At 42.1% G+C, this 69,065-nt stretch overlaps 3 protein-coding genes across 5 annotated transcripts; 1 reads left to right on the plus strand and 2 right to left on the minus strand.

The window, feature by feature from the left end:
- The first annotated feature begins 7,057 nt into the window (after window positions 1–7,057).
- LOC134404425 (uncharacterized) lies at window positions 7,058–34,891 on the plus strand. Its single transcript, XM_063135113.1, has 17 exons — window positions 7,058–7,123; window positions 7,263–8,143; window positions 8,630–8,769; window positions 10,032–10,160; window positions 11,583–11,914; window positions 13,284–13,417; window positions 14,943–15,071; window positions 15,986–16,233; window positions 18,700–18,868; window positions 20,328–20,529; window positions 20,681–20,811; window positions 21,418–21,578; window positions 27,035–27,189; window positions 30,533–30,739; window positions 31,262–31,356; window positions 32,278–32,399; window positions 34,653–34,891. The coding sequence occupies exons 1-17, from the start codon at window positions 7,058–7,060 to the stop codon at window positions 34,889–34,891; spliced, it is 3,540 nt and encodes a 1,179-aa protein (XP_062991183.1).
- Window positions 34,892–38,938: 4,047 nt separating this feature from the next.
- Window positions 38,939–44,440, minus strand: ING2 (inhibitor of growth family member 2). The gene is made up of 2 exons (XM_063135540.1): window positions 44,194–44,440; window positions 38,939–41,762 (listed from the first exon to the last, which is right to left on the minus strand). Exons 1-2 carry the CDS (start codon window positions 44,438–44,440, stop codon window positions 41,092–41,094), a joined length of 918 nt encoding a protein of 305 aa, XP_062991610.1. The 3' UTR covers window positions 38,939–41,091.
- Window positions 44,441–48,281: 3,841 nt separating this feature from the next.
- On the minus strand, window positions 48,282–55,243 carry CDKN2AIP (CDKN2A interacting protein). 3 transcript variants are annotated; one of them, XM_063135441.1, is made up of 4 exons: window positions 54,775–55,243; window positions 52,517–52,644; window positions 51,659–51,990; window positions 48,282–51,586 (listed from the first exon to the last, which is right to left on the minus strand). In XM_063135441.1, the coding sequence occupies exons 1-4, from the start codon at window positions 55,053–55,055 to the stop codon at window positions 50,819–50,821; spliced, it is 1,509 nt and encodes a 502-aa protein (XP_062991511.1). In that variant the 5' UTR covers window positions 55,056–55,243; the 3' UTR covers window positions 48,282–50,818. The 3 variants fall into 3 exon arrangements, with proteins under 3 accessions (XP_062991511.1, XP_062991510.1, XP_062991508.1); XM_063135440.1 differs by having other exon boundaries at window positions 48,282–51,987; window positions 54,775–55,239; XM_063135438.1 differs by having other exon boundaries at window positions 48,282–51,990; window positions 54,775–55,239.
- Window positions 55,244–69,065: the final 13,822 nt, after the last annotated feature.

Consider the following 69,065-nt stretch of genomic DNA (forward strand, 5'->3'; position numbering starts at 1 on the left):
GCATCTTTTGTACGGTGCACCCATATGGGGTGCCTGCTACAAAAATGAATTAGAACCTATACAGAACAACTTTCTACGCACTCTCTTGGCAGTGGCACATAATATGCCTGGAGCACTATTAAGAACAGAAATAGGCATCCCCTCCCTGAGAGCTCGTGTACATAAATCTGCCATTCTTTATATGAAAAAGCTCTGCCTGATGCTTGAGCAACACCTGGCAAAAATGTGCTTTTTGGACCTACAGGACAGGGAGGGATGGGTGCGTACTGGTAGAAGTCTGATGTCATCCTATTCACCTCTCTCAGTCACAACCTTACATGCCCTACCTGTTCGCCCAATCCGTGATCTAATATTCAGTAATGATATTGGGATCGACCTTGAACAGGTTAGGAAATGTGAGTTGGCCATCTGGTATCCTAAGTTCAAGCAGGACCATAAAATGGCTTCATATCTCAAGGAATTAACCTTTTTCCCTGTCAGGCAAGCGTTTACGCAATTAAGATTTCAACAGATGCCTACGGAACTCCTGAAGGGGAGATATGGTAACTGTCCCGTAAATGAGCGTTTATGCATATGTGGAGCAGGCCAAGTTGAGGACTTGGCTCATTATGTTCTTCACTGCCACCTTTATAAATCACCACGGACCAAATTCATCCTCCCCTTTCTAAACTTCCTTGAAGGCCACACGGAAGAGTTCAAAATCAGGTGGTTGCTGGCAGACACAGACAACTTTGTAAGCTACAGGGCGGCCCTATTTGTCCTAGCAGCATTAAAGTTAAGGAGAGCTTCTGTGGCAGGTCTGGATGGTTTGTTACCCACCCCAACAACCCATGCTCACTGGGTTCAGCTGACACAACAGCCACAATCATGGCATGAACATTCAAAACGGCCACCTGCACAACCTGCAGCCCACCATGGCTTCAGTAAGCCACAATGAGCTGCTTGAGTGTGCGAACTGGCCCCACTGAAAAAGTCAACCTTTTTGAATGTCAGTGTGACGCATGGCTCCAATTTTAGTTCAAGGGGGGGTGGGGAGTGTGTGTTTCATCACTCAGAAGTTTGGGGGAAACTGGAACACTGCTTTGCCTGAATTGGTGTAGAACTGCAGCTTTCACCTACACTATGGTGACCAAACAAGAAATAGTAACTCGTTGGTTTGTCCATCTGAAATAGAGTTAAACGTATAAGAGGAAGAGAAATATTTTTGTGCAAGCTGAAGAATCGGGTTACATCTTTAAACAGAAGGCTAACTGTAGTTTGCGGAGAAGCTGGATGTGGGAAAAGTGGCATCACAGCAAAGGGAGCTTCTTTGGCTTCTAACTGGATCTCTGGGTAAGGGACTCGCACGCTCATTGTTGACAGGGAATTTATGCAACAGATGGGATTACATTACTTAAGTGCTTTGAGTCTTAGTAGTTGTAAAATAGAGTTTGAAAGCATGCAGTTTTCCCTTAAGCCTCTCCCCCCACAAAAAAGCAGTAGAGATCTGGAACACCGATAAAATATCTTGAATAGAGACAATAAAGCCAGTACAAAGTGAATTGTCCCTTGTCCTCAGCTCCTAGATGCTGCCCACTGCCATATTTGCTCCCTATAATTTACCCTGGCTTGTATTGCAGAATGCTTTGAATTCTAGGAAACAGAAAATTATTCCAAGTTGATAAAACATACAAATTACATTCATCTCTCTGTATTTGCATATTTTATACTGAGCCCAGGAAGTAGTGTACACAGAGTTTTTTAAAATCAAATTTATTGAATTTGTATAGGCCACCAATCAGATCAGATTTGTTTTTGTACATGGTCACCAGACCATTACAAAGCAAATATTTAACAAAAGACACTGAACATCAATACAAGGATAACATTCTAACATAAAGTTAAACTGAGATCATATAGAATAAACTTAAAATTCTGGATCTCTAGGTAAACTATATAAATTTATTTTAAGTTCACATATGAACTTAAAATTCTGAGAGCTTCATCAGATAGTGGGGGATCACGTTTCCCTACTGCTGTTTTGCTTCCTGCTTCTGTCCCACAATAGGAATGAACAGCTTCCTCTTTCTTCACACGGGGAAGAAAGAGGAAGCAAGCAATGACTGTGTGGGCATTTTTATCACGCTGCTTTTCCTGCACACAGCTGGAAATGGCGTCAAGTTTCATTACAGTGAAAAAAATACCAGATTTTCTGGGTCTTTTTTGTGATGGAAAAACTAGGAGTGGGACATGTGCAGGAGGTTAACAGCGTCGTGAAAAGGATCCGCGAAAATTCGTGAGTGGCCAGTAACAAGCATGCTATAAAATGCTCATCTAATAAGGCTCTGAATCTCCCTGACAGAGCACAACATTCTCCTTTAAGAACTTTTCACTAACACCAATTATTGTAGATGGAAAACATGTATCTCTGCAATTAGATATCCATCATGCCTGTAAAGCAGATAGATTACATTGTCACGAACAGTCCTCCCCAAATCTTTCTTTGAAATTCGATCCAAATATTGTTTCCTTAGCACATTCTACAAAGTATTGGGCAAAAGGCGGGATACAAATAAATATAATAATAATATAATAATACAAAGGACAATATATAATCATATTTGCAAGTTCTTCCTCCTGTTTTAAGATACAAGGACAGGTATGCTTAGAGTATTATTATTATTATTATTATTTATTTATATAGCACCATCAATGTACATGGTGCTGTACAGATAACACAGTAAATAGCAAGACCCTGCCGCATAGGCTTACAATCTAATAAGTTGTAGTAAACAATAATGAGGGAAGGAGAATGCAAACAGGCACAGGGAAGTGTAAACAGGCACCGGGTAGGGTGAAGCTAACAGTATAGAGTCAGAACAAACTCAATATTTGAAGGCTATAGGGAAAAGAAAAGTTTTTAGCTGAGTTTTAAAAGCAGTGATTGAGTTTGTAGTTCTCAAGTGTTCTGGAAGAGCGTTCCAGGCGTGAGGGGCAGCAGAAGAAAAAGGACGAAGCCGAGTAAGGGAAGTGGAGGTCCTTGGGCAGGCGAGAAGCATGGCATCAGAGGAGCGGAGAGCCCGAGCGGGGCGATAGTGTGAGATGAGAGAGGAGAGATAGGCAGGAGCTAGACCGTGAAGAGCATTGAAGGTCAGCAGGAGAAGTTTATATTGGATTCTGGAGTGAATTGGAAGCCAATGAAGAGATTTCAGAAGTGGAGTGACATGGTCAGAGCGGCGGGCCAGGAAGATGATCTTAGCGGCAGAGTGGTGGACAGAGACCAGCGGACTGATGTGAGACGAAGGAAGGCCAGAGAGAAGAAGGTTGCAGTAGTCCAGCCGAGAGATAACCAGTGCGTGAACGAGAGTCTTGGCAGAAGAGACAGACAAAAATGGTCGAATCCTGGCAATATTATATAGGAAGAAACGACAGGATTTAGCTACTGCCTCGATGTGAGAAGTAAAGGAGAGCGAGGAGTCAAATATAAAGCCAAGACTACGAGCTTCCTTGACCGGAGTAAGCGTGACATCGTTGACAGTAAGAGAGAATGAGAGGTGAGGAGAAGGTTTAGGAGGAAAAACAAGCAATTCAGTCTTTGCCATGTTAAGTTTCAAACGACGATGAAGCAGCCAGGCTGAGATATCTGAAAGACATGCTGAGATACGATCGTGAACATCTGGAGAAAGTTCTGGAGATGAAAGATATAATTGTGTATCATCGGCATACAGGTGATATTGGAGGCCGTGAGATTGAATAAGCTTGCCCAAGGGCAGCATGTATAGAGAGGCTCAGTGAACAAATAATAAAATACAATATTAAAATACGAAGTATAATCCCTAAAATGCAATAATAATAATAATAATAATAATAATAATAAAATGCAGCATGAAAACTTACCTTCTAGCTGGTTATACTCAAACACTGAGAGCTCAGTTTTTATGTTTAAAAATTTGCAAGTTGTTTAAAACACCTGGGTAAATAACAAGGAGAATGGGTGAATAGGCAGGCCTCATGGAATAATCAAGGCCATAAAGTATGCACACAGCAAGCCTCCCTGGGAAGGCTATTCCTTAGTGTGAGTGAGTGCCATCATTGAAAAGAGGGCCACCATTCTTGCCCTAGTGGCTACTTGCCTTACTTCATTTGTTGGGGCATACAGAACAGGGCCTCTGAAGAGCATCTTAAGGTTCAGATACATGGGGGAAGGTGATCTTTCCGTTAACGTGGCCACATGCTTTAAAAAGTTTTCGAGGTTAAACCAGCCATTTAAATTAGGTCTGGAAAAGGACTGGAAGCCAATGCCACCCTCAACTAAACGTTATGTTAAATGCATGTGTGCATTTACTATAAACAAAGCTATTTTCTGATTGGGTAAAAAAAAAGATCTCCATTTCCCCCCTTTTGTATGCAGGAACCTCAGAGTTGTAATTCGATTTATTGGTGTCACTGGTGAAAGCAGAAATATCCGGCTGATGCTGTTGAGTTTGTGCTACCAGATAGCTGATATTTACAATGTCTCTGTTAATTTATCCGAGGTAACAAGTTTAAATTTTGCTTCTTTTAAAGCCCAATAATAGTTATGCTAATGCCTTTTTATGATCCCTCTCCTCTTTTTTCATGTAATATAGCCTAACATAAAGTTATGTATTCTGAATAAAGGACTACAAAAGAGGTAGAGCATAATGCTGATCAGATAATGAAGGGATAGAATCCAGATATTGGGCTTTTCTTCATGTGGCATTTATCATGCACTCATCATCCTTACTCACTGTTTTTTACAGGTTCTTTAGACGATTTTATGACCCTCCAGTTTCACTTCTGTGTCTAACCTACATTTTCTGTGAGGTTTTTTTAGAGTGGGGGAAATGCGGCATTTAATTGTGAAAGCAAAATTAAGCACAAACTCCTCTTGTGTTTTTGCGCTGTTCTGCTATACCACAGTGCCACCTAGAAGTTATGCAGTGGAAAAAGAGGAAAGAAAGACTCTTCGGGATGTTCAGATCTCAGTTTTGCAACGAAATCAAAGTAGATACAGGGCTTGGTAGAATGAGCTGGCTGCCATTTGGAATATGCAAGCGGTGGCAGCAGTGCATTCATAGCTAGCTGTGTACTGCAAACCCAGTGTCATGGTTTGTTTGAGGGGACAGACAATCCTCAAATAATCCATAGCTTGTTTTAGAGTTATTTGAGGCTTGTCTAACCTCACAAATAATCCATGAAGCTGGGTTTGCATAACACCGCAAACCATGGCAAACAAGGGCAGCCCTGGGCACCTTGCAAAATGGGTGTCCAGGCAGCTGTCTAAATGTTGTCTTTGCGCCATGGTGGCTGCAAATTGGCACAGCCACCAGTTTGCTGCCTCCGCACAGCAAAGAGACAAAGATGCGCAAAAGAAAAGTCGGGGACTTACCCAGAGTTTTCCTGCCAGAGCGAGGTCAGCACAGCTCTTCTGTCCTCACTCTGGTGCCGTGATGGTAGTGTTCCTGGGCAGAAGGCAACGATCCATTGGTTGCTGGAAGTTGGGTGAAGGGGAGAGCCTGGCAAGCCAAATGGCTGCCGGTAAACCTGCACTGCCTCTGGCGTTGGTATTACCCGATGCCACCCCACAGCAGCAAAAGTAAGTTTTTTTTTATAAAAGCTGGGGCAACATGGCACCGTCAAGGCAGCCCACAGCATGACATGACAGTCCCCATGGCTAAATTAAGCCATGGTGGACTGTCATGTCATACAAACGGGCTCAGAGATAAAAGGAGTAGGCAGAATCATCTAATTGTTTGGACAGGTCATTTCCTGCTTCACACTTTAGAAGCCATTTTAAAATGGTCCCTGGAATAGATGTAACAGGTCCCCATAGTTATAAATGGAGAAATCAAAGATTTGAATGTGGCTGGGAAGTGTGTCAACCCCCACCTCACCCCAAGAAAAAGAATCTGAAATGGAGAAAAAATCTGAAGTGGCTGGAACCCTGAACACAAGCCCTTGTCTTTAATAATAGCCATTTTGACCTAACTTAAAGTACAAAACCCATAGTTACTTGAGGTAGGCTAAAATGTTTCCTGTGTTTCTCAAAAAGGATTTTGAAGGACTCAAGGAAGAGTTTCCCTCTTTACTGAAATTTGCTACACAAGACAAGCCACTCCTTATATGCCTGGATGGTATAGACGAATTCTCAGAGGAATATGAGGCTGACCTTTCCTGGATACCTACTGAATTACCAGAGAATGTGTATTTTATTGCTTCCATGTGCACTGAATCAGGTTTTCCATGCTTAACAAAACTGAAGGTAAAACTCTATCCTATTGGATTGTTTTCACTTCATACTTTCTCAGACAATGGGAAGTTCTGGGGCAGCTTGATAGGGTCAGGTTCCTTTGGAGCAGAAGGCATTGGAGACTGGCAGAGCAATCCTAAACCTTTTTACTCAGAAGTCAGTCCCACCAAGTTCAATGGGACTTATAGCCAGGTACATGTGTACAGGATTGTAGCCTGGAGTCGGAAGAACTAAAGATGGTAGTGCACGCGCTGGTAACTTCAAGGCTCGACTTCTGCAATGCGCTCTACATAGGGCTACCTTTGTGCCTAGTCTGGAAACTTCAACTAGTTCAAAATATGGCAGCCAAGCTTGTCACCGGTACACCTAGGGGTGACCACATTACGATTCTTCAATTGGAAATGTTAGACACTGAATCTGGGACTCTGCAACATGCTAAGCCTGCATGTAGCAGAGTCCCTTCATCTTCTAGCACATTTGCTTTTCCTAATTTGCTGTGTTTTGCAATCTTTTCACAAAACTGATTACTGCAATGGAGCAGTGTAAGATTCTGAAATCATTCATTCATAAGCTAGTTGAGAAGAGAAGAGCCAAATTAGGAATGTGTACGTTTGGCTATAAAGCAGGGTTCTGATTTTGTATACATACATAACACACACATATATATATATACACACACACACCAACATGAGGGGAGTGAAGTGACACCTACCCCTTCTCATGTCTTACCTTCCTGTGTTTCTCTGTTGAAAGCTGTTTTTCTACAGCCTACCATAGAAAGCGGAAATAACTAAGCCAGGCTAGGGGATGGGGAGGAAACCTGCTTTTCTACCCCACAAATCTGTCTACTGGATGAAAAAGGCAGACGTTGCAGTATACAGTGAAATCTCTTTTTGGTTCTGATATTTTAGTTAGACTGTTTTGTATTAGGCTGCAGAAGTGACACCCACTCATTTGACTGTGACCAGATTTGAAGACAATGTGATAACTGAAATATGCTTATTTCCTTCAGAATACAACAGTGGAAGAGAATATTCTACAAATACCTCCTTTAACACTGGGAGAAATCAATGAGATTATCAGTTCCTGGTTAGAAAAGGATCGCCGAAGACTCTCCAAACGCCAGCATGATCACTTAATGGAAGCTTGCACAGCCTGCCCATTACCACTTTATATACACTGTGCTTATAAGGAGTCTTGTTTATGGACATCTTTCAGCCCAGAGACAGAGGTGTGTCTTCCACAAGACATACCTGGCATGTATTCATGGACACTGAACCGAATGGAAAAATCCCATGGGGAACAAGTGGTAAAAAGGATGGCAACTTATGTGTCACTTTCAAGAAATGGCATAACTCAGGAAGAGCTGCTGGACCTTATGTCAATGGATGATGTGGTCATTCAAGAAGTAACTAAATTCCAAAAAGCCTCCATTTCAGCATTCCCTTTAGTGCTGTGGTTGAAGCTTTTGGAAGATCTTGGAGAGCATCTGAGAGAACAAAGAACAGACAACACATATGTCTTTAATTGGGCTCATATGTCTCTGAAACATGTCTGTATGGAGAGATACCTCAAGGCACAGGATAGCCAGGTATCACTACATGCTTCCTTTGCAGACTACTACCTTGGTAGAATTTCCCATGAACTCAGGAAGTGCTGTGAACTGTCTACATTTCAGCCACTTGCCTGGGCTTTGAAAAGAGAATCCAAGATCAGCTACATCTTTAATGTTCGTAAGCTCTTTGGGACTCCATATCACCTCATCAGATCTAAGAATCTTACTCTTCTAATCAAAGAATGTCTTTTTAATTATGAGTTTCTCTTGCACAAATCCTGGGCTTCATCAATTATTAGTGTGGAAGAAGATCTAAGAGCAGCTATCGGTGCAGACAGGTGGGTTCAGAGCAGTAGAATAAAACTGGAAAAGTCTAAGCCATCACAAACACACAGAACTCTAACTCAACCATAATTCCGTCATCATTTGATTTGGTAGAATAGGGTTTAAGAATCCACTTTAAATCAGAGTTACATTCGCATAAGAAATGGGGGAATCTGTGGCCCTCCTAGCGTTGGAGGGTTCCAACTCTGATCAGCCCCAGCCAGCATAGCCAATGGTCAGGGATGATGGTAGTAGTAGTCCAATAACATTTAGAAGAGCAGAGGTTTCTCACCTTTGAAATAGACTTCCAAAATTCTAATTACATATCATTAACTAGTAAATTTAGTTTCCATCCTGTTAATTTTGCCTTATCTTTAGAACAAATAGTTGAGTCCTTCATTATTTCTACATAAAAATCACTTAAGACACATCTAGAATTTTATTACTATGTGATCAAAAAAATTCAAACAGAACATGCTGACCCATTTCCTCCCCAATAGGACTATACCTGACTTAGCTTTATTAAGTGAAGCTCTCAGGTTATCCAAGGAGGTTTTAATACAAGACCCATCTCAGATGGCTTCACAGCTGATAGGTCGCCTTCATCAGATTGTGGCAGCAGACAAACCAGTGGCCCCAGGTACTGTATGTATATGTATGAGAAATAATTACTAAATGAGAAATAATTACTATAATATCAATGGAAATATAGTACATCCTGTCAGAGTGGGGAAGTCTGATCAGTTGACTGCCTTTTCTTAGAGGCTGCTTCCATGGTGCTGAGTTGGCACTGCTCTGCCACCAAACCTCACAGTGTTGTTGCTATGGGGTAGTGGCAAATAATCCTCACTGGATGAGGCAGTGTGGGCTCATTAGGCTCATCAGGCCTGCCTAACTCTCCCAGCTTCTGGCAACCAATGGGAGGTCACCTTCTGCCTGGGAACACCCCCAGCGCAGTGCTGGAGCAGTGACAGAATAGCCATGCTGACCTCACTCAGGCAGGAAAAGTCAGGGTAAGTTCCTGACTTTTCCACCGCACATCTTTGGCTCTTTGTCCCGGGGTGGCTCTGAATCAGCAGCTGTGTCATATAATTGACGCAGTGTGGATTTGGAGCCACCCCGAGGCAAAGACAACATTTAGACAGCCCCCAAATCCATGTCTCGGTGCAAAGTGTTGATGGGCAATTTCAAGGCCCCTGCTCCCCCATAAACCAGACGTTGACTTCAAATAGAGGACTGCCCTCTGTAAAGTAGGACACATGGCCACCCTAATACTTGGGAACAAAAGCCCACCTATTCCACAATGGATCCTCTGCTGCCTAGAATAGGGGGCTACTTTGGACAGCAGGCTGTTTTGAAGAGCTGCCTCGCCCCCTGTAAAAGCATAGTGAATTTAGATTGGTTCAAAAATCAGCTAAGCCATTTCCTGATTTGGTGGAGAAATCGCTTGGATATTTTCCAAGTTATTCTGTCATGAGGTAAGAGGAGTTTACTTATCACACATTTTAAGACCTATAAGTTGCGTGCAGTTCTTGATTAATTCTAGAAGGGAAACCATGGTAATTTTACCCTGTAAAGCAAAATACAGAATAGCTTTTGCTGGTGGGGAAACTGGGTTTGCACACTAGAATCATAGAATCACCATAAAATAATAGAATTGGAAGGGGCCTATTAGGCCATCAAGTCCAACTCTCTGCTCAATTCAGGAATCCACCTTAAAGCAGCCCTGACAGATGGATGTCCAGCTGCCACTAGAAATCCTACATCTGAAAAACTTATATCAATTTTAAAGAATATAGGGTTAGGGGTGACAGAATAAAAAAATGCATCATTTAATATTTGCTATGGTTTTGAAATTCAGCCCATTTAATAACTAGCATATATTATTCCATGTTGATTCAGGTGATCCCAAAAAATATATCTATCTGCCAGCTCTTTTGTCCCAGTGTCAGAAATCTTCCATTCCTGTTCTTGTGCCTTCAACATCCTGCCTTATAGCTCCTGGTGGACTTCTTTGTGACTTTCTGAAAGGTGAGTGAAAAAGGACATTAACCTGTTACCATTTATTGATTAATTTATGCAGATTTTCCAAGCAGTCTGATTTCTATAAGACTGGCTAAAAAGAAAGTTAAGGCAGCCTCCCCTAATCTGGTGCCCGTCAGATGATTTGGACTATATCTCCCATCAGCCTAAACCAGTATAGCTGGTTTAGTATAGATGATAGGAGCATAGAAGATAGGAGTTGCAGTCCTGGATATCTGGAGATCACCAGGTTGGGAAGGCTGGTTTATAGCCTTTGTAAATTTAATAGTTTCTAGAAAGCTTTGCTTGATGTATCTGAAATTCTTTCCATTTCTGCATTACTAACAAAGGAATTTGGATGGAAAAATTCCACTTTGCTCCTAAGAAGTTATATTGACCAATCTGCCTGTTTACTGACATTGTGCTGTTATGGTCATTGGTACTTTGTCTTCTTAAACAAAATCTTATAATTGGATCAGAAGCAAAATAGCTACCTACATTATTATTATTATTATTTATTTATTTATTTATTTATTTATTTATTTATATAGCACCATCAATGTACATGGTGCTGTACAGAGTAAAACAGTAAAACAGTAAATAGCAAGACCCTGCCGCATAGGCTTACATTCTAATTAAATCATGGTAAAACAATAAGGAGGGGAAGAGAATGCAGACAGGCACCGGGTAGGGTAAACAGGCACAGGGTAGGGTACATCACATTTGTCATTTCCAAACATAATTTCTATTGCAACACCACATAAGTGTCTCAACAGAAAAGAGAATCCATGGTTTGCTGCCCCCACTTTTGTCCCTTATTACTTCCTATTTCTTCCCAGTTGGGAAAGAGGAAGTAAATAAAGACCACATGGCCCATTCAGGGGCCGTTTTTATCATGCTCCTTTTCCTGCACACACCAGGAGATTGCGGCACATACCATTATTTTAAAAAATGAATTAAAAGGGGTCTATTTTGCGACGGAAAAATGATCAGAAGGAGCGGGAGGTGGATGATGACGTCTAAAGGATGCACGCACATCTGTAAGTGGGCAGTAGCAAGCGTATGATAAAATGCTCGTCTGATGAACCTCATAATGAACTGTAAGATATTATGGAAATTCTCTTAGCGTATGACATGTTATGTTGAAGAAGGCAGCCCTTCAGATACTATAGAATTTTTTCTGTTGAATTCTTCTGATTATTTTCACCCATCCTTCCTGGAAAATGAAACATCTCAATAAGAATTGCAGGATTGTTAGAAATTGTAATGTGGCATGCATCAAAGTACCCATTCCACTTGTTGAAATGTAAAAATGTGCTTGAAAGAGCTACCCATTTCTCTGAATTTCAAAGGAAAGTCATTAAACTGACTTCACTGAAGTCACCTCTGCCCTTGAGAGAATTCTGAAATTGTACTGCCATAAATCTGTAGGTCACTTGGACAGAATTTCAGCAATTGGAGAAACCCAGAAGGAACTCACTGTTGCAACAGTCTCCAGTAATGGTACTTTGAAATTGTGGGATTTGAAGGTTGGCAAAGCCATCTTCACTCTGAATGCTGTTGGGCAGAATATCAGTGCTATTGCTGTATGTTTGGAGAACAGGTTGGTGGCTATGTCTGACAGAACCACTCTTAAAGTCTGGGATCTTTCCTTGGAAAGAGTGGTATATGCAGCTGGCAACTTTTTGGATACTCCAATACTAACATCTGCAATGAATGGACAACTCCTGCTTGTTTTTTTTAATGGCAATCACAAAGTTCAGGTGAGTTCGTTAGATTTTTAATGACTTAAAATGATACTGGTATTTCATCAATTGTTAAAATTTGTTTAGACAACTGTCAGTGTAATCTTAGGTATGTCTACAGAGAATGGGCCCTACTCCCAGAAAAATGTGCATACTTTAAAAAGATACAATAATTAATTGCATCTCTCTAATATTTTGCATGTACCGGTAGTAAGATGGCTAACACCACTTCTGCAGTTACTCCCACAAATCTATAAAAATGTTTGTCCATACAGTGGGGTTCCTTGCAGGTTTATACAACACCACTCCTTTTGGAGGCGCCTTGCTTGTGTCTTATGTAAACAAAGCCCAATCACATCAAGGGAGAGACTGTAGCTGAGTTGCACTGCATATCCTTTGCATGCAGACATTTCCAGGTAAGATGCCCATCTGAAACTCTGAGGAGTCATTGTCGGGCAGTGTAGAATCACATAATACTGAACCACGTCTGGTCTGATTATAAGGAAGCTTCTTGGATTCACATGGCTAGATATTTTGATATGATCCTAGGAGCAATGTGGGAGCAGCATGTCTACTCATATATATAAAGGGGTTTTAGGCCATGGCTAAACGAGGGGGTTGGTGGGCGACGATCTCGCAATTTTATGATCGCAGGATCGTCACCCTCGTTTACATGCGGCGTGCGACGTCCCAGGAGGAAGAGGATGTCGCGCTCACCATTTTTTTTAAAGGAGAAGGAGTGCGCAAGCGCTCAACCGCAAAACATGAGTTTTTTTTTTTAAAAAAAAACCCCACTCCCCCCACCCCACCCCTGATGGGCACAGAGCTGCTGAGGAGCTCTGTGCCCCATGCCTGGCTTCTGGCTCCTCGTAGTTACTTGCAAGAAGCCGGGACAATCCATGACGCCTGCTCACACATGCCACGCTCTCGGGATGATCCTGAGACTGCGGAAAAAGTGGGCTAAAAGGGTAGGGCAATATCCCAGGCCAAGGATGCCCTGTGCGACATGTGGACACACAGGAATGATCCTGGGGCGATCACCGGGATATCGCCTGGTCTAGCCATGGTGTTAGTTTTAATTTCAACAGTACTATGCAATTACTAACTTTTCCTGGATGAGGACATACACAGATTACCAGGCACTTGTAGATATTTTGTTACTGATTCTGGGAACAGCAAAATGGAGGGAGAGATGGAATTCAAGCCTTTAATTACATTCAAACTGGCCTTGTATATTCAAATGTTTTACTTTTTCTTTTCCTCATCATACATTCCACAATTTGGACTTAAAAAGAAAGAAGGGCAAGACATACAGGATGGCTTTAAATTGATACAAAGCGGTTGGCAGCCAGTCAAGCCCATTCATTTTCATGCCATATTGTTTCAGGTTTTTGATCTCACTCACTCATGCCAGTTGCTCCATGAAGTATACCTTTCAACAGAAGAAGTGCCTATCCACAAGAACCGATCCATACTGGTATCGAAGAATTCAGTAAAAGATTACGTTTTGTGTGCCTTTAGGTTTGTAATAGGACTTTATTTACTGTATGGAAATGAATTATTATGGATTCAGGGATTCTTAGTTTGCAGCATCTAGCAGATTTTATGAAGAAAAGTCTTATAGTTGTGACAAATTACAGGGACCACTTTGCTGCTTCTTTGACATATTTTCAGTGCTCTCCAACACAAGATTCTTCCTGTTTCTTCTTACAGCACTGCCATGCCTAAATGCTTCAGTCCTAAATTACATGGCACATGTAGTATCCCTCCACAATCCAAATTATATAATGTAGGATCGGGTGTGTGTGTGTGTGAGAGAGAGAGAGAGAGAGACAGAGAGAGAGAGAGAGAGAGCGCTCCATCACACCAGTGTTTTATTGCACTGTCATCCTGCCTTATTTACTGTTTTGCCCCACGACCCTCACATGACGTCGTTCCTATCCTGCAGTCATCTCGCCTCTTCCCCTCCATTTCCCATGTTTTCTAGGGTGGGGAAAGTGCAGTATTTTTTCTCTCCATGTGGGATAAAACTTCCATTTTCCATCCTCGTGTATTGCTGTCCTCATGCTATGTCACAGAACGTCCCTTCTTGGGGGCATCTGCGTTGAAGGGCGGTCTTGCTGACGAAAGAGGAGGGTGGGGTGGTTCTCCTCCAGTATGCTGAGTTGATCAAACAGACTTTCGCTGCTCCAACCCCACTCTCATTGCTCTATCATCCACCTGTTTCAACTTCCTTCTTTTTTTTGCCCACTGTACGAGGTGCCCAGCTGATGAAATGCGAAATCACTAAACTTTAGACAACGAAACCAGAGCAAGGTGAGGGGGAAGGTGAGGGGGGAAGGCTCTCATGTCCAGCAGTATGTCCATCAGCCACAAGAACCAATGAACTGGAGGGGGAAGGAGAAGGGGTGGGGTGGTGATACCAGGAAGTGCGAGCCAGTGCAGGTGAAAAAGTAAACAGGCGAAATAGCACAATAACGCACACACGTGAAAGTGACAGCGCTTGATGTGCTAATGAAATGGAGGTGGAAATCATGGGTGTATACCAGGAAGAAAAAGTAGGTGTGATAGAGTTCTGTGTGTGCATGTGCATGAGAGAGAGAGAGACAGGCAAAAGTTGTATAATATGTTCTTGAACCTGGAATTTGGAAGAATAAAATCTGAAGCTTTGTGCACCTGCTTGTTAGGCAACATGGTTGGCAGCCAACCAAAGACATGTAGCAATGGCAAGACAAGTACTTGATCTCTTTGGGAATACTAATAAGTTACCTGGCTTTAGAACTGGTGAGGCTAAGTATGCCTTTGAAATATTAATGTTTTGTGAGAGGAATGATTTCTGAAAACAAGGACTCCAACAAAGCTCCGATGCTAGGTTTTGATCTGCATTTGTTCTGCCTGTTTACTTCAAAAATTCAGATTCTTATCGACACTCAAACTTGCACCTCCTTTAGAGACACATGCATGTTTGCTTTTACTTGAGCATCATCACTACCTATGGTCTTGATTTTGTAGCATCCGTAAATATTTTCACCCCTCTCTCTTGTAGAAGTGGAAGTGAAGCAATGGTCTTCAGTGGCAAGAAAGGCAAAGTAGTTGCTAAGCTGAAAAGCCAAGAACCAATGGCAGCTGCTGAAGATGTGGCTGTTACTAAGGAATACTTCCTCGTGATTTTCAGGTAGTACTACTCAGACACCAGTAAATACTTCTTTTTGCCCTCTTCCTTCTTGGCTTCCAGTTTGGCATTCTATTTTACATGAAAAATTCTCTACCTTTATTTCCTGAGGCATGATAATATGGTCAATATATGAAAAAGTGCAATTCTACCCATGCCTACTTAGTGATGAGCTGTGTTGGGCCTGTTCAGACAACATGCTAAGCCATGGTTAGGCCACTACCCTTTTTGCAGCAAGTGACTAGTGAGCATGTTTAAACTGTGGTTATGTCAAAGCTTCACCGGAGTTCCATTCCATTTTCGGATAACTGCTCCATTATAGCCTGTGGGAATTAACAAAAATGTTTGTAGCTCTTTCATTTTTAAAGATAAAGAGATGAAACTTGGCACCATGATAGCTCTTAAGTAGGGATTTCACCATGCCAAGTTTGAAACAGATCTGTTCATTCCTTGATTTTTAGGAATTTTAAAAATCCCCCCCTTCAAACCATTCTCCCCCATACACACACAGACCGTTCTAACTTCTCTGATTCTGCATCAATTCACCCCTGCACATTTATGGAGGGATTGTGTTGTGTGCTGGGAGGCTTGTAACTAGTCAAGCTAGAACTGCGGCTTGTTGTGTTGTCTGCAACTGGCATCAGTGCGTTGTGTGATGGTTAAACAATCCTTACATAACCCATTGAAGCCCTATGTCCATACCAGAAGCCCCCTAGATTGAAGTTCAATTCAATGACACTGTCTCCTGTAGATATATATATTTATATATACTATTCACAACACAGTAGTTTTTAATGCAAGTTTTTCTTTTACTCTTTGTTTAATATTATTTTCTGCACTACTGCTTTTCAGACATGCCCAGGAAGGGTCAGCCTAATGTCTGTTCAGACAATCCAACACTAATTTTCTCGTTATAGGTGTCCCTTCATGAAACAGCGTGAGATTGTGCATATAGAACTCTACAATGTCCACACCTTTGCTTATGCTCATAGTCTGAAAGGATGCTGCAATGATTATATTCACACTTTTGCTGTGAATCATTTGGGCTCTCACCTGGTAGCATTCAGCCCTATCCCAAACACCAACACCACTGAGATAGTATCATGGAATCTGGAGTCTGAAGACCATAAACACTTGGCTAAATTTCCTTCAGTCCCAGCTGGTGGTGAGTAACTCTTCTAGGGAGTTCAAAAATCTCTATAGAAAAAGTGTTTTATAGTATTCCAGAAGCAAGAGAGATGCAACAGTCAACAATGAAAACTAGAGGAAAATATCAAAATATGGTGGTGATTGGTGGTGACACCCACCACCATGTGACTCTAGAGAAGTTCACCATGAATTCATAATCTGAAAATAGAGATATATCTGTATACTGAAGCTAACATCAAATACATATAATCATGATAGTTCAGTAAACAAAGACAACACCATTCATACAATGTGTACAGTTTATACAATTCATTCACATGTGTACCAGTTTTTTCAACCTGGTGCAGGGGAGGGATGAATCCAAGAGACAAGGACAAGGAAGACCTGGGGACTGCATAGAATCATTATCTATAACATACAAATTATATGCCTACATTTCATACACTGCAAACTTGTAAAGTAATTTCTATTCTAAATTTAAGAAGCATGCTGCACTTATCACACATTTGTCAATATTAAAAATACTGGGTGGGTTCACACATCACTTTAAGCCATGGTGTTTACAACCTATGCACAGTAGTTTATTTTGAAAATAGCCCCATGTGCCCTGATCGGACAAATAAGCTACTGCATACTTTATTCTCCCCTGTCCCTCCTCCCTCTATAGTCCTCCCACCTGGGCGCACAGGTACCCCATATCCCACTGTCACTCATGCAGCCTCTACATCACCTGCCTGTCTCCAGTAGGCCTGCTTCACACTAGGGGCGTCTTCTGCTGTTTCTGCCAGTTCCTCACCATACTCTACACAATGTAGATCCTTAGCCACTTCTCTGCACTCCCCCCTACCCCCCCCCCCGTGTTGCCCCAATTATCAATGCCTTCCTGCCCCCCTCCCACCCTTCCCTTATCTCCGGCCATGTGTACCAAAAAGGGGGTAGGGGCTCTAAGCCCTTGGAAGTTTGCAGAAGTGGGACAAAATTTCATACACAGGTTGCCCTCATGGGGAGGCACTCTGTGCAAAGCTAAAACCCTGCATGTTTATACCTTTGGAAGTTTGCAGGGAGCTTCTCCAAAGGAGTGGGTGTGCCGGGGGGGGGGGGTAGTCGGCAGTGCAGTCTGTTGCTAGGCAGATCTTGGAAAAAGAGATTGCCTGAGAGCAGCAGACTGGTGGCAGCACTTTCGACTGGTCTTGCTAGGAGAATCTGTAGGCGATCTCATTAATCCATGCTGGAGTGTCAGAAGACATGCTAACTCTTGATGGGTAAAATAACCCTTACTGCAGATCAAGGGTTACCAGAGTGGCATATCTGGGGGAAATAAACCACCATGGGTGGGGAAAACAGTGCACAGATAGCACACTAAGCTGTCATGGGTAACTCAGTGAAATAAACCATGGTGGGTTAATTTGCCATCCAAACCCAGTCAATGAGTCTTGTGGTACCTTAAAGTCAAATTTATTATGGCATAAACTCTCATGGATTATAGTCAATTTCATCAGATGCATGAAGTGTTCTCCTAGGTTACTAAAGTTTTCTTAGGTCTCTTAAGGTTTTCACCTAAAAAGCATTATGAAGCTTAGAGCAGTAGAAACAATATTAAAACTAGGGAAACAGCAAAGTGAGAATTCGTAACTGCCATCTGTTCAGGCCTGGTTGGAAAACTCAACTGCTTTGAAATATTTGAGTACTTTGTGGATGTCAATAAACATTTTGTCCAGCTGTTAGTTGAAGAGGACTCTGAGATGTTGGACCCCTTCTTCTCTGATCAAACAAATTATATTTTAAGTTTGTTCTTGATCCTCCCTTTTACTTCCCTTTATACAAACTTTCCTCCCTGAACTCACCCCTAAGGCTCAAGTTTGAGACAGTGTTATGTTTAATGCCATACCTCAGCTCCAGAACTTGAAGTAATACAGAAGAAGCACCCTTTCACAAGTGCCTTCCACATGTTCACTGACTACATAAAAGTGGGAACAAAGCTGTTTCTGCCCCCAATGCCAACTCCCTCCCCAATCCTCCCTCTTTGGTAGATGCTCTAAATGGGGAGCCTATGTGTATAGACTGTTGTATGTCCACAGGCTCTTCCACATCTCAAATTCGTATTTGAGCAAATGCAGTCTGACATTATTTCACTATGGGCATCCACTGCCAGTCTCTAGGCTTAGAAAAAAGACTTTTGGGCAGCTTGTCACCATATACTTGTTGCCATATACCATGTCAGATTATTAGTCTAGAGCTAGTCCAGTACTATCAACACCAACTGGCAGCAGCTCTCCAGGGTTTCATCCTAGCCCTACCTGGAGATACCGGGAATTGAACCAGCAACCTTCTGCATGGAAAGCATGTGCTCTATCAATGAGCTAAGGCCCCTCCATTGTCTTGTTAAATGTTCCCATTATTAAATGATTGCAGCTGTATTCTGCAGCATCGCAATTTGATGAACAATGATACAAAACATTTTTTAATGATCATAAATATGTAGGTGTATGCTCTGACCTTCGATACTGTTTAGCATTCTGTGACGGAGACAATTACCTTCGATGTTGGAACTTGGCTTCCAAGATCAATGACCAATCTTTGACTGTCACTGCAAGCAAAGCAAAGAAACCAAACGGTATTCAGGATATCGTGACAATGGAGAACTATTCCAGGTAATAAGAACCCAAAGTCCAGCCTTACAAATGTATTAATCACTGTTTTAAATATTGTTCTTGGCAAACAGTACTTCAAGAAATCCTGCCAGGCACCTTTCAAAAGCAAACCCTAGACATTCCACACAGTCAGAAAAATTCAGAGGTCTTGATGCTGAAGACAAGGGTTATAGCATGTCTGTGATGGAAGGAATCTAACGTATCTGATCCCTGGCACTGCCCAAACACTTTCACGCTACCTTCATAACCATCAGGTCTAGAATTTTAAAAATAAATAAATTCAGAGCAACAAACCATCAAGTTCTATATACTAGCACATAAAACGGTACAAAACACTATTTTAATTGCTGCTTTTAACTACTGTCTTGTTATTGTTCAATTAGGTTATTTTATTATAATTTTATTATATTTTATTATAGCAATTTTATTGTTATGATGTTTCAGAGGGCTCTTTTTTTTCTTTTTTTGGTGGAACCACCCTGGAAAAACAATAGAAAGGAAGGATAAAAAATAGTAAAATAATCACACAGTACTGATAATTCACGTATTGCATGTTGTTCCACACCAGGCATCTAAGATGAGGCATTATGGCTCAAAGCTGGTACCAAAGGCCAGCCCAGATTATCACATTTCTCATCAGGCCATTTTTCACAGAAGGAAGAACAATTATAGTTCAGAGTCATTCTCCACTACAGCAGTCCTTTTCTATAACATACCTTACCCAATTTGCATGTAATGGTGACAAATCATGGGTTTATTAACCTGCAATAGTTAATTTACCCAAGTTGCTTTGTGCAAGTTGCTGCCGTTTTGCATAATCAACCTCCAGTAGGCCTGATCGCAGATTGTTCATGGGTTAAACAACCCAAGTTAACCCTCAATTAATTCTTAGGTTAATTTTGGGTTGTTTAATCCATGAATTACCCATCATGTCTGGGTTTGCATATCATGTAATAACCCCCAGGCCAATTGGAGGTTGATTAAGCAAAGTTGGTAGTGGCTCGTGTGCAGCACACAACTCCACCATTATGTACAAACAAGGCTCTATTCTTGTTCATTTGCTGTGTTGAAGTGGCAGCTGCTATAGATGTAGAAATAACATTACATTTTCACAGATATGTCAACATAAGTGCAACTCATGACAGCGTGGGGATACAGTTCAGATTATAGGTCAACCACCAATTGTACAGATTTATATTGCAGTTCTTATCCTAATTCAATGCCATGAAGCCACTAAAAAATGCAGCTGTGTATAGAACTAATGTCCTTCTTTTATGGACTAAAATGTAAAGAGAAGAATGGAGAGAGAATTGTTTGGCAAGTAGTGGATAACTGATCGTGATAAATTCTTCTGCCCCACCATTCCTATCCTCACCTTCTGCCAGTTCAGAAATAACAACACTTGCAGAACCTTTGGCGCATATTAGTAACAAGACTCTTCATTGCAATCTTTCCCCAGGTATGCTGTGTGCCAAAATACAAGTCCAGGAGTCATAACAGTGTGGAACATAATGAAATCAAAGTGTAAACACAATGCTGTGAGAGTGGAGAGAGGGCTGATAGAGAATACTGATATAGTGTTGGTTAGAGACATGAAACTTTATGTCCTAACAGACAAAGGAATGACCTCCTTTGCAGATCCTCCAAGACCCATTTTCCAGGTACCAAACATAGCTTTGTTCTATAAATACTGAGAATTTACTTTTCAGTTGTTGGCAATAAAGCCGAGGCTGTTAAGAAAGGCTGCCAAGAAAATAACTTGCCTATATTTTTCCCTACTGGAAGTAGAAATATAGTTTTATGCCATTGCAGAGCCTGTTAGTTTATGACCTCCTGAAAAAGAAGTACATAAAGAAGCAGACTGGCCTTTACATAAACCCCTGTCCAAATGCTGAGTACAGGATCCTTGAAGGAGGCCTTCTACTTGGTGTCTCAGAAAACAGGTAAGGTTTTTGCAGCTAATGAGAAGGTAATGCAGTCCTTGCTTCTGTTATTATCACATTGAAAGGAATGTGGATATGCCAACATTATGACTAGACTAGAAGGTTTCTAAGTTTCAAAATTCAAGCAACTCATGCTTGTAGAAGCATGATAGGATGAAAAAGCAATGGAACCCCTATGTCTGCCAAGCACAAATCAGAAGTCACAAGTCCAATTTAAGAATGAGAATAGAAAAACAAGATGTAGCAGGTCTCATATTACCAAAATTTGGATTAATTTTAGAAAATACATTAGGTTGGACTTTGTAAATTCAGGTGGTTTCTGAACCTACTATACTTTCTTTATACAACTTGATTTAAATTGTTTTATTGTAAATTGCCTTGGTTGTTTTAATACAGAAAGACAGTTAATATGTTTCCAAATAAAGAAATTAAACTTAGGTTATAAAGTTTGCAATTGTAGAATGAATTATTAACTGAATCAGAAAGATTGCATTTTATTTTCTTGCACATCTTTAGGTAAAACTAGTTCTGTAATTACCTTGAAGCTTTAGAAAGTTATATGACATAAGTTCGGTTTGCCTTGTCTTGTCTGTACTATATTTTCAGAGACCATTTTATCATCTGGAACTTGGAAACAGGATTTATTAAAGAGCGAATAAGGCCAGAATACAAGGACAAGTTTTCTTTGCAAGCTGCTCAACCTAACCATTCCTTGTCCAAGGAAAACATCAAACTATACAAAGGAGCCTTGTCTAAAGAAACAACAGGTTTCAAACACTTCATTCTAATTTAAGGCTGTGCTGCTGAAACTGAAAACAATCATTTCATGCAAGATTACCAATAAGCAATAGTAGCTAAAGCATAAAGATAATTTCTTAGTAAATGTGAGGGAGTAATCATGGAGAGTCCATGGTATTTACTTAAACCACTTATTTAATACAATTTATTTTAAATGTACAGCAGAGTTGAACATGTGAAAATTGTACAGAAGACTATCTTGTTCTTGAACTCTGTAATCCAACAGTCATCTACATATGTAGACAACAAATCATAGGCCTAATCGACACCAAGCAGGATATAGCACTATGAAAACGGTATATAAAAGGCAGGAGTCACACTACTGCTTTATAGTGGTATTGAAGAGCACTGACAACAGTTGGGGCCCATTGACATTATTATTATTATTATTTATTTATTTATTTATATAGCACCATCAATGTACATGGTGCTGTACAGAGTAGAACAGTAAATAGCAAGACCCTGCCGCATAGGCTTACATTCTAATAAAGCATAGGCTTACATTCTGACACATACCATATACCGATTTCACGGTGATATATTCTGCTTGGTGTGGCTCCTGCCTTTTATATGCTACTTTCATAGTGTAATATCCTGCTTCGTGTAGATTAGGCCATAGACTGGGGCCATAGCTAGACCTAAGGTTTATCCTGGGATCATCCAGGGTTCGCCCCTACCTGAGCACTGGATCCCCTGTGTGTCACCTAGATGAACAGGTTTGACCACTGTACGATCCACGGATAAACCTTAGGTCTAGCTGTGGCCTGGGTTCACACAACATGACAACCTGCAGTGGGCAGCTGGCCATGGTGGGTTGTCATGTTGTCCATATCCAGCACATTTGCTGCAGGGTGGCTTAATTTTTGCAAACAAGTCACCCTGAGAACCCATGGCTTGTTGAAGTGTTGCTCATACCCATGGTGGGTTATCATGTCATTCAAACCCAGGAGAGAAATTTTATCATGGGTTGCCAGGATTGGCTACAGAGCCGCTTAACAAGACAGACAAAAAAAGCCCATGCTTCTCTTTGCGACCTTGTAATTTCTAGCCGTTCTTGCCAGTGATTGCCCCTCCACCAATGCCCAAATGGCACTTTGGAGGGTCTGAGTCTCCAGCAAGTCCAGAAAGCAAAGATATTGGCTCCCCCATTTCCGTGGCTACTTTTTGGAACAGTTACTGTAGCAACCGGCTCATTTTGCCGGTTTGCTGTTTTTAATTTTACTGTTGATCTTGCACAAATTTGCAGAAAGAACAGGATTTTAAAAATAAAGACAACCACATTTTTATACTCCCAAAGGACCATTTTTTTCTTTAAAAAAGTGGTGAACAAAAAGGGGTAACAATGGGAATGGGGAAAGGGTCGGGATAAGGAAACAAGATGGGTGCTGGCGCAAAAGTGCCTGGGATACGTGCCAGAGCTGGCTGTAGGACTGAGGGGGAAGGAGGGGAAGAAAAAGCCATGGCAAGCCTGATCATCTGTCAAGTGTACCATGAGTTGTTCAGTGAACCACCAACCCACCATGGCTTATTTGCTGGGTGGCTTAGCTTGATGTGCGAACCCACCCATAGAACAGGTGCAAAAATATATTTTGTTAAACCAGCTCGTCATTTGTGAACTGCCTAGAGAGCTTTGGCTGATGGGTGGTATAGAAATGTAATAAATAAATAGATATGAAAGCATTGCAAGCTTTTAGAGAGATACTACAGGAAGATGGGTCACAGAGAAAAAGTAAATAAGTTGAAGTTCTGGTACGTCCATGTGAATGCTGGTCACATTAGTGGATGATCTACACTGAGTGAGACAGGGAGAATGTGACCCTGTTGATCCCACTTTACCCCTCAAGCAGCTTTTAATATCATCAACCGTAGTATCCTTCTGAATTGCCTTTCTAAATTAGAGTAGGAAGGACCAATTTATGGTGGTTCTACTTTCTGGAGGGCAGGTTCTAGAAGCTGGTGCTAGATGACTATTGTTCCACCTTGTGGGAATTATTCTATAGTGTATCTCAAGGTCCAATTATGTGTCTCATGGTTGTTGTTTTTAACATCTACATAAAGCCATTGGAAGAGTTTGTCCAGGGATTTGGAATGAGGTGTCATCAGTATGCTAATGACATCCAGCACTATTTCACCTTTTAAACTGATTCAGGATAAGCAATGGCAGTTCTGAACACCTAACTGGAAATTATGGTAGACTGGATCAGGATGAATAAATATAAAATTAATCCAGACAAAACATAAATAAGTGTGGGAGACTCAGTAGACTGATTAGATGGGGAAATGCCTGTTCTGGATGAGATTATTCTCGCCCAAGAGGACCAGCGCCAGATCTACACCTCGTGTCCTATTGCTACGATCCCATCATGGTGATGCTATATCCCACTTGTGCATTTATCCCTCCTAGCACACACAATGACATCTGTTCTGGTATTTTGGATAATACAGAATAAAAAGAGGGAAATAATGCTAGAAAAGTAGTACATAGAATATGTAATGTGCCCCAACAATTATCAGTGCACTTCAAGACCAATAAAAAGCTCTTGAGTAGATCTAGCCCAGGTTTATTGTTTGGGAGGTGCTACTAGACAAAGCACTGTTTCTAGAGGTCCCATTTGAAGTCATAATAAAATAGTGCCTTTTATCAGCTTCAGGCTGACATGATAAGTTCACCTGCTCCTGGAAGATAGCAGTTACACTGGCTACTGATCTGTTTCCAGATACAATTCAAGATGCTGGTTTAACCTTTAAAACCGCATGTGAAGATTTGAGGTCTACAGAGGCAAAGTAAAATGATTGGGCTTTATAGGCTTGGGGTTATTCTGTTGGGAGGGAGTATCCCTGTGAGGAGTAGTTCCATTTCCCAGCTAAATTTGATTTGTCTAGTGAAGTTTCATTCTTCAAGACTGAAACAGTACTTTCTGTTTTGGAGGAAAAGGATATAAAAGAGCAAAAGAGCCAGCCAGGGGACAGTCAGGAAAGGCCAGAGCATGAGGAAGCAGCAGAAAGAAACAGCTTGAAGAAGTCTAGGCATAACTTAGGGGAAAGGAAATAGTGTTTTTGCAACTTTTATTTTCTTTTAATGCCTTTTGTATCATTCAGCTATGTTTACTAAGTACCTTTATCTGTAATTTGCTTGTTTTAATTTACTAATGAACTGTTGTGTTAAGCTACAAGTGTCTATAGTGTCATTCACCCCATGTCTATTATTATTATTATTTATTTATATAGCACCATCAATGTACATGGTGCTGTACAGAGTAAAACAGTAAATAGCAAGACCCTGCAGCCTAAACCCCACATTACTGGGAAGGGAAAGGTAAAAGGAGGAAGGTGGGACTCTTAAGGAAACAAGAGATCCTTAAAGAGTTGCTCAAGGGGTCCAGGACATAGCAGGTACCCTAACACCCCAAATTGACTAGGCCCTGATTATCTCAAAGAATGCTTCTTCCATTATGACCCTCTCTGATTATTAAGATTTATCAAGGATGCCTTGCTAAAGATTCCAGTACTTCTGGAGGGTATTGTAGCTCCCACAAGAAGCAGGAGGGCTTACCGTGATGCAGGAGGAAAAACTGAGTGCCCTGCCTCAGGATGTTTGTATGACTCCATCTTTATTTTCTTTTAATAGGAAGGGAAATTTGTTGTTGTTGTTTAGCCGTTGGTACTTGATTTATTAGATTCCATTGGTTATATGTTGTTTTTAAGTGGCTTATATTGTCATTTTAAATTTGATAATGTTTAATTGAAAAGTGGTATAATCAAAAACAAATAGTTTACACAGCTTTTAAAGCTGGAAATATAAACAGCTCATGGCACCTTTTCTTTCTTAAGTTAATCAAATAGTTAGCTGTTACTCTAGGGTTTTTTGTAAGGAGCTATCTGCTATTTTGTCTAAAATACATAGTATTATTTATTATTATTATTTATTTATTTATATAGCACCATCAATGTACATGGTGCTGTACAGAGTAGAACAGTAAATAGCAAGACCCTGCCGCATAGGCTTACATTCTAATAAAGCATAGGCTTACATTCTGACACATACCATATACCGATTTCACGGTGATATATTCTGCTTGGTGTGGCTCCTGCCTTTGCACAAAGAAAGCATTCTGTTACTGTGTTTGCCTTCTTAGCATGATATCCGCACAAGTACTTTCAAAGAGACAGCTACACTGAATCTTTTACTGTCTGGCAGATTATTAGCAGCAGAAGAGAAAGGGAAAATAGCCATACTTGAGGAGAGGTGAAGTTCATGAAGAAGTAGAACATGGTTGGGCAGGGGAGAGAATAAGTTAGTCTTGCTGATGTTCACTACTTTTACAATGCTATTTTAAATAATAAAGGGAAGAAAGATGCAAGAGTTCAGAAAATAGTTAATAGAGCAGTGCTGCGGAACTTGTCACTAATTTATTTTTATTGCATTTATATCCCGCCTTTTTGCTTCCAAAGAAACTAAGGTGGTGTACATAATCCTCCTCTCCATTTTATCCTCACAACAACAACCCTGTGAAGTAGGATGGGCTGAGGCTGGATCTACACTACTGCTTTAAAGTGCTTTATTACAGTTTTTAAAATGGTATATGGAGTGTGTCCTGGGCTCCAACAGTTGTCAAAACTCTTATAAAGCACTTTAAAGCGCTTTAAAGCAGTAGTGTAGATCTTGCCTGAGAGTCTGTGACTGGCCCTAAGTCACCCAGTGGGTTTCCATGGCCGAGTGGGGACTAGAACCCAGATCTCTCGACTCCCAGTCCAATACTCTAACCACCATACCACACTGGCACTCTACACCACCTTGGCTCTCCAGTGTGGCATAGACACTTGTCCAATAAATCCCCAATCTACTCTCATCATCACCACATCCCATACACCAATCAATAGCAAATGTGCTATGCAAGGGTGAGGAGAATTGCAACAAAAGAACAGCAGCTGTTCTTTATTGCTCAACCCCATCCCCACTCTCCCAGTCTCAAAAAGCTTTTATAACAAATTTGTTGCCAGTTGTGTTAGATAGTCACTTTAGCAAAGCAAGACAAGAAGCTATGGTCAGGATCGAAAGAATCCTATTCAGTATACCCAAGAGATATTCAAGTATGATTTCTCCCAAATGGCAACACACATGGATACATACCAAACAGCTTTTAAAATGTAGGGGAGTTTTAGAAGTGGTTTGTGATTTGCCATTTGGCACCATTAGTTCAAAGTGAAAGAAATTGACCAAGCACATACAAGCCCTTGGGGGAGCCTAAAGTAGTCCTTTGGATCCTGGCCTAATCTTGCATCTGTAACATTAATTTGAATCCAGACTTACCAAACTACTCATGGTGGCTTTCAACTATTAAAATTATCCGATGCGGATATTAAAACCACAATAAAAACGTATTTGAAATAGAGATTATATGTATTTATATTCCTCATATCTCAGCATTATGGCTTCCTTGGGAAAGACGAAATGAAACTAAGACTGGAAAGAAAAGGAGACGGGAAAAGGCAGCAAAACTGAAGACGGCAATATTGCAAGAACTAGCTAATGAGAAGAGCAATGCTATTGACCAGTACATTCTGAGTGGAGATGAGAAGGTGAGTGGCAATGTTCTAAGCACTGTATGGCCCGGTTTGCATGTATCAACAACCCATGACTTGTTTAACCTATGGGTTGTCAAGGCTGAGCACAAGCATGCGAGCATGCTGCCTCCCACCTGCTCACCACTTCTGCTTTGCATCCATTGTTAGTCATGATATCCAAACCTGGCATTCTGGGTTGTTGAGGGGTAAACAACCCATGGTTTGTTGTTAGGTTAAACTCTGGGTTGTTTAACCTTCAACAACCCTGAATGCCAGGTTCTGACATTATGGGCTTTGCTAGACCTGCCGGGATAAGCTGGCAGGGAGGCGGGGCGATGGCGCGCTAACTTTAAAGCGCGCTGCCCAGCCTCCTAGACGGCCGACACGTAGGGCTGACGCAAGCCCTGCAGCGTCGGCCATTTTTTTTTTTTTTTTTGGTTAAAGGGGCCATGTGTGGCCCGAAGGCAAGGTAAGGGTTTTTTTTCCAAAAAATTAAGGCCCCCTGCCCGCCCCATCTCCCCCCTCCCAATGCCTGATGACCCCCTCCCCCCTCGCTCGCCCATCCTCCCCCCCCCGTGCCCGATGCGTGGCCTCCCCTCGCCCCTGTGCCAGCCCTGTGTACCCGGCTGCTTTTCCCTCGCCCCTTGTGCCGTGCCCGGCTGCCTTTCCCTCGCCCCCTGTGCCAGCCCCGTGTGCCCGGCTGCTTTTCCCTCGCCCCCTGTGCCGTGCCCGGCTGCCTTTCCCTTGCCCCCTGTGCCAGCCCCGTGTGCCCGGCTGCTTTTCCCTCGCCCCCTGTGCCATGCCCGGCTGCCTTTCCCTCGCCCCCTGTGCCAGCCCTCCACCCTCCTCCGTTGTCGCCCTGTGCCAGCCCCCGTCGTCTCCCATGCCGCCCTCCACCCTCCTCCGTCGTCGCCCTGTGCCAGCCCCCATCGTCTCCCGTGCTGCCCTCCACCCTCCTCCGTCGTCGCCCTGTGCCAGCCCCCGTCACATCTCCCATCCTCTTCCGTCGTCGCCCTGTGCCAGCCCCCGTCGTCTCCCCCGGGATCCTCCCTCCTGGCCCGATGGACACAGCGCTCAGCGCTGTGGCCAGTCTGCGGCTTTTTGCGGCTACTCGCGAGTAAGCGAGTAGCCGCAAAAAGCCACGGAAGTCTCTAGACGTTCCGCAGCCCCGGCCTCAGGCCGGAGCTGCGGGAAAGGCGCGCCATAACGACTTCGCTTATGGCGCGTTAGAGGAGGCTTTAGTGCGGCCTGTAGCCAGATTCCCCTGTTAGTCATGTGGAAGCACAGCAGGCAAACCGGCTCTCAAGGCGCGCTAAGGCCTCGTCTAGGAACGCCCTCAGACTAACAACCCAGAAAGGGGCATTCCTGGGTTGTTTCGGAAAGCAGATGCAAAGCAGAGGTTATAAGCGGGTAGGAGGCATCGAGCTCACTTACTCCTGGGTTGCTTAAGCCATGAATTGACATTATATGCAAACCAGATCTATATTTATTTAAATATTAACATTCTAATAGGGCGCTTCCAGACAGACTGTTCCTAGCTCCACCAATCAAAAGACAGCTAGTCCATCTTTTCCCCCTTAATAGACTTTTTGTTTTGTGGGGGGGGGGGAAAAGACAGAAGAAGCTGTAGGAAAACATACAACAGTCACACAATGAAGATGCTGTCATCACACACACTTCTGAAAAAGATCTGTGAATGAGTCGGGGTGATTACACACTAAAGGTCTTATCTCGAAGCCCCCAGTTTACATTTCTTTTAATGCCTTGTAAGCATGGTATACTTCAACACATTTCAGACAGTAAAGTTTTGAAATTGAACCAGGCTTCTCAAATGAGATCTTCAAATTAGGGTTTTATGCCCTTTAACATAGAGATTCTTCAATGGTTAAAGAATCTCTATGTTAAAGGGCACACAGCCTTAATTTTGTTGTACAGTTATGAGCTTGATTTATTAAATATGAATAGGTGTTGAATAAGAAACCGGATATTTCTCATATATCAGCTTTATTTAGGCTGCAAGTCTATGGACAGGTTGTTGTTGTTTTTTTAAAAAATTGTTTTATGATGCATATGACCTTGTTTTCTTTAGGTGCTTAAAAATTATAACTATACCTTGGAAATTAGGGGTTGGATCCAGAGTTCCCCCTCCCTTAGGGTGACCATATGAAAAGGAGGACAGGGCTCCTGTATCTTTAACAGTTGCATAGAAAAGGGAATTTCAGCAAGTGTCATCTGTATGCATGTCGCATCTAGTGAAATTTCCTCTTCATCACTACAGTTAAAGCTGCAGGAGCTGTACTGCAGCTATACTGTGACCAGATTTAAAAGAGGGCAGGGCACCTGCGGCTTTAACTGGTGTGATGAAGAGGAAATTTCACCAGGTTCTCCATATATACAAATGACACCTGCTGAAATTCCCTTTTCAGTACAACTGTTAAAGATACAGGAGCCCTCTCCTCCTTTTCATATGGTCACCCTACTGTAAGAGGGAGACAGAGATGTCACTCCACCCCTTTCTCCTGCAGGATCTTCTGGTTTGCAAAGTTTTACTCCACATAATCCTGCCTCCAGCTTTATATCCTGAACGAGTGTGTGTGTGTGTGTGTGTATGAGTGAATGTATTAGCCTCCCTTGCTTCTTTAATTATGTATATGCAAGATCTGAATAGCATTCATATTAAACTTGCAATAACCTTACTAATAGTTCAGTTAATTAGATTAAATTTAAGAACACAAAGGAGCTGAACATTGCAGGCTTGTTTGCTGTCATGTGACATGTTGCTTTTAAGAAGCTTGCACTTTGGGTGTGCCTGATGTTAGCACTGTCACTCAAGTGTTCGCATTGTAACTGGAACATAACCAGGCTGACATGACTTTGATAAATCCTGCATCCTATCAGGGGACTACACACTGCTTGAGACAGAAATATTTCTTTGTGGGCATAGGGTGGATGGGTCCTTAATTAGACCTCTGTAGCTCTTATAGAACTAGAGATGTTTAGCGAGTGAGCCGCTGCATCACTCCAGGAATGCTCCTTCTTTCGCAAGACATGCAGGATTCTCAAAGGATATATGGAGCAAGAGAGGGCATCTGATCTCATTGGCAGCATAAAAGTGAAGAGGAGGTGCTGGAATTCTGCCAGTCCGTGTGGCAAAGGTGAACATCATCACTTTTCATCCCTCCATACCTAGCTGACCAATGTTTAATTACGTTTGTCCAGCTTTTGGGGTATAGGACTATAACTTAGCCCTTTTATGCAGCTGCTAGTTGCAAAGAGCATCACTGAATCATTATTTCACAGAAATACATTTGTGACCCAAGGTCTTTTTTTTAAAAAAAGCACCTGACTCTCTTCTTAGGTAGCAGTGTGTTCCTACTATGCACATCACCTGACAGTGTTCAGCTTGGAAACCATGTCCTATCTCCACACTCTTGAGAGCAGAGAATCCATGCTTTTCTTACACACTGCCGCCTTGACCTACAATGGACATTACCTGGTGCTCTCCAACTACAGCGAGGAAGAGAAAGTCAGCTATGTAACTCTATGGAATTTAGCCACGGGAAAGGTATTGTTTCTGAAATATTTTTGCAATGGTAGATTATCTGCTTTGCAGTTATGGAGTACATTTCTTTTAAAGATGATGATCACTGGTCAGAACTTTTCAAATGATTTGCTAACTAATGTGATTTACATTGAGCACCACTGTCTTTCAAGCTCTTCTTATAGTAGTTTAAAACTAATGGTACAAAGTATGTCCAGTTCTAGAACTTTTGGACCTGGTGTCCAAAATCCATCCTGTCCCAATCCAGGCACCCAGGTCCACCACCTTGCTTCCAACTCTTCACTATTACATCCTATATTGTTGTTCTAATGTAACAGAAGAACATGCCCCAATGAAGGGTGGGAAAGAACAGGAGCAACATTACCTCCAATGAAGCAGTACTCCAGTCAGTCAACCATCTATAGTCACCTATAGGAAAGGGTAGCCTGATATGCTGGGATAGGTGATCTGTAATTTATCCCTTAAACAGGTGTCAATGCATATCAAAATACTTAAAATTGCTTTCTCTCTCCCTTACAAATGTAGATTAGGAAAAGATTAAAAAACGAGCCCAATGTCTGCTGTACAGCTATTACCGCTGATGCTAGTAGAATAATTTTTGGAGAGATGATGGAAAATAGGTAAGTAAAAAGCCTATGTTTGCCCAGTAAATCACACAGTTCTTTTGAATAACGACTTCTGATAGTTTGGCAAGAGACATCTGAAGGCATATGCAGGAGCTTCTGGTATGCTGTATTTTAGGCTTTCAACCATGAGCTCATGAAAAACACAGGTAAGACTTGCTATGTAGAGTGAATTTTAAAGGACCCACAAGATAAAGGGCTACTTTTCAGTGTATCCATCTCTCGTGGTGGCAGAGATTGCAAATACCACCTAGCCCTTCTTCAGGCCTAGCACCAAGAAGTTTCGATTACTACTACCTAATGCAACAATTTTGGTTTAGTTATATAGGCACTTGTTCATAAGGACCAGAAGCAAATTTGGGCAGGCACATGGTATTGCACATTCCAAATGCAAATGACCTCCCCACCCTGCATCACAAACTATTCTTGAAATTTCAAAAGCTGTTTGCAATAGAGCAAGCTAGTATTTATATTTTTAGTACTAAGTCTTTACACATCCTAAAACACTGGCTCCTTCCCAAACAAAAGCAGATAAATGGGCCATTTCCTTGATGGCTACTCCTGTATGAGCCACTTAGGTTACAAAGACTTTTGTAGGATAACTGAAAATGGTGCAATTAATCCAGCAACAAGAGGACATGAATGAGTTATCAAAAGTTTTAAGAGTTAGAAGAATAAGGTATGAATTAACCACAACAGTATTTGGCAAAAGAACATCCACTTACTTAAGGTTGGATTGTTAACACTATGTCTTCCCAAATTAGATTGCTGTGCAGTACTCCAGATTTCATTGAAGAGGAGAGCAGGTTGAAGAAAACTGAAAGTTTTGTTCATTGTTTATATACAAGTATTTTCCCAATCTGTCTTTCACACTGAACATTACAAAACTGATGAAATTTTCCCTTTCATGATTTCTAGGATCAAGATTTGGGATCCATTTAAACACAGGCACAAATTAATTCAAGGTTATGAAGGTCTTCATCTGACAGTGAACAGCAAACTGCACATATTAGATGAGACAAAGGCTGTCCTGCTTGCAGGTTTGTTAAAAATAATATTTTGAATTGGCAGCTTTTAGAGACAGTGAGGCTAGAAAACATGTAATGACATTTCCCGAAGTATTATTTTTGTTACATAAAGCCTGAAATCAATTAAGTTTTACCCATAAGTAGATTTATTTGTCATCAATGGTTAGCTTAACAGTTGATGGCACAACAAAGGTTGTTTCTAAAAGTTTTCACTGAAATGGGTGCATTTTTATAGAGTGCACCTAAAAGGAATGGGAACTCCTGTCGTCGACATAGTTTTTAACATCTTATATATTTTTAAACCACACCAGCCCAGTAAGAAAACTTAACTGCGTGGATGTGATTTTGGTTCCAAACATTAGCATCACTGTCTCTGCATGAAACATTGGCAAGTGACTTTCCAAAGACAGTCTTAATGTTCGTTTGCAACACCTCACTCTTTAGAGCAGTGATCTTCAACCTGTCCAGACCTGAGATCTACCTCTGACTCCCAACTTGCAACATGGGACCCACATTCACAATTTTACTATTGCTCAACATGGCGGAACAGCTATGCTGTGATCCATCTGGACTGATCTCACGACCCACTTTTGGGTCGCAAGCCACTGGTTGAAGGCCACTGGTTTAGAGTACTTGGCAAGCATCATCCTATCTATTTATTTTCTGGAGGTTAACTTCCAGGTGTACTACAAACTACTGGACCAAATTAAGGAAAATTTAACCTGTTAATTATTGCCCCAAGAGCTTGTAACAGCCTGTAAATTGGATTTATGTTTCTCCTCTGATCTATAATCCAGGACTTTCCATAATTAAGCAAATTTGTGCATATAAGAAAGATAATATATTTTATTTTGAAACACTGCACATTTTAAAATCTGTTTATATATACTTTAAAAAAAATTAAAGCTATACAATTTCCCGGTTTGCACTAACCATAGTTTGTCATGACATCCATATCAGGCAAACTATGATTAGCATCCATACTAACAAGGAATTGCTTGTTTACTATGGTTTGCCCATCCACTTCAAACCATGATTTAGGAACAGTTAATGATTAGCTCTAATCACCCTTTGCCCGATTTGGATATCACAACAAACTCTAGCTAGAGCAAACCAGAAAAGGGAATACATAAACCCAGGTGCCCAATTTCCAAGCCATGATTTGCAGACTATTTTTCTCTACACTGAACTAGTGCTTTCTTTTTTAAGACACCTGTTTCGTGATTACTATACTCAACTAAAGGAATCTTATTTATTATTTATCGGAAGTAAGTTTATTCCACTCCTAATCAGAGCTGCTTTCATATAAATTAAACAAGACAGAGGGCAGGTTGCACATTATGCTAAGCCAACCGGTGAATAAGCCAGTCGGTTGGTTGTTCACATAACCACCCATGGTATGCCTGTCAGATGATCTGGTTGCCATGGCTTGTTCTCCCTCTAAGTCCTCCAGCTTGTATCCAAGGCACCTTTGTGGCAGTACCCATATTGTCTCCTAGTCCCAGCCCCCTTTCATTCACCACCCTTTTTTTCCTGGTGCTTTGGGACTACACAAATATATAATGCTTTTTCCCATTCTTTTGCAAGTGTGCACTTTTGCCTGTCCAATACGTGCTGTCAATTTCATTGTATGTTTCAGCTGTCAAAGAGAGCCCCGAAGTGAGTAAAGTAGGTGCACCAGAAGAGGGGGACGGCGACAATATCTCCCACTTGGCAATGTAATCCTTTCATTTTGAAGTGTTGACCTGACAATTGTCAGTGTTCTCCCCACATTCACCTCTTCCCCAAGTCTCCAGGAGGTCCAGAAAGGGGAGATATTGGCTCCCCAAACTTTTCACAACTCCTTCTCTGAGCAGTTATTGCACATATCAGACAGACAAAAGTGTGTTCTCGCATACTTGTAAAGAAACGGGAAAATGAAAACAAATATACCATTTGCACTGAAAAATAAAGAAAACAAGTGATGGTCTCTCAAAAGTGCCATTTAGGCATTGGTGGACGGGCAGTCCCTGGCAAGATTGCAAAGAGCAGCACGGGCTTTTTTACTGGTCTTGCCAAGTGTCATAGCAAATCCCAACAACCCACAATAAATTTGCTCTCCCGGGTTCAGATTACAGAACACCCCACCAGAAACATTGGTTTCTATTTCGTAACTATGGATTTAACCAACCTGAGAGGCTGTTATTACAATCCTTAGACCAGAAGAATTAACAAAGCAGTATCTATGCAGGACACAATACAATATATGTACATTTTCCTTATTAGGTGAAGTCAGTCTCTGGAACTTGGAAATTGGTACCGTTATATCCATCTTTACACCAGACAGCAAGATCTCCTGCATGACCATTGATGCTGATAGAAGGGCGGTTCTTTTAGGCTTGAGTGACAGTCCTACTCTCATCACTTTGAAAATGCTGAGCATCAACACTGCTGCAAGTTCAACAGGAAAAGATGTGTTTGGAGAAGAATCATCAAGCAGCGAAGAGGAGCCCACAGTTACGTAAATGCCACATTTTAAACAAAATGAAAATCCATATATTGCATATAGTCAGGCTTTTTAAAAAAGGTTAATACATAACGGACCCGTTCAGAAGACACCTTAAACCACAGCCTTAACCATGGTGAATAAGGCTTTTTGCCTTATTCACCGTAGTTAAAGCCATGGTTTAAGGTGTCTTCTGAACAGGACCAACTTATCCATTAACTTGAGAGAACTATTGCAAAATACTTTAGTGCTATCATTTTTTATTATGATAGTTGGAATCAATCCTTCATTTTGGAAAAGATACAACAATCAGAATGTTTCAATGAAATTATTGATATCAAGACCTGTTACCAAATTTACTGCTAAATTAATATTACTGGGTTCAATCCAATGCTGTCACTCCAGTGACAGAAACAGTTCCATCAGCAGAACCGGGGGTGGGAGGGATTCCTCCTCCCACTGTACAGCCCAACGTAGCCTTCAAAATCTGCTTTGGAGAGCTAGGAAACCCTCTGGAGCAGATTTTGGCCTGGCGCAGAGAGCGGGAGAAGGGAGAAAGTCCAACTTCCACTAGAATGGCATTGGATCTAACCCACTGTCAAGGAAATATTTGTATTAACGTTAGATCACAACTGTTTTATTATGAATATGTATGTAATATTATACTAATTAATCTTACACAATGCTAAAGTAAAAGATTCATACGTTACGTAGTGATGCTAAATAGAATTCTTACTGTTAACTGATTCGTCATATGGACTGAAATTTAGCTAACTTCTCTAAAAGTATGGTTTTGAAACAGGGAAACCCTTGCTGCTATCCCTGTTTGGTTGTAGCGCAATTGGTTTGGCACAGTTTATTTCTTGCATAACTGTATTGGCATAAACATTAGCTGCAGCCATCTCTCTCTTTGGCACATCATTGATTTTATGTGGAGTGAGCACCTGTTTGTAAGGAGCACAGGTAAGGGTAAATGCTCTGTACTTGCTGTGCAACATGAAGTGGTGCCAGTTCTCTGCAATGTCTACCATATAACAACTTCTGATGAAAGATGCCACCAGTCCATGTTGTATCGGCCAGGCCTCTTCATCATTTTTAATAATACTGTGCAAGAATTCATTCAAACTTTTCTTCCATGAATGCCCTTTCTTGTTACACAAGATGTACAGATAACTTTTAGAAGTTTGTGCAGCACAACATAGAATGATTTAGTTATTACATTTCCTGGTTACTCTTTTCCACTCTCCTTCCTGTCACTAAAAGACATGTTCCTAAATTTAGGAAAACAAGAGCCAAAGAATGCTACTCATCAGAACTCTCTCTCACCTATCTCTACCTATAAAGCTGAAAGTATGTGTGTTTAGCCACTTCCAGATGAGTTAGAAACTTGAAATTTGGCATGCTGATAGGTCTAGTTGTACAATGTACCAGAAAAATCTAAAAACACAGAATTTTGGGTTTTAAGTATTTTTAAAGAATTTAATAAAAACCAAGGCTTATGCCTACAACTCCCAACATGCCTTGGGTGGGAGGCCTGATTTAATAGCCTTTGGAGGTCATCATGAGTGCATGGGGGGGGTTGCCACTGCATATCTTTCACAACCCCAACTCTTAAGGTTGGTCTCGAGCAGTCAACCCAATTCCACATAAAAGGAAACAACCCACATAAATGGGCTGCGTCCATTTGCGGTGCCTCTTCCCACCCTCTGCGTGGTTTTAAATTTCTTAACTAGATACAACAGTGTGACTTTGAGGGGCCAAACATACTCAAAGGCACTCCATCCTGATATTGCTGTTTTTGCAGAATCTGGGGGAAGCAAGTGCACAGCCTTCTTCTTAAGAGGAAGGGGAAGCACTCTGCGCATGCCCAGAAACAGGCCCAACTGAGGACAAGTGCCAGAAACCAGCCCTGGCCCTTTAGTACAGGCTCCTGATGGAGCACTTGGTGGGTGAGAAGCATGGGTTGAGGTTGTCCCAGCAAGACTTAGCCTACCACACCTCAGACAGTGTTCAAAGATGATGTTATTCAGGGACCTAGTTGTACATCTACAACTCCCAGCATGCTTTGGGTGGAAGGGAAGATTTACTGGGCTTTGGCAGACATCATCTGGAAGTAGCTTGCCATCCTGGGCCTGAAGGGAGAGTGCCTGGTGCTAGTTGCCTCAGTTGCTAGGCACCATAGGGAATGGTAGGGTGCAGCTCCAGCCCCACTACTGACAACTGCGCTTCTCAAAGGATGCAGGCACCTGCAGGCCACCAAGGGCATGCTGGGAGGTGTAGTACTGGCATGTAGAGTGGCTGATTTTTTTAAAAAACATGAGTTAGCAAACCAGGTCACTATCTCTCAATCCTAACTCGACTCCCATTTTCCTGACATCTCACTCTTTGTTCTCCTTCTCCCTGACTTTCCCCAACTATCACTAACCCTGCCCACCATTCCATTCTAGCCTCATCTGTTTCAATGGTATATTCAGGCTTTTACATAAAAATCTTAAACTTTATTCAGCAATTCCTGCATCTGTCTTGGAGTTTTATGGCTTAAATTACAACAGGAAAAAAAACAGCATAAAAAATCTCATCAAAAGGCCTTGTGGGGTGGGTGGGAATCACTTGGCACTGGAAAGCCATTCATGCAGTCCCTAGGCAAGCCTGCCTGGGAAAAGAAATCCATAAGCAGGGTGCCACAACTAAGAAGTCCCACTCTCCAGTGGTCTCCCACCACACCTCAGACAGTGTTCAAAGATTAACATGTTATTCAGGGACTTAAGCTTACGCCTACAACTCCCAGCATGCCTTTGGTGGGACGAAAGGTTTATTGGGCTTTGGCAGCCATCATCTGGAAGTGGCTTGCCATTCTGGGCCTGAAGGGAGAGCGCCTGGGGCCGCCTGGTGTGGTCACTAGACACCATCAGGAGCTGGAAAAGAGTGCAGCTCTGGACCCGTTGCCAACAGCAACAACCAAACTAACTGTCAGTTAGTCAGCTGGCTGGCTCCCTCACAGCCTACATACGAACACCAATTGCACAGTACAATGTGGACTGGCTTGGCCAGACTTCACTTCCCGTGAGTCTCAGTGGCAGGATTCCCATTGGGCAAGTTGGGCACTGTGGCAAAAGGCATGCTGGGAGTTGTAGTTTTCATTTTCTGTGAGGACAAGGAAAATCATGGCAGCGCAAGGCATCCCTGGCCATACTTTGGGGGAGGGGGAGGAGAAAGAAACATTCAATTTATTTTAAAGTTACCTTACAAGTCTTGCATCGGCCTACCTTGCAGGATTGTCATGACGGCGAGAAAGGAAATAAATGAATATAATTCCATTAAAAGTTACCTCACAGGCCTAGCACCGGCCTACTACTTTGCAGACATATTTCTTGGGGGGCCTAAGTAACGCTGGGCATATCAGCTAGTACCACCTATAAGGCTTCGTGCAAGGAGTCTGGTAGGACTCCTACTTACTGTCAACAAGATTTATAGTACATTAAGATGTGTGTGTGTGTGTATCATGCAATGATAGCCAAGGAAATCAGGAGGAACCTCAATAGTCATACCAAATATATGCTAACTTTCCCCAGAGCTTTAATACTTCAACAAGCCATATTCCATCTAAGGTTCAAGATCCTTCTCAGATAGAAGGGGGAAGAACATGACAAAAGGCTGAGTGTGATGTTCCATGCAGGTATTAGGGCTTTTCAACCCCATCTCAACCTATATGCATCACATTCTGGAATAGTATCCTGTGTCAAAGGGAGACTAAGGTGTGAATGGAAAAATTGACAGCCTTCTTACACATGCACAGAAGCATGGTTCTTTGGATCCCAGACTAACAGCGCCTTGTTGAAAAAAATGGGGCAATATAATAAACATTGTTTCATTTTTACAACCAAAATGGATTTTATTCATAAACCATAGCATGCAAAAGATCAGACTCAATTTATACATTCTAGTGGCACATTTCTCATTTGCATGTGCCTGGACTTACAAAAGTTAGAACCAAGAGGGAGATTGTCAAATCACAGCAAGCAAAGTTATTTAAAAATCAAAATAGAACTTCATAGCAATGACACAGTTTCTTAAAAATGGAAAATATTTTATTAAAGTAGGGCTAAGAGTCAGGTTTCCATCGGAAGTAGAGGAGACATAGGAATTGCAGATTCTTCAGGGCATTTCCAGTTTAGCAGTTGTGCAGATATTTAATGCACACAGTACTATCTGTTTGCAGAATTACTGTGCCTACAAACAGACCTGAAGTACACAAGTAGCTTTATGAGCACTGGAAGTTGTAGAGTATGGTGTTAAGCACACAGTGGCCAATAAAACTAAAACCCCTCACAAGTCTCACTCAATCACCTGGGATCAAGTTATTGTACAATATAGGCTCTTTCCCTTGTTCATCAAAGAGGAACGTGTGTGGCGGTGGCAACTGCAACAGTAGGCTAGTAGTTTGGGGACTTAATTTTCCTGCCCTTTGCATGATTTTGTTCCAAGATAGGGGGAAGGGGGAAAGCATGTAAACCTTCAAAATTAAGACACATTTACAGCTATATTGCAGTTAGTTTCCCCTTAAAAACAGAAGACATACCATTTATGGAAGAAGGCTATTCCATTTTGGGCTGGGAGATAGTTCACGATCAGTCTAGCAACAGGAAATTCATGAGACACCGTTTCAGGTTGAGATGAAACAAGTGTCGTATGCCTCTACAGAGCACAGAAGCAATAATTCAGCTGATGATGTTCCTGATGTGTAAGAGCAGCAGTTCCCAGTTAAGCTGGGTAATATCTAAGGGTCCAGAGATATTGCTTCTCACCTTACAAAATGAAGCCATCCACCTTAACAAGCATCTGGTTTATAGTCTGTAATCAAAATCATTTCCGTGGTTTCCAAAACTTTTTCAAAGCTCAGTAAAAAGACAACAGGGCTACAGAAATGTTATTTCATTTGTTATGGTAGAAACAAGAATTTGATACTGGAATTTATTCTTGGGCTGTTTATCCTTTTACATTGCTGCTGCCTTGCATGCACATTGTAACACCTGTAAAATGCAAATGGAACTCCCTAACTTGCCAGAGAAGAATTTACTCTGGAAATATCTATGGCATTATGTCAGACAGCTAGACCAAGACTACAGCTATTTATCATCACATTTGGCATGGAATTATTAAAGACACAATGTCTGGTTCTGGAGCACCTTCGGTTATTGTCTCTTCCAAATATATCTTGGTTTCTTAACTGTAAGGTTTTACTAAGAGTCACTACACTTGAGGAGCATAGTTCCTTTCTTCTACAACTACATCTACTGTAACCCTCTTCTATAAGAGGGCAGTTGTTTTAACTACTACTGCACTTGGCTCAGCCCTAAGAACCTTGAAAGCAAGAAATTCAATTAAAATACTAGTCCAGGCAAACTCTTATAACTGTCCACAGACTGAAAGATATTATAGTACTTGCACATCCTTTGAACGTCTAAAACTTTTCAACATGATTATATGTTCTTGCCATCATTCAATGAATCAGTGGCAAGATGGCACAACAGGAGTTAAAAAGCTAAGGGACAGAATGGGAAAAACAAGTAGCCTCAGTTTAGAACAGCCATTATAATGCCAAGTGAAACTTTTCTAGTCATCAGTATTTCATCGTTTAATATACTTTCTCTAAACAGACTTCTAAACTCACCACCACAAGATTAACATAAAATAAGTTAGTGACATATAGGGAGATCACAGGGAAGGCAAGTAGATTGGCTTTTCGCCTTGACAGACTTAAAATGTAAAGTTAGACTGTAGATCTCGATTCAAAAATGTTATCTTTAAGACTCTGAAGACTAAAAGCATCATAGAACTAACATGTTCTCAGCAGAATGAGCTATCATGGACTAAAGTTGCAACTGCAATAGATGTTAACACACCTGTCTTAACATGATTATCACTCCAGTCCTTCCTCATCAGGCATCACCATAATTCCACAATTAAAAAGAGCGAGGGACCCAGAACTCTTGAATTCCCTTTGTGCTACTCCCAATGTGACCCTGTTTGAAGAATTTGGTTATTTAGTGCAGAATATTCAAAAGCACACAAAAAGTACTAATATCTATTAATACTCCATTAGTACTGTAGACTTTAAAAAGTATTGCATAGTTTTATGCATTATTCTAAAATACTAATCTGCTTATTAATCAGTTTTTAATAAAAACCACGCAGCTTTCAATGCATTTACAGCATTGACTACCTCGATCTTCTGTCTTTTTTGGATTTGTCTGTACATTTATCCATAGTCTTCTCATTGTCTCCCCTGCACTTGGGGCAATACCATTTCCCCTTTGGTTTGTAAGTGAGTCCAACACACGAAAAGTGAAACCACTCAATGGGACATAGTTCATTGTCACATCCTATCATTTCTCCATAAGACACTTGGTCACAAAGACAGTAAGTTGGCTCATTAGGGTCTACTGCAAAGTCTACTGGAGAAGCTTCCCTTTCTTGTTTAGCTTTAGAGCGCTTCTTTTTCTTAGCAGATTTGGATCTCTTTTCTTTAGGTGGCTGGTCATCATACTCATCAATTCCATTTGCTATATGGCATATGTCACGGCTTTCACTGGTACGCTGCCGCCGGGGCCTTCTTGAAGATCTTTCTGGTTGACAAGGATCCACTTTTGACTTCTCAATGGGTTTTTCAGTATCTGACAGATCTTGGAAACACTGAGAGTGAGACTCTATTTGCCGAGCTCTGTTCTCCACTAACTCAAGCATCTGAGTGACTATTTGGATTTTCTCATCACCAAGCTCTTGACTGTTGATAAGGGCTCGCTGAAGATGCTGCTGCAAACGCTTTTTCTGAGCAGGATCATCTTCACTTTTGTATTTTTCATACACTTCATCAATTTCTTTTAATGCTTCTGTCAAAAAGAAGAAGTCATATAAGTACATCACAAACTGGAACACCTCAGAATGCTATTTTCAAGTTAACAAATATTATTTATATTAATAAAATATATAAGTGACAGAACATACCAGGTTTATTTAATATAGCACATATATCCAGGTAACAGCAATGCTTTAGGACCAAAAATCATAATCGGGTAAAGGTCTCTTGTGAAGTACAAGGTATTAAAAAACCTATCAATATCACTATGAGAGTTAGGTGATCATAAGATGAACTCAAGAGGCTTCCAATCATTCAATGCAGGGTGGAAGCAGCAGTGGAGACTACCATCGACTCTTTATCCTCCCACCTGCATTTTTCACTAGATGGGTCTTTTAGCCCATGTAGTTGTGGCGCTTTGGTGGGGGAAGGAAGGAGGCTGGTGAGGCCTCAGGATTGCCCCTATTCTGGCCTCGCCTGTCTCCTCCCCTCCCCACCAAAACATCCCCTTTCTCCCCTCTCCAAGGTCACTTTTCCAACTTCTGAGAAGTCTGTGCAGTTCTTTCTGTGCCAAGTGCGAGGGGTCAGATCTCTGACTCACCCTTCCTAGGTCAGAGTGCTTTCTCAAGACCTCAGGGGAGGGGGGGGACTGTGAACAATCTTATGGCCCCTCAGACATTGTCTAGGGGCCACAGGATCAATCCCTTCATGTATCATTAAACACAAGACAAAACAGTTGAACAACTTTATAAAATGAAATAGTTTGATTTGGTGTTCCAAAACTAACCACTAGCAACTAAAATCTAATGGAAATAAGATTGACAAATTTCTCCTCTACCTCCAGTACTATAGAGGACACAATCTCGTGGGTTGCAGTGTGGGGGTAGTTTTGTAGCCAACAGCCCTACTAGTGCCTACTAGCCCTACTCTAAAAAGTGGAACACTAGTATCACACAAGGGGAAGGAAAACTCACCAATGCCAAGGAAGGCACTGTAGAGTTGTACAGAACTATTTGTAAAAAAAAATGTTTAAGGTTGCTATCCTATGAACATTTACTTGTAAATCCCATTGAACTCAGTGAGACTACTTCATAGAGTAGGCTATAAGTGGATTTCTAGCCTCTAGAGCCATTCTGAATTCTAAGTGGGACTAAAGCCTTCCTCTCCCAGGATTGATTGATTTCTTGTTGCCCATACTTGTCTTGGTGCACAAGCTGCCACTGGGAGAAGAGGCACAAGATTAATTTTTAAAAACTGAAGTACAGGCTAGAAGAAAAAACATTGTTTTTCCTGCTCTTCCCACTTATATCTGAAATGGCAACAACAAAGAACAAGGTGTTTTTTTGTTTGTTTATACATTTACACTTTGAACACTGTAAATTGTTCTGGATGTACATTTATAGGGAAGTTGCTGTTAAACTTATTTGGAGAAAAGACACACTCCAGCACCTCTCTCCTCATTTGAACATCATATACACAACATTATACACGTTGTATGCTGCATTAGCCTAGAGGAGCTACTGTGTTCACAGTCACTAAAATGGACTAAAACACAAGAGGATAGGCAAAATCCATTGTGGAAAGTACAGGAGAGTTGTAAGCAGAGCAACTAACTAGTGGTAAGTGACCTTGAGTTATGTACAGGCACACCAATGGTAAGAAAAGAGACACCTTACTCGCTATGGGTACAACCTGCTGATAGAACATAATTTATACTGTTAGCCCAATTTGGGATCCGAGTGATACACAAGCATACAGGTGTCTGGATGATCACTGTATTGTATTTAGAGGTGGGTGGGTGAAAACTCTGTTTTAGGGAGAGATCTACTGTACAGTGATTTAAATCAGAAAGTACAAGCGAACCGGTTTTTTTTTGGGGGGGGGGGGTTGTCCGTGAGAAAGCCAGCGTGTAGGTTGAAGTTAGGGACTCAGAACATTTGGGCCGATGCATGCTGCTAGAGCCCAGGCAGACGGCGCCCACCCCAGACCCCATTTGTTTTACCTTAAAACAGATAGCAGACGAGATACACCCTCGCCGCCCCCTCCCCCCGTCTCAGCTTACTTAATCGTAATAAAGTTGTGAATATGCGTGTGGACAGAATAGGGCGGGTGGGCTGAGGAGGGAGGGTGCAGACAGCCCAAATAGCCATCCCACCACGCCAAAGGGCTCAAATAGCAAGTTATGTTCCTCGAACGAGTCGCCTTCCCCATGTTCACACCGAACTCCACGGCGGGTGTCATGGATCGGGATGGGGGGCAAGAGGAGGGTGGCCATTTTCTCTCACCCCTCCAAACATCGGTGGGGGGGAGGAGGAGCGAACCGCCCCTTTCGAAGGAAGGACGGATGGGGGGGGGGAGAGAAAAGGCATTAACATTACCGCCGCCGCCGCCTCCACCTCGCACACACACACGCACATACACTCACACGCGCGCGCGCTGCTCGCCCGCCGGCCCGCCTCACTCACCCCGGCAGCGCGTGTCCATCTCGCGCAGGAGCGAGGCCAGCCTCTGCATGTCCAGCGGCAACGACTCGACGCACTCCAGGTAGTCCTGCACGTAGCGCGCCAGCAGCCTCTCTGACACCCCGCCGCACGGGAAGCCGGCGACACCCCCAGCCCCGCCGGCTGCAGTGGCGGCAGAACCGGCCGCTGCCGCCGCCACCACCCCAGACCCCGCCCCCCCAGGCTGTTGCCCCGGCGACCCCAACATCATTACGCGACGTGACACCCCCTCCCTCCCTCCTGCCTGCCTGCCTCTTCCCTCAGCAGACCTGGATTCCGCGAGTAAAGGGGGGGGAGAAGGAAGAGGAAGCCCCCAAGGCTGCTGCTTTAATCGGCGGAGGCGGCCGAAGCAAAAAAAAAAAAAAAGAAGCTCTCCTCCCTCACTTGGAACTCCCCGCCTCTTTTTCCCTTCCGCGCACCCCCCTTTTCTCGATCGCAGAGTACGCATGCGCGAGGCTTTGTCCTTATAAGGCGCGGCTGGTTCGCATTCTCCCGCCTTCCCCTTACGGCTGATACCATTGGTCCGGATGGATAGGACGTAAGAAGACAAACGGGAGGGGGGAAAGAGAGGCGGAGTTTCATTTAAAGGGACATCGTCGCGGGCAGCTTTTCCTTCCCCTCCTTGCCAGTGTGTGATCTCAATGGAACGATCAATTTCTCCCCGGCCCCGCCCCCTTAATATTTTCCTGCAGCCAATCCTCTGCCGGCAGGGACGGAAATGAAGCTGTAGAAACCAACCCACTGCCTGCCCTGTCCCCTTGCCTCGCGCCTATTTTACTTATATCTCAATCTGTTGGCAGCAGCAGCAGCAGCAGCAGCCCGTGAAAGAAAGAAGGAAGACTCAGGAAATGCAAGAGGTGCAAGCAGGAGCGGAGAACAAAAAAAGCGTCTTTCGCGCGTACATGGGATCTGGGAAATGGAGTTTTCTGCTATAAGAGTTTTCCTAAACGCACTTATTTAATTTGTTTAATCACATTTATATCTCATCCTTCCTCCAAGGGCTTCAGCGTTAAGTACATGTTCTTTTTGCAGCCTCCTCACATTTTACTTTAACAACAACCCTGCGAGGTAGGTTATGCTGAAAGATAGCGACTGGCCCAAAGTCACTTAAGTAAGAGCTTCATGACTAGCTGAGGATTTGAACCAGTCGTCCCGGACACCCGCCGCTCGCGGCAGCACTAATGTGCCACTAACCACTATACTACCCTGCCTTAGTCGTAATCCCCATTCGAAACGAGCGGGATTTAATTCCTAGGAGGGCTTTAGGCAGCAGACTCATACATATTTACGTGGGAGTAAATCCCAGTGAATTCGGTGGGACGAGCTTCAAGGGATTTATTGTTGGACACACACGTGTTTAAAATGGCAGGTGGCACAGAAATATTTTAAGTTTGCTCATCTGCCCTGTTCCACAGAAGCGAGCAAGAAATGGAACGGTGCTACTGGCAGGCCTCCATCCTGGGAGGAAGACCCGCCGGACTCTGTGAGACTTGCTTCTGAGTAAAGGCGTGTGTGCTTCGTTGTCTGTTGCCACCTATGAAGTATCACAGTGGTTTTTTTGCTACTAAGTCTAAAACTACGCCGTTTTGCGTAACCTTTGCCCGGCACGGTTTGGCGCTTTATCCAGATTAGAGAGCTCGTTCTAAGAAAGCTGCATTTATGAACTGCGATTCTATAATAGACAGGAAAGCTGCCGCTTCTGTCTCGTTGCGCAAATGGGCTTCCTCGGACTTCCCACCAACTCCGCTCAGCCCATTGCGGTAAGCGGGGATAGCAAGGCAGAGAACTGCCCGGAGGTGTTTCCAAAAAGGAACAGGCGTCCCGAGAATGAGCCCCGTTTTGTTGGTGCGGTGGCTTCTTTGGGAAAGACGCGCATGCGCACTACCTGCGTGACTATGAGGGTGACGAGAGGCCCTTCCCGCGCTCACCCGCTCGGCCCTGGGGACTTCTTAGCGGCGAAAACATGAGCTTGCGAGAAGGGTTGTTGCGCACTAGAAAGCGCGCGGCACTCTCTGCCCAGGGTCCGGGGACTTTCCCCTAGGCGGGCGCGGGGCCCAAGAGGAACCACTGTCCTCCGCATGTAGCCTAGAGAGCAGGTCTTCAGAACGCCTTGACAATACAGTACCGACGTACTCTCTTATAAACCCGTGCTCGTGGGGTTATTTTACAGGCTACAGCGAGCAAAAATAAAGTGTGACCAGTTCCCATTTTAGTTGGAATCACAACATTGAGGCTTTCATAGTTTCTTCATTGCTGTCTAGCGCTTGGGTTTTTTTGGGTGGGGGTGGGTGGCAGTGGTGATTATTCTTTATTACCGGAGTTCAATGCGACTGTGTGCGATGACGTAGCGCGCATGTATTATGCAAATTGTACCCACCGCTCCACCCCTTACTGGAAAGGACAAACGGGAAATAAAATGCGAGCCACACAAGGGGAGATGCAATTTGCACGTCGGAGGGGTGGGGGGAATCCTCAATTGGTATTTTCTCTACTGTTAGGAAATTGGGACGGCTGTATGAAGGAAAGGCTTGCAAGGGGAGTTAATGCTGGAGTGGGCAGAAGGTAGATCTCCAAGAGGTTGTGACTTCAACTCTCAGCAGCCCGTCAGGAATGGCGGGAGTTCAAAACATCTGCTTTCTGCTCACCCCTGCCCTAGAGATCGTGTTAGGAAAAAAGGGGGCACAGGCCACCGCTTTTCCTTATCATGACTTATTTTTTTTCAGAAAAACTGCTTACAGGAGCATATATTTTTAGACCCTGTGTTATTTTAATTAATACCCTGGAAGAGAGGAAGAGCAGCTTCAAGCACATGCAAAGCACCTTTCAGCCCTCGTTGCATAATTGTCATTAGATTCCACACATGCAAGCCTACTAATACGACTTTCTACCAGGGAAGGCATGGCTGCCAGAGAAGCTTGATGCCCAGTTCCTCTTGATTTAGAGATTGAACACTGTCCCAATGTACTGAACAGGGCTTTGTCCTTCTGAATATGCTTTCTGTCATGTTTTCAATCTTTGGTGGAGCTGCAAGCAGAGCAACAGCAGCATTCACATACGTTCCCAAAATTCAATTCTAAATATAGGGCAGGATCTACACTACTGCTTTATAAAAACAGTATTGAAGTGCACTGACTACTGTTGGGGCCCATGACACATACCATATACCAGTTTCAATCCACTTTCATAATGTTATAATATCCTGCTTGGTGTAGATCTGGCCTAGATCTTTATGTGTCTTTTAAAAGTTCTGTTAATATTTCCAGGTTATGCTCTGGAGATAATATTCCATCATCTGGATTCTTGTAAAGTGCTATTGTATTGTACATTTATAATGTGACTGAATTCTATTGCCAAAAGATTTTTCATTGTAAACTTTTTAAAGTGATGCTTCATATGAAAGGAATCTAATCCTCTGATTGATCTCCTCTTATCTTTATCACGGCTTTCTAAACTTAAACCCGGCAGTTCAAATCTGAAAAATAGGGCAAACCATCTGAACACTGGCATTTACGGCAGAGTCATGTCTATTCAGTAGGAACTTCCTCTGCTGAGAGAAACACATCTGCTCCCTTACCTAATTCTCATTTTGTACAGACATTGGATCTCTTATATAACTACAATTCTTGTGTGGTTATGAATTTATCTTCCAGTTGCTCATTCTGTATGCAAGAACACAGAGTAAGACTTCTAAATTATTAGACAAAAGCAGCCATTTGTCAGTTTGAAAATGATTATTTGAGGCAGACTTATTGCCCATAACTTACTTACAGACAACCCTCTAACTTGAAATATCAGCAGAATAGGAATGCCCAAGAGATGGACCTGGAAAACAAGTGCCATGTAACAGAGTGGGGAATCTCAGGTCTGGGATCCAAATCCAACCCCAACCCCTCAGGCTGAAAGCGATTCCCACTCCTGCCATATAACAAACCAGATGCCATCTTCCTTATTTGCACCATATGTAAATAAATCTTGTTTTGTTTTAAAACAAAAAACAAAAATTTTGTTTTACCATTGGTTCTGACAGAAGTTTGACACATTTAAGTCTGAACTGGAACAAAACAATTGAAAATGTCTTTATTTAAATGCATATTTTTACATGGATTGCCACTTTCCTTTAAGAAACCAATTAGATACCACATCATTTATTTATTTTTCTATCTACAAAATACGAATTTCAAGTGCATTTGAATAGAATGTAAAGATCTGAATACTGGTTTGGATCCTGAGCTGAATTCTCTCAAGGAATTTCATGGAAAGGACCTTTTTTGAACACTTCCCTTGTCACCAGCAGCCTCCCCCAAAGTCTCCTGAGGGTCAAGGGATTTCCTGAACGTGGGAAGGGGCACGGGGGCAGGTGGCTGCTGGGGGCAGGGAGAATCAGCCAAAATCAGGTTTTGAGCCTAAGATAAATTAATTTAAAGAAGTCCAAGAGGGGAAGTTTTTCATCCCTCTCTCCCCTGTGCCCCATCACAAATTGTTCAGGAAGCCTCCCCCCTCCACATACACAGCCAAAGGCTTTTGGCAGCATGCAGGTGGAAGATGGGACAGCAAATTTTTCGTTCTGTGAACTTTTAAAAAGTTAACTTATGTAGGATCCAAGCCATTGTGCTTTCTGCAGATCAAGCAAATTGCATTATTTTAGCAATTTCAGGAAATGCTTTGTTGTAATTTGCTACTTGTATATGAGTTGCCAGGTTGAATGAAAGAATCCCATCTTGATCCCAAATGTAGAGTTTGGTCCTGATCATCAAATCAGCATACCTAGCTGCTGCCTTGCACACAAATCTACACTCAAAATATGCAGTGCGGGGGAAATAACTAGTGATGGAAGACTTTTTCATTCTTAAATGTCAATACATATAAGAGAATAAGTCAAAATATTCCACCAACACACAAAGCCTTTAAAACGAGTGAATAGCGTTTGATCTAGATGTCATACTTACAGTAGACCCACTGAAATCAATGGTAATTAAGTTAGTCAGCCCGAACTTCAGTACCACTGATTTCAATGGGTCCACTACTGTAAGTATAATTAAGTCTGGACCCAACTGCATAGTTAATACTCTCACCCATCTCCCAAAAATCCCACCAAGTATTCAAACGAACACAAGTTTAGCTATGATCCAGAGAGCGACATGCACACAAAAACTTATGCAGTAGCTTTCCCCTGCATGAGCAATTCTTCCATTACTGGCTACTTTAAAACTTTTCAAGCTGCATGAAGAAACGTTGGGAGAGGCAGAAGGGGAAAAATCACATGCCCTACTATGTGCATGGAGGACACTCGGCAACTCTGAATCACAGCTTTTAGTATGATTGCTTCATTTCCAGAGGGCTGCTGCATAATCGATATTTAGCTTCTATTTATGGAAACATGCCTGAAAGGCAATTATATATGGTCAATCATATTTACTGTAATACCAATTGAAATATACTTCATTCACATCCTATGAATTGAGGAATGATTCATCAATGTAGTAGGATTCCAAATTACCCATATAGAACATTTCTTAACATGGAAGTAAATGAACACCTGTACATTTATTTTGTTTCATTTATATCTTACCTTTCTGCCCAAAAAAACAGGCACTCAAGGCAGCTACAAGTACAACTATATGCAGGCAACATTAAGCACTGCAGAGCTTTGGATCATGTTCAGTGCAACAAGTTTTATCTCCAGAACCTAATTAGCAAATTTGTATATACATACTGATGTCTTGAAGTCAAGAGTGCAATGTAAAAATTTGAATAAAATAAGCACTTCATGCGGGTTGCAGAAGTTGCTAATTAATACCACAGGATTTAAGAGCAAGTATCAAATATATAAAAATGGACTATTAGTTAAGTGCTCAATGAAAGCAGAGTATTACATAAAATCTAATAATTTCCCCCAAATTATTGCAGACATAAAATATGTTTAATATAGAAAGCTGAATTTATTTGAAAACGTGTAAGTGAGCTTTCTCGCAAAAAATAAGAAGTTAAATCTGCTTAGAAATGTTTTAGTGATATAATCAATCTGACAGGTTTTCACTGAATATTAAAATAGGACCAGCATATCAGTTTAATTAAGATTTAAAATATTACTACTTCATTAAAATAATCCAAATCAACTGTTTTCTTATTTAACAGGCATATGAACACTATGAGCCACACACAAAGCAGGTGATTAAATGTTTGACTGAATTTCTTAAGACAACTTACTACCATCAAGGTATAATGGTTCTTATCTACATATTCATCTGCAGCTAGAAAAGGATATGGGTTCAGAAATGAGCATTGCTGCTATCAAATTGCAGTAGTTACAAAATTAGACTGTACTGAACAGCAAACTGTACCTTAATTATTTTGTTAAAAATAGAAGACTTAGGTAGACTATTTAGCAAATAAAACAGCACACTATTGTGCTAAATATGTTAAGGCATACCTCTGCACACTTTACATCTATAACAAATTATTTACATTTGCTACTAAGTGAAAAGAACAAGAATGGTATTTGTTCTGCAAAACTGAGAATTGTGAAATACAAAATATCTTGGAGTCTAATTTAGTTTACAAAAGTAATTCAGTTATTTGTGATAAAACATTATTTGCTAGTAAAAGCAGTGACTACTTCACTGTTCTGTAATATTTCTTGAGGATTTCTTAAAGCAGGAGGTAAGTTTAACGGTTTTGATTCTTCATCAAGAAGCACCAAATCTTCAATTTCCTTTCCTTTGTATTTCCTTTTACATAATTTCACAACAACCTTTTTCTTGAGAAATAGTTTCAGTGCCTCCCTTGAAGCAACTGCTTTAGCATTTTCCTTACTTTTTCCACAGCCAGTACCCAAATATACGGATCTGCATCTCAGTTCACAAACCACGCTTTCCTGAGAGCTTTTATTTTGAGGTAAATCTGCAAGCTCTTTCAGTGGTACAAATTCAACATCTAACGTTGCCTTTACAGACTGAATGGATGAGTTTAAGAGTTCTACATGATTGACATTGGGGCTAAATCCTCCAGCAGCAACCAACTTCCAAGCAACAGCTTTGTACAGTCTATTGAAAAAAGGTTGCCTCTCTTTTGCATCTTCACTTGTTAGTAATTTACATGGCACTTTAGCAGGAACTACACTTGTGTGTGAACTGCTTTTTGAAACTAACATTGCAGTACCTTCCAAGCTGACTTTCTTTTCAGATGGTAACACATTTTCAGATTTGGATTCTGAAGGTTTAGTTAAACAATAATTCATCTTTGATTCGGGGCCAGGCAAAGAAGCCAGAGCTGATTTGTGCCTAATAGTTGCTGTAGATTCATAATTAGACACTCGGGTTTCTATTCTTACTCCAGTCGAAGAAGTCGTGGGCGCTACCTTCAGGGCTGCTGTTGAAGAAGCCACGGGCGCTACCTTCTGGGACACTGTCGAAGAAGCCGCAGATGCTACCTTCTGGGCCGCTGTCGAAGAAGTCACGGGCGCTACCTTCTGGGCCACGGTTGAAGAAGCTGCGGGCACTACCTTCTGGGCCACGGTTGAAGAAGCTGCGGGCACTACCTTCTGGGCCACGGTTGAAGAAGCTGCGGGCACTACCTTCTGGGCCACGGTCAAAGATGGTGGCCTCTCTGGATTTTTGGGTGCCTCTTTTCCTGGGTTTTTCACAGGTTCAGTATCTGTTTCCATGGGCACTTCAGCCTCTGTAGACTTTGCATCACTGCCACTAACTTCTGAAGCTTTGTCTGTGTCAACAGCGCGTTTCTTGCAAGGCCCTTCTGGCCCTTCTAGAAAGTATAAACAAATTATGTCTGTAATTCTGAGTAAATTCAACTATCCTTAGTCAAACAGCACAACATAAAGCCAAAGTCAAGGAACCTTAGTTACCTTAAAGTCTTAACCATTTCATGTAATATAAGATTTGGACTTGGCAATACTTTTACAGGTTTATCAGTTGGGTCCCCTTTCTTTAAATAGATGCGTTGAAGGTAGATATTGCACCCCTATGTTTACGGGTTGGATCAAAAGCAATGTTTTTGATTACCATTGCTACAAAACTGGTAGCAAACCAGACTGAACAGCATAAAGTATGAAGGTCTTATAGAAGTTAACATTTTTACATCAATTAAAGCAAGTTCACCTTGCTCTCACTTAAGCAATTTTAAGCTTTATCAAAGCAAAACAGAAAGTTAAACTAATAATATTGAAAGTTCTGACAATTTTAAGAATAAAATCATTTGACGTTTGAGAGGCTAATATGTAGATTTGTTTTACTATAGCCTATGTGTATTTGCACAGCTATTATCTGCTAACCATTGCTACTGGATATGCCTCGTTTCACCTTGGCAACCAGTTCATCTCTCAGAGTGTGGGTTGGAGCATTGGTCACTGTGATGCCTGCAGCCATGTCCATCACCTTTTCCATCACTTGTGGTGGATACCTGAACAGGAAAAGAAGGTAGCAATTAGCACTTTGAGGAATAATTTATTCCATTACAATTAGACATTCAAATCCTACAATGATATAGTCTAGATTTCACATACTATAAAAAATAACACACCAGATCTTAAGCCATTAGGGCTCGGAGAAGGGGGAGAGAGAAACAGAATAACTATCTCCAGAAACTATGCAACTAGATGTTTCTAGACATCTAGTTGCACACATGCTCAAGTTTTGTTGCCTGCATCTATGAATTTGAAGTACTTTCTAACCCCATGGCTAGAAATGGAGATGCAATGTGAAATGGAGGTGCAACGTGAAATGGAGGTGCAACGTGAAATGGAGGTGCAATGCTTCAATGTGTTGATGTAAGAACAATCTGCCAAAATTCCTAGACAGTAGGGTGTGTACACTAGGTTGAATCCAGAGTAATTTATTTATTCAGAAAATTTTAATACCATTAGTCATCCTGCTTAGAATGCCAGAGTATCGAACAATTCATTAAATGAAAATGTAAAATACAACCGTTTATCAGCTAAAACACTTATTCTTAAAAGCATACATAAGTTAAAATATCTGAGTGAATAGAAATGTTTTAGCCTGACTGGCACCAGAAAAACTGTAATCTGGGCACCTGGTGAGCCTCTAAGGGAGGACATTCTAAAATTCCACAACAAAGAAAGCCCTTTCCTTTGTTGACAGGTATCATAACTCTGATAAAAAACACCTGAAGAAGGGCCTCAGCTAACTTAAGTCCCAGCAATTTCAATAGCAAATAAGTTCAACTAACTGAAATCTGGATTCAGCCCATTGTTTTGAACTGAAGACTTCTCTTATGTCTTGATCAAATAACACTTAAATAGTTGGATAGCAAGCTGCCATTCAGGCTGACTTTTCAAATGAGATTCCAATTTTTTTTTATCTCAGGAAATTGAGATGACTGCCTCTTGCCTTAAGGTCATCTCAATTTTATGAGATAAAAGACAATCCTGAAGTGATTTGGGCCTCAACATGTTTTAATCACAGCATATGCCCTCTGTTTTAATGTAACAATTTTGCCTTCAGCATTCCAGAATCTGCACAAACAAAAAACAGTCAAGACAGAACATAAATCTGTACAGCTCAGCCTACAGCTGCAAAGCCTTGGAAGCACCATGGTGCTGTCCTTCAACAGATGTATACTCTACCAAATTAGGAGAATTTAAAAGTTGCAGTAGATTTCTATGTACAAATTGTCAGGGCTGGGAATTTCTTCCACAGATTTGTTCTAGCCCTGGATGAGAACTGGACTTAATATTTTGTCAATGCCAGGTGCAGATGACTCATAGAACTGGAAAGGTCAAAACGATAAGGAAGATTTCCTCATCAACGTTAATTAAAGAAAGTATGAGTTATCCAGTTCTGGACAATGTGTGTGTGTGTATATGTGTGTGTAAATATTTCATTACAAAATGGACTTGCTGTGATACTGTATGTCTCTGGACTGTGCTACTGCTGTAACTAAGGAAGATGTTATGTACCTATGAATATATCTCAGTAAAGCGTTACTGAACTCTGTGAGTATTAATTCTTCAAAGGAAGCTAACCTGAATGCTAGGTGACTAAACTCTGCTACAGTTGGTACCCAACACAAATAAGCACACAATTAACATAATATGGGGGATCATGGAACAGAAGAGCAGTTGCAGCTACGGGCACAGGAGGCAGCTACTTTGATAAAGCTAAACATGTGTGTCTGTTCAGTGTCCAGATTGAGTGACCCATCTAGGAATCTTATTTATGCCACACCATGATAGAATATAGACAATAAAAAAGAAAATTAGGAAGATGCAGGTTTTTCTAACGAGGGAAGGCACCATTGCAGTTTTTCATGAAACCACTATCATCCTGCTCATCAGAATAGATCACACAGGTGATCATTATTTTTTTCATCTAAGACAGCTGTAGAAATATCTGCACTGGCTCCTAAAGCCAGTCACAGATTTATAACAACTTTTCTTTTGATATTTACATCATTTCAATTTAATCATTTTAAGGAACAAGCAAATCCCCTTAACAAAATGCACAACTTCCTCAAACAAATACTTAAAATTTAAATTCTTCGCCAGATGGACTAATGTCAGCGACTCACCGGCATCCCAGGAAGACGTGGTTAGCCCACACCATGGAGAAAGAGGCGAGGCGCCGCACTTCCGCGCTGTCGTCGCCGTCCTTCCCGCCTTGGGACAAGGGCAAGCCCTCCCCGTTGCGAATCAAGAACTCCCGGCGGTAGTGCCAGTGCTGCTCGGGCTCACATTCCCCGCGCAGCTTCTCCACCCAGTCAATCCCGGCATCGCCCGCTTCCCCCATTTTCTCATTCCCTTGGCTGGGGACAGAGTCGGGCCCCGCTGCGACGGCCTCCCCGTCGGCCATGGGCCGCAGGGAACGTCCTCGGCGGGCAGCCGCCTGCTGCAGTACCCGCTCCGCTGTTCACCGCCGACCTAGGAAGCCGCGAGGAGCGCGGCCCTGCTTCCCGCCTGAACCGGCGCTGCTATTGCGGTTGTTACAGCAGCCGCCGCCAATAATGCCCCCCTCGCACCGCCGGAGAGGATAATATCAGAGGCCGCCAATCTCTCACAACTAAGATCCGGCTACCCATTTTGACGTCACTTCCGGCGCGACCTACCGCTTCCTGGTGATGTACCAGAGATACGCTTTCTTCCCATAGGCCTTTGCTTGCCCGAGCTCACGGAAGGGGGGAAAAAAGGAAGAGTGATGCCACTTTAACTTCCCACTTCCGGTTTCTATAGGGCTGTTCTCACAGGCAAGGCGGGATATAATGCCAAAGAGGAAAGTCCTCTCTCCTCTAGGATGCCAATTCGTACGTGTGTGTTTTGCGTAAATGTCCTCCCTCACACGTAGAGATATCCGACAGCTTTTTATATCTCTTTGCTCTCGCATTGAATTGTGAACCGGAAGTGTCTGTTGTTGCGTTGACTGTGTGATTCGGCGATTGGTTCCTCCTCTGTCATCTCGCGAATTCTGGCGCGCGATTTCATTGGAGAATTCTAACCAAGAAAAAGCTCCCCACTGGTTGCTCTTTTGAGCGAGCGAACATTGGAGCTAAATGGATGCACCAGCTTCCCCCTTAAGGCTGCAAATCTGTACACACTTACCGCGGAGTAAAAATACCCCCTTGAACTTTGTGGGGATTTTTTCTGCATAGACATTTGTAAGACTATGGTCTAAATCATAATGTGTGGGTCTAAACTCCGGGTTATTCAGTGATAAAGAATAGGCATTCTGCAGATGCTCAGAGACAAATTTGATTTATCCAGATATTCCAAGCCTGAGCACTGAAAAGCAAAGTTGAGTACAGATAGCATAATTTGCACCAACCCAGTTTTTAGTGGAGCACTCAAAGACTGATGGGCTCTCATGCTATAGCATTGCCAGCATCATTCTTGGAAACGATCTTGAAATATAGAACAAACTTGATGTTGCTTTAATGTCTATTGGAAAAATTGTCGGTATTGTGGCTACCCTCTCCACAGCCATAAACTTGAGGAACATCTCTTTTTTTGTAATATGTAGATAATTCTGGTTTGCCTTAGAAGATTGTAAGTGATACCGTATAGTAAGAGATACTATATACGTTGTGCTTTCAGCACTCAGTTAAATTGCTGTGTGTTTTAAATATTAGGTGGTGCCTTGTGCCATGTTTATAAAAAATGTTTATAAAAATGTGAGATTGACCATACCAATGGTTCATGTCAGCTGATATCCTGTTTGGATGACATTTGCTCCCCGCCCTGGTGATTATTTATTTATTAAAACATTTATATCCTGCCCTATATCACAAGGATCTCAGGGCGGCATACTATTAATATGTTAAAACTGGTATGGGATTTTAAAACAGTAAAATCCAATTAAAACAAGACCGTGTGCAGGCTGGTGGATTTAGCCAGCAAAGGCCATGTCTTAACCTGGTGCGGAAATAAAGCCAGTGCTGGCACCAGTCGGGCTTCCGGGGGAGTGCATTCCACCGCCAGGATGCCACAACAGAGAAAGGCCTCTCCCATGTCTCACAATAGCGTATGTCTCTCGTTGATGGGGCACAGAGAAGGGCTTCTCTGTCAGATCTCAGGTCTCAGGCAGGCAGATATAGGGAGAGGCGCTCCCTCTAATATCGAGGTCCCAAGCCGATTAATTCCCTAGAAACACACCTTCGCTTTCTGAAAATCCCCTCCCCCTTAAAACCCCCCACTAGAATTAAATTCAAAACTAGCCTCCAATACAGGCTAGGAGGAACCGCAGCTAAAAACATCCTGGAGCAAACCTCGGGTGTCTGTGCTATACCCAAAGATTTGAGCAGCAGCCAAAAACACCCTAGAGCAAACCTGGTGTGCCTGTGCAAGACCCAAAGATTTATTATTATTGGTGCCAAGAAGACTCAGTTATGCCCCAGCCAAGTTCAGCTGTTTTATTTCACTATGTGGATGGCATGGCTAATGTCACAACAGCAGAAGAGATATTAACTAAAGAAAACTAGCCATAGCTTTCTCATATCTATGGAGATTCTCCTGGAAGGCTGCAGTGGCTTCCTACACTGTATTTATTCAAGCTGAGATATTCCCTTATACATTGATTATGGTTTCCTTGAGAATAACAAAACAATAAATGTTTTGAAATCAATAGCTCAGTCCTGTGCATATTTACTCAGAAGAAATTTGTTCAAGTCACCTAGAGTGTTTCCATACTAGGTTTTTATTGTGAAATCGTTCTTCCTGATTCATTGAATTTTACAGGGGGTCCTGGTAAGAAACAGCAGAAGCAGCAAAGAGAAACAAATGGAAGATATTTGTTTCTCTTTGCTGCTTCTGCTGTTTCTTACCAGGAAAAATCCATTAAGGAAGAAGATACAGAATAATTGTTAAGTGCTATTTGATTGGTAACACTAGGAGCTGTCCATCTTGAAGCACCCCCAATTAAATAGGATTTACTCACCAAGTAAGCATGTATAAGAGCACACTGTAAGGCTTTAGAGTTGTGTGCATTAACTTGGGAGCAAGCTCCATTAAGCTCAGTTTTGAATAAACATGCATGGGTTCCTATTTAAATCAATTGAACATTAGTCACAACTAAATATCATTGACAGTCTAATTGTTGGGAGATATAGAAATATAATAAATAAGTTGTGCCTAATATCTATTGCTGGGTAAAGAATCATATAGGCTGCTAGACTGACAGTGCAAACCTATACATGTCTACTCAAAAGTCAGACCCATTTAGTTAAATGGGACTAAGGCCACAGCTAGACCTAAGGTTTATCCTGGGATCATCCAGGGTTCACCCCTGCCTAAGCACTGGATCCCCTGTGTGTCACCTAGATGAACAGGTTTGACCCCTGGACGATCCTGGGATAAACCTTAGGTCTAGCTACGGCCTAACACCCAGATAGATAGGCATAGGATTGCAGCCTAAATTGTCTTTTCCAACCATCTATATTTCTGTTGAACTGATAAAAGATGTTGCTATTTGGAGAGAAAGTGTGTAGTTAGTTTTGTTTAGTGGAAACAAGTAGTGTTTTCATTCTCACCAGAAAAGGCAAAGCTGAAGTTATTAATGTTAAATCCACCCTTGAAATTGCTAATTTTGCACTTTTTCTGTGGTCTGGGGGTGCTAATTTGAACTATAAGCCTATTACTACGAAAGAGAGAAATTGAGGCTAAATTGCGACATGCTATCTAAAGAATGTCAAATTCCAGGATTCCTTTGTTCCTGGTGGCATTTCTTGTGCACAGGCAGATGGAGCCAACAGGGTGTGGTAGTCGACTGGAAGCAGGATAAAGAGACAAGCAGCATAATAATCAACAATACTGAGGTCCCTGGCACAGCAGGAGCCAGCATTCCAGGTAAGATTTAGATATGTGAGATAGGCCTCTGTTCTCTAGAGGGCATAAAACAACTGACACTAGGGCAGGATCTACACTACTGCTTTAAAGCACTTTATAACAGTTTTGACAACTGTTGGGGTCAGGACACACTCCATACACAATTGTCAAAACTGTTATAAAGAGCTTTAAAGTGCTTTAAAGCAGTAGTGTAGATCTGGCCTAGGTCCCAGGGACAGGGGACAGTGACTAAACAGCATTTTTCACTTATATATAATATATAAATAATTATTGACATACTGCTGTATCTGGCTGTAAATACACATTTTATTTATTTATTTATTTATTTGAGGGTATTTATAAACATACCGGGGCAGTGAACAATAACTGTTATTTAAAATCACACAAAATGCAATAAAAACTATAACATATAATAATCAAATAGCATTAAACGGTAGTAAAAACAGACTGCTGACCAGCTTTAAATGCCTGGGCAAACCTTATGCTGAAATGATTGCAAAATTGGTGCCATTTGCACCTCTAAGGGGAGGGTTCCAGGAGATTGATCTGAGGATGATGAGAGGCGGAAACAGTGCCATTCCACCAGCTCTGCTGAAGTCTTTTCCCTCATGAAGGCTTCTCCTCCCTCAACCATCTCCACAAGCAACCATTTCAGCAGGCCAAGCTGAGGGACGTGAGAGGCAGAAGCAGGGCCATTCCAGCACAGCAGCCCTGCTGAAGTAATTGTTTTTTCCTCTTCCCCCTCCATTCCTTTTTCCTTGAGTGTGGTGTTTTTAGATTTGTAAGCCTGTAGGCAGAGACTGACATGTTTAACTGATTATATGTAAGATGCTCTGGAAGCCTTTTTAGCTGAGGAGCGACATAACAATAGAAATATATAAATAGAAGCATAAGCAAAACCAAGAGTTTTGCAGTACCTTCAACACATTCTGATGCGGTTGCAGAGAGATACTCCTGTTTCTGTGAGGAAAATTTCAGGGAAGGCATATGTTTTCTTCTCAGTTGAAGAATAAGCTGCAATGATATTATCTGCAGAGATCTGTAGGAACAGTGTGGTCTTACAATTACAGCAATGAGGATGATAAATGAGGGCTCTTACCAACACAATCCTTCACTCCTATGCACAATGCATCCTTGAAAGAAGTGGCAATTAGAATTAGATATGTGCAACCAACATCACTGGAAGGAATCAGTCAGATGAAGAACTTGAAATTAAGAGGGCAGTTTCACCATTAATCTCACAATTTAAGAAAGATATATTCTCATGCTCTTACAACAGTATTTAAATAATTAGAACTGACTGGAACATAAAGTAGAATTCTGCAGTGTGTGTGTGTGTATGTATTTGTTCAGGTATGTATTCACCTGAATGTTGCCGTTTTGGGGAAGACTTTTTTTTATATATAACAAACAACCTAATCCTGTGAGCTATCATGTAGGACTTGCTGAAAGAATCCTGGTACTTCATCTTTTTCATTAAATAACAAACAACTCTTGTGAGCTAAAGATAGTGATCTTTCAGTACTAGAAATTCTGGTATTGTATTGGAACCTGTTGCAAAACCATACTTCCTATCCCTTCTATATGTCCCTATGATTATAAGTGCAACATAAAGGTACTTGGATGGCACAGGAGAAGGAATGGATGCAGTACTGATCCCAGAGAACAGCATCCTAAAGTCACCTCATTTATTGGTACAGCTATATTTTTTAGTGACTACTGGGATAAAGCAGCATTTTTACCAAGGGGAAAATGGCCTTTTAAGCAGTTGTACAAAACACATTGGTTTTGAACAGATAAAGCAGCTTTTTCTGATCACAACGTCCCAGTTTGAAGCCCAGATTTACATCTTGCTCAGCTCATCACGCTCAAGGTTCTTGTTTAGTCTAGCAAGGGTAATTTCCTACCCACCACCACCATTTTGATTCTGTGCTTTGTAATGGAAGACAGAATATTAAAGCGGAATCATTTCTTTCTTTGGTCTTGGGATTTGATAAATACTCCAAGTTATGAGGTCTCACAAAATTAACCATATCAGTTTCTATTATAACCTGTGCAGTGCCTCCCTCTGAGGGATGCCTGAAGCAGTCCTTAAGAGCTGCTGTAGGTAGGGGACTGAACGGTTGTCTGTGAGGAGATTGGGAGAGGAACTGAGGAGATTCTGAGAAGAGTTGAAGATTGGAGAGAAGACAGAGATAGGGTGGCCAGATGTCCTCTCTTACAGAGGACAGTGCTGTATTTGAAGGGCTGCTGGAGGACTATCCTCTGAAGGGCTCTGTCCAATTCCTATTTAAAGATTTACAGCTCTTATGTTTTTAAATCTTTAAACAGGAATTGGTCTTAGGGCTCATCTACACCAAACAGGATATTCTTCTATGTGCACTTCAATACCACTATAAAGCATTAGTGTAGCTCCTGCAGTGCACTTCAATACTGCTATAAAGCCGTAGTGTGTCTCCTGCCTTTTATATACTGCTTTCATACTGCTTTCGTAGTGGAATATCCTGCTTGGTGTAGATGAGCCAGGGCTGGTTCTTACATTGCTTGAAAGGCATAGTTAACTGCATGGCATGTTTCAATCACTCCAGGGCAATCGTTACTCCCCATATCCATGCCATCAGCTCCCAGGAAAGGGTAGCATTGGTTAATCCAACATAATGTGAGAACTTTCCCTTATTGCCTTGAGTCAATGTAGGGTTGACTTTAGCCAAGTTTTGGGAGGAAATAAATCACCACTGATTTATAATAGCTGTATTACACAAACAAGTGGCATTAGATTCTTTGTCACCTGGCACTATCATAAATTTTATGGGTATTGAATATCTTACAGACATCTTATACATGTCTTTTAAAAGAAATGGAGAGCTTCATTGGCATTCTAGGCAAGTGTTAATTTGAATATAAAGCTATAGAAAATAATTGTTTTTCAATTTTATTTTAGTCATCACTACAGCATCTTGAAAATAAAAAGGTGTCTTGTATGTTACCTAGTTGATACCTTCCACTGGTACAGTTGTGATATTCACATTAATTCCACTGGATGGCACCGAAGGAGACTAGATCACATGTAAATAGCTTTTCAAGTCTGACATAATTTTGAAAGTGAATTCAGGGGTTATACTTGATTTGCATCACCACTCAGATATCAGGCAAATGCTACCTGATTTGTAATTCTGTTAGATTTTTAATCATAAACATCACTGAAGTAGTATTATGGAGCATTATGTGACTGTGTGCTTCCAGTATATCAAAGTATGTATAGTGCCGAGTTTTGGGATTTAGTTTTTGCAGAATGCCTAGATTCATGTTTAAAGATTAGTAGAGCATTGCCTAATATTCTGTGGTAATTTCAGGCAGCATTGAAAGCTCACATTTTTTTCAGAACCATTGCAATCCATTAGAGTCAGCGTTTACAGCAAGGATAGGAACCTCAGTTGGCCTAAAAGGATCATTGCTCGAATGTACCGTGCTGACCTCCGTCAGATATTTCTGCAAATGTTCTTCTTCATCTGCCTCATTTACTCCACAGAAGTTCGTCCTGCACTGTTTTAAAAACTGAAGTGTTTGTTCTTTGGGTTTAAAAAATGCTCTGCAAAACCATAATTATTCTACAATCCATTTGTCAAAACAAGCTTCGCCAGCATATGAAATGGTAGGAAGTGTGCTATGTGGCACCTTTGCGTTCACATGAGTGTGTGCATGCATTTCCACATGTGTTGTTGTTTATCCATTCAGTCGCTTCCGACTCTTTGTGACTTCATGGACCAGCCCACGCCAGAGCTTTCTGTCGGCCGTTGCCACCCCCAGCTCCCTCAAGGTCAAGTCTGTCACCTCCAGAATATCATCCATCCATCTTGCACTTGGTCGGCCCCTCTTCCTTTTGCCTTCCACTTTCTCTAGCATCAGCCTCTTCTCCAGGGTATCCTGTCTTCTCATTATGTGGCCAAAGTACTTCAGTTTTGCCTTTAATACCATTCCCTCAAGTGAGCAGTCTGGCTTTATTTCCTGGAGTATGGACTGGTTTGATCTTCGTGCAGTCCAAGGCACTCTCAGAATTTTCCTCCAACACCACAGTTCAAAAGCATCTATCTTCCTTCACTCAGCTTTCCTTATGGTCCAGCTCTCGCAGCCATAGGTTACTACGGGGAATACCATTGCTTTAACTATGCGGACCTTTGTTGTCAGTGTGGTGTCTCTGCTCTTAACTATTTTATCAAGATTTGTCATTGCTCTCCTCCCAAGAAGTAAACGTCTTCTGATTTCCTGGCTGCAGTCAGCGTCTGCAGTAATCTTTGCGCCCAGAAATACAAAGTCTGTCACTGCCTCCACATTTTATCCCTCTATTTGCCAGTTATCAATCAAGCTAGTTGCCATAATCTTGGTTTTTTTGAGGTTTAACTGCAACCCGGCTTTTGCACTTTCTTCTTTCACCTTTGTCATAAGGCTCCTCAGCTCCTCCTCGCTTTCAGCCATCAAAGTGGTGTCATCTGCATATCTGAGGTTGTTAATGTTTCTTCCTGCAATTTTAACTCCAGCCTTGGATTCGTCAAGCCCAGCATGTCGCATGATGTGTTCTGCATACAAGTTAAATAGATAAGGTGAGAGTATACAACCCTGCCGTACTCCTTTCCTAATCTTAAACCAGTCCGTTGTTCCGTGGTCTGTTCTTACCGTTGCTACTTGTTCGTTATACAGATTCCTCAGGAGGCAGACAAGATGACTTGGTATCCCCATACCACCAAGAACTTGCCACAGTTTGTTATGATCCACACAGTCAAAGGCTTTAGAATAGTCAATAAAACAGAAATAGATGTTTTTCTGGAACTCCCTGGCTTTCTCCATTATCCAGCGGATATTGGCAATTTGGTCTCTAGTTCCTCTGCCTTTTCTAAACCCAGCTTGTACATCTGGCAATTCTCGCTCCATGAATTGCTGGAGTCTACCTTGCAGGATCTTGAGCATTACCTTGCAGGCATGTGAAATAAGTGCCACTGTACGATAGTTGGAACATTCTTTAGTGTTTCCCTTTTTTGGTATGGGGATATAAGTTGATTTTTTCCAGTCTGATGGCCATTCTTGTGTTTTCCAGATTTGCTGGCATATGGCATGCATCACCTTGACAGCATCATCTTGCAATATTTTAAACAGTTCAGCTTGGATACCGTCGTCTCCTGCTGCCTTGTTATTAGCAATGCTTCTTAAGGCCCATTCGACCTCACTCTTCAGGATGTCTGGCTCTAACTCACTGACCACACCGTCTGACCTATCCCCGATATTATTATCCTTCCTATACAGATCTTCCATATATTCTTGCCACCTTTTCTTGATCTCTTCTGTTTCTGTTAGGTCCTTGCCATCTTTGTTTTTGATCATACCCATTTTTGCCTGGAATTTACCTCCGATGTTTCTAATTTTCTGGAAGAGGTCTCTTGTCCTTCCTATTCTATTGTCTTCTTCCACTTCCGCACATTGCTTGTTTAAAAATAATTCCTTATCTCTTCTGGCTAACCTCTGGAATTTTGCATTTAATTGGGCATATCTCTCCCTATCACTGTGAGCAATCACCCCCTTCTTCCCTTTATTTCTATAGGTCCTGGAACATGGGGCTAAGGATGTCCAATGTAGCAACTTGCTATAAAATAATAATAATGTACCAACGTTTTCCTAAAAGGCAATGAAATGCAATGAAATAAAATAAATCAGGACAAATTGGGAACACGGATTTAGCAGGCTCAGGGTCCAAAAAATAGGGACCGCCTCTGGTAAATAGCTGCTATTAAATGCTATTAAAGAGGCTCTGGGTTTATTGCACCACAAAATCCAAATAGATTGCAGCAAAAGCCAATGGTCAGGGCAACCCTCCTGCTACCAAGCCAAATGTCACGGTTGCACGCTGCTCCGTGTTTCTTTGCTGCATAGCATTGCCCAGTCAGAGGCGTCTCACTAAGAAGAAGAGAAGACTCCCTGGGACTGAGAGGACATCCAGCTTAGCTCTCTTCCCTTCCCCTCCAACGTGGAGCCAACATTACAGCCTGATGAACTGTGCCCATCGTGCAGCCTTGCAACACGCACTGTCAAACCCAGTTTCCCCTGATGTTCTGGGTGGCAAAGATGACCCTTGCATCTACATGTAACCTTATAGGGCTTATTACTGATTTGGTTTATGTCCATAACCATATGGTGATGGGATGTCTGATCAATGACGCTGCTATTGCTGGATTAATGGGGTGCAGGTCCAGGACCCCATAGTTCAGGCGTCCCCCAGATGACAGCAACCCAGAGGTGGAGGATAGTGTTGTCTCTGCCAGTGTAAGGTTTAAAGAAGACAGGTATGGGATAGTGTCCCAGAGAGGTACCTGGCAGTACCTTGAATCAAATTTGAACTCTGTCTGCTTCTGCATACCATTTGCTGGGGAGTAACAGCAGAAGAGGACTATTGTATTATCATGCCCTGTTTGGGGTCTTACTGAAGTCATTTGGTTGGCCTCTGTGAGGAGCAGGATGCTGAAATGCCCTTTGTTGCCCAAACACACAGAGTAGAGCAAGTTTCTGTTTTTAGAAGAGGAGCATCCAGAAATAACAGGATGTTCTCTACCACAAAAGCCAAGGCTACAGATTAATTGTCTACTGCACAGAGAGAGCTTTGGGGCTCAGCAAATGGCTTAAGGAGCAGCCACGTAAAGAGGACAAGCTCTGTGTCACTTCTCCCACAAAGTTGACTTCTCTATCCGTATGTCCTTAAACCTGAGATGACATTTGTCTCGTTAGAACCAGCCTTTGCTCCCTGTCCAATGTTTTTAAATGCCAGAACCAGCTAAATGGAGGAGTGCCTTTTATGTGCCTTCCTCAGATGCTGGAATGCAGTTTCCTTTCAAGTTGACCCGCTTGCCTGACAGAAGGACATACTAAAATGAAGGACATTGAATGGTCATTGAAACACTTTGGTTCATTCTGAATGGTCTTAGGAAATCCTTTTCGAGACCATCTTCAAATCAACAAGCTCATAGCCCAAAGTAGGAATACATTGAAATCATGGTATATGAAATTATGGCATGTAGCCATGACAGAAAAATGCCATATGAACTAAAATTAGCCAAAGTCAAAGTCAAAATACCTGACTTTTATAAAACATGACAGGATTTTATTCTATGTACTGAGCAGTGTCATGCACAGGGGTATATGCCAAAGCCTTTCCTCAGATTATGGAAAAGAGACTAAATATTAGTTTGATATAGAGAAGAATGATAAAAAGAAACTTCTAAGCAGCCCATGAACTCCACATATAGTTTGGTCTGTAATGCTAAGTGAAAAATATGAATAGAGGTTAAATTTATTTATTTATTTATTTATTATATTTTTATACTGCCTATCAGCTGAAGCTCTCTGAGCAATGCACAATTAAAAACCATAAAATATAACAAGTATAAATTTAAATCATTAAGAAGTTAAAAAGTCATTATAAAACCGGCTACATTAAAAAACAGGGAAAGCCTGTGTAAAAAAGGGATGTCTTCCTCTGGATAATTTTATTTAAATTCAATATATTTCCTTTTTTAATTTTCTTTTTCATACTTCTGGTTGACTTTCTTTTGGAATATATATATATATATATATATATATATATATATATATATATATAGCCACAGATAAAGTTTTTGTGTGTGCTTCCCCCCCCAAAAAAATAGGGGGGGGGGAAATACTGAATCAAAATATTTCCTTACAAAGGGTTTTGGGGAATGTAAAGCAATGCCTGTATATAATTATTGGTGTCTTGTAATGTTTAATTCTTTTATGGTTCTGTGAGGCTTCAGTATATTCTGTGTAGGACAAAGGTCTGATTTTTGTTTCTAGCAAAAGCCTGTTATAGTAATTAGAGAGAAACACATAATTTGAATATTTCTGGGTGGGGCTTGGATCAGGTAAATTCAATTCTGATTGGCTGGGCATTCCCGTGAAGTGGGAAAGAGCGGGAAAAGACATTTGGAGTCAGTCAGTCTGAGGTTAGACAGCGGGAGGGAAGGTGTGTTCTTTGGTGGGTGAAGTTTCAGAAAGGAAACTGAGGAGAAACTCAACAGCCAGGCTTGAATATGAAACTAAGGCTTCTGTTGAATATTCCTCTCGAATATTAAGCTATTCCTGTGGGATAACCATGGATGGTTAGTGAAGGTCAGGTGTAGGGTGGCTGTGCTATGCCAGAAAGCTGCCCTAAAAGAAGCTTATACAAGCAGGCAGAGGCAAACACCCAGATAAATGGTCCAAGCAGCCAGAAATACAATAGGAGAAGGTTAAAGGAAAGAGAAGTGCTTATTGCTGGCCCTCACACTGTTCTGGCCAGATTCCCCTTCAAGGGGAGAACACTGCTTACTCCTGGCCTTCACACTGTTCTGGCCAGATGCCCCATCAAGGGGAGAACACTGCGTACTGCCGGCCCTTACACTGTTCTGGCCAGATTCCCCTTCAAGGGGAGAACACTGCTTACTGCTGGCCTTCACACTGTTCTGGCCAGATGCCTCATCAAGGGGAGAGCACTGCTTAATGCCAGCCTTCACATTGTTCTTGCCAGATTCCCCTTCATGGGGAGAACACTGCTTACTGCTGGCCTTCACACTTTAGTGGCCACACTGCTCTTCAAGAGCAGAGCAGTAGTTATTGGCAGCCTTCACACTTTAGGGGCCAAAAAGACCTTCAAGAGCAGAGTAGTAGTTATTCGAAGTCTTTACACTTTAGTGGCAAGACTCCCCTTCATGGGGAGAGCAGTGCTTATTGTTGGCCTTCACACTTTAGTGGCCAGACTGCCCTTCAAGGGTAGATCGGTGGTTCTTGGCGGCCTTCACACTTTAGTGGCAAGACTCCCCATAAAGGGGAGAGCAGTGCTCATTTCCGGCCCCCACACTTTAGTTGCCACACTGCCCTTCAAGAGCAGAGCAGTAGTTATTGCCGGCCTTCAGACTTCAGTGGCCAGACTGCCTTTCAAGGGGAGATCAGTGGTTATTGCTGGCCTTCACACTTTACTGGCAAGACACCCTTCAATGGCAGAGCAGTGCTTATTGGCGGCCTTCACACTTTAGTGGCGAGATTCCCCTTCATGGGGAGAGCAGTGCTTATTGGTGGCCTTCACACTTTAGTGTCCAGACTGCCCTTCAAGGGCAGATCAGTTTTTATTGGCGGCCTTCACACTTTAGTGGTGAGATTCCCCTTCATGGGGAGAGCAGTGCTTATTGGCGGCCTTCACACTTTAGTGGCCAGACTGCCCTTCAAGGGTAGATCAGTGATTATTGGCGGCCCTCACACTTTAGTGGCAAGACTCCCCTTCATGGGGAGAGCAGTGATTATTGGCGGCCTTCACACTTTAGTGGCCATACTGCCCTTCAAGAGCAGAGCAGCAGTTATTCGAAGCCTTTACACTTTAGTGGCAAAACTCCCCTTCATGGGGAGAGCAGTGCTTATTGTCGGCCTTCACACTTTAGTGGCCAGACTGCCCTTCAAGGGCAGATCAGTGATTATTGGCGGCCTTCACACTTTAGTGTCCAGACTGCCCTTCAAGGGCAGATCAGTTTTTATTGTCGGCCTTCACACTTTAGTGGCCAGACTGCCCTTCAAGGGCAGATCAGTGGTTATTGGCTGCCTTCACACTTTAGTGTCCAGACTGCCCTTCAAGGGCAGATCAGTGGTTATTGGCGGCCCTCACACTGTTCTGGCTAGATTCCCCTTCAAGGGGAGAACACTGCTTACTGCTGGCCTTTACACTGTTCTTTCCAGATGCCCCATCAATGGGAGAGCAGTGCCCATTTTCATCCTTTACACCTTAGTGGTCAGACGCCCCTTCATGGGGAGAGCACTGCTTACTGCCCGCTTTCAGATTGTTCTTGCCAGATTCCCCTTCAAGGGGAGAGCACTGCTTAATGTTAGCCTTCACTTCAGTAGCCAGACCTCACTACAAGGAGGGAGAAGTGCTTACTGCTGGCCCTTACACTGTTCTGGCCAGATTCCTCTTCAAGGGGAGAACACTGCTTACTGCTGACCTTCACATTGTTCGGGCCAGATTTCCCTTCAGGGTGAGAACACTGCTTATTGGCGGCCTTCACACTTTAGTGGCCAGATTCCCCTTCATGAGGAGAGCAGTGCTTATTGCCAGCCTCCACACTTTATGGCCAGACTGCCCTTTAAGCGTAGATCAGTGCTTATTGGCGGCCTTCACACTTTTGTGGCCTCATGGCCCTTCAAGTGCAAGTCAGTGGTTATTCCTGGCCTTCACACTTTAGTGGCCAGACTCCCCTTCAAGGAGAGAGCAGTGCTTATTGCCGGCCCTCACACTTTAGTAGCCAGACTACCCTTCATGGGGAGAGCAGTTCTTATTGTCAGTATTTACACTTTAGTGGCCAGAATGCCCTTCAAGGGGAGAGCACTGCTTAATGTTAGCCTTCACTTCAGTGGCCAGATGTCACTACAAGGAGAGAGAAGTGATTACTGCCGGCCCTTACACTGTTCTGGCCAGATTCCCCTTGAAGGGGAGAGCACTGCTTACTGC

The sequence above is a fragment of the Elgaria multicarinata genome, chromosome 10, assembly GCF_023053635.1.
Source record: "Elgaria multicarinata webbii isolate HBS135686 ecotype San Diego chromosome 10, rElgMul1.1.pri, whole genome shotgun sequence".
NCBI classification, from domain to species: Eukaryota; Metazoa; Chordata; class Lepidosauria; order Squamata; family Anguidae; genus Elgaria; species Elgaria multicarinata.

Bases quoted from the DNA above. Each gene is read 5' to 3' on its own strand.
- CDKN2AIP (XM_063135438.1), bottom strand. From the start codon at position 55,055: ATGGCCGACGGGGAGGCCGTCGCAGCGGGGCCCGACTCTGTCCCCAGC. The intron at 52,645-54,774 runs GTGAGTCGCTGA...TTTCCTGTTCAG, and splicing joins CACGTCTTCCTGGGATGCCG to GTATCCACCACAAGTGATGG. The intron at 51,991-52,516 runs GTTAGCAGATAA...TATACTTTCTAG, and splicing joins AGGCATATCCAGTAGCAATG to AAGGGCCAGAAGGGCCTTGC.
- LOC134404425 (XM_063135113.1), top strand. From the start codon at position 7,058: ATGGGGAGGAAACCTGCTTTTCTACCCCACAAATCTGTCTACTGGATG. The intron at 10,161-11,582 runs GTGAGTGAAAAA...ATAAATCTGTAG, and splicing joins TCTTTGTGACTTTCTGAAAG to GTCACTTGGACAGAATTTCA. The intron at 20,812-21,417 runs GTAAGGTTTTTG...CTATATTTTCAG, and splicing joins CTTGGTGTCTCAGAAAACAG to AGACCATTTTATCATCTGGA.
- ING2 (XM_063135540.1), bottom strand. From the start codon at position 44,440: ATGATGTTGGGGTCGCCGGGGCAACAGCCTGGGGGGGCGGGGTCTGGG. The intron at 41,763-44,193 runs GTGAGTGAGGCG...TCTTTTTGACAG, and splicing joins GATGGACACGCGCTGCCGGG to AAGCATTAAAAGAAATTGAT.